The 71,788-nt window shown below is 47.0% G+C and overlaps 1 protein-coding gene across 1 annotated transcript; it reads right to left on the reverse strand.

Moving 5' to 3' along the window:
• Positions 1–14,307: 14,307 nt before the first annotated feature.
• Positions 14,308–26,009, reverse strand: NKX2-2 (NK2 homeobox 2). Its single transcript, XM_054468128.2, has 3 exons — positions 25,885–26,009; positions 16,726–17,429; positions 14,308–15,802 (listed from the first exon to the last, which is right to left on the reverse strand). Exons 2-3 carry the CDS (start codon positions 16,982–16,984, stop codon positions 15,240–15,242), a joined length of 822 nt encoding a protein of 273 aa, XP_054324103.1. The 5' UTR covers positions 16,985–17,429; positions 25,885–26,009; the 3' UTR covers positions 14,308–15,239.
• Positions 26,010–71,788: the final 45,779 nt, after the last annotated feature.

Raw genomic sequence — 71,788 nt, forward strand, 5'->3', positions numbered from 1 at the left:
GTGCTGTACTCAGTGCTTTGCAGCCCAGTGCTTTGCCTGGACTTGGGAGAATGGGCAGGGGAAGAAATGAATCAGCACTCTGAATGCAGACATCCTTGAAATATTTTGTCAGCTTGTGAGCCTGAAGATAAGGCTGTGCTGCTAATGTATCAGGAAAGACCAAAAGGGCAGCTGGTGGAGAGGGAGAAGGGGCACTGTTTTGCTTTAAGTAAGCTGGGGACCGCTTCCTCGTGTTGGGGGGAAAACGATGATACGCAGTAAAAGAAGAAAAAAGGACCAGTCTCCTTAAATTTCACCGAAATAGTGCAAACTAAAATTTTTCAAGAGTATAATCAATTATTGGGCGGTCCTTAGTGAGTTTGGAATTATTAAAAATAAATAACGCTTTTTTTTTTTTTTTTGAGAGAGAGTCTTGCTCTGTTGCCCAGGCTGGAATGCAGTGGCATGATCTTGGCACATTGCAACCTCCATCTCCCAGGTTCAAGCAATTCTCCTGCCTCAGCCTCCCGAGTAGCTGGGATTACAGGCATGAGCCACCACATCTGGCTAGTTTTTGTATTTTTAGTAGAGACAGGGTTTCACTATGTTGGCCAGGCTGGTCTCGAACTCTTGACCTCAGGTGATCCACCTGCCTCGGCCTCCCAAAGTGCTGGGATTACAGGCGTGAGACACTGTGTCTGGCCAAGTGATCCAATTTTTAAAAGATGGGTAGGTTTTAGGTAGTAATGTCCTTTATTTTCTGAAGTCTGGTATAAAAGGCAGGAATTTTTGTTCATATTAAAAAGTCATCTGGAATAGTTTCAGAATTTTATGTCTCAAATTACTGCCTTTTATTTTTGTGATTGTGTTTGAAAAGATACATTTTTTAGCTATTCTTGTTATTATTGCTGGAGTTATGCATGTAGAAATATACATTCAAACAATGTAGGAGGCACAAAATGAGCCGTTTAAATCGCCTCGTCCTACTCCGCAGAGACTGCTTTTAATTCTGGTGGTTATTCACACTGCATTTAAATTGTTTACTTAACTCAGAAAGGACACATAGTTTTAATGCTTATTAAGAGTTTCATTGGGTACAAAATGGTATAGCATATTGTGTCACTTTTATGAAGAGGCAATGGCCCATAATACATTCTAGACACAGACTTTATTGAAGTTTTCAGCAGAGAGCTCTAAAATGTCGACATTAAATGTTAAAGTATATTTTTAGTACACGACACAACCATGAACAGCTTCATTCCATTACTAAACAGTCATTAAAATATTCATCCAAATTCTATTTGAATAACTTTCATGCCTTGTAAAATCTGAAGAAACTTTTAAATTGATGGGGTATTAGAATGTTTAAAGAAATAAATTTGCTTTTAAGACCAGCCTCATCAGAATTTGTGAAGGCTATATTGTGGCATAAATGTGTGTATTATAAATGTTGGGGAAACAAAAAGAAAAAAATCATATAAGAATGGATAACTTCCTATTGAATGTAATATTACCAGATTTTTGTTTTGGGATTTTTATTAAAGCAGTCTTTAGTATTGTCTTCTCATATTTTCAGTCACATAGTTGAACTCAAATCAGAACATGATCCTCCAACTTTATATTCATTAACAGTAAGGATTCAGACAAGTGTGGATTGCCTTGTTTATGTTGTGGCCTCTGCATGTGAACCCTCTGGGTTACTGCTGCAACACAGATTTTCATCCGCTTCCTCATTTGATTAATTAACCCAGCTTCGGTCATTGTTTCAGCAGCTCCTGCACAGGCAGCCTCTCCGGCCTGGCCCACCAAGTCTCCACTAGAGCCTCTTTCATTTCACCCAGGGAGTCTGGGGAAGGCGCTGGACAGCAGTGTTCATAAATTCCTTTGTGTAATTGCATAGGATCAGGGTGATAAACTTTAAAAGGGTGTTTGCATCAAAAGTGGTATTTCAATTTGCCCTGTTAAATTATTTTCTCCTTTTGCTGATAGGTAGCATGCCTAATTTTATGAAATGCCGTTATGTTCACGGAAAGGAGATGGGAGTGGGGAAGGGTTAACCTAAGGGAAAATGCTGCAGCCCATCTCAGCCCCTCACCCAGCCTACATGTCCATTAAGACCAAAATTCGACCTCAGGGCGGAGCTGCCCTTCAATACTGTTCCTTCTGTTGTCTCACCGTGTTGTAGCCCATGGTGACCGCAGGTGCTCTGACACAGACAGCAGTCCTCTGCCTTCCATGGCACCCCTCCCAGGGGAGGGGGAAGTCCTGGCTGGTCCTTTCCTTGACTCACCCAGGGTTGGCACAAAGGGCAGCTGGTGGGGGAGGGGCAGAGGTGCCGGAACAAAGGGACTCTGTCACTCTTTGCAGGGTAAGAGTCCTTAATCGGCAGTCCCTCATCCCCAAGGGGTAGAATTACCTCTTAATCTAATTTATTTATAACCTAAACTCATTCTTCTGAGAAGGGTTCTATAGGAGTCTTCAGCCTGGCAAAGGGGCCTGTGGGACACAAAGTGTTAAGAACTTCTGGACGGTGGCACCATTCTTCCCTCCAGCTGAGCAGTAATGGCCATTTCTGAGTGCTCAGCCACTCTCTTTGCCTCCCCTCATCCCAATTCCAGCCAGATACATAGTAAGGAATCAATCAAGACTCATATTTTTAAAATCTCTTTATTATTTATGGAATTTTACACTGCCTGAGGCATTTTTGATTGAGGGCGTAAAGACTGTGTGAAGAGATGAATCTACATTGCCACTCCCAGCCCATTCTGTAACCCCTGCCACTGCAGATGTTCATTTCAGAGTGGGCTGAGGTTCCACAGAGCAGCTGAAGAGCTGTGAATGGTGGTTAATTGCAGTGATGTTAATTAGTATGTTATAGGAGGTAAGAAGAGGGGATTCACATTTCTCTTTTTACTGCTTCAAACAAATGATCTAGATCTTTGCTACATAAGCCACTGGCCACATGTGGCTATTTAAATGGAAATTAATAACAATTAAAGAAAAATTAAAGATCAGTTCCTCAATCACACTAGCTACATTTCCAGTGCTTGATAGCCACATGTGGCTAGTGGCTGCCATATTGGAGAGCATGGATACACTACATTTCCATCACCGCAAATATCCATGGACAGTGTGCTGCTAGTTCTCTACCTTGCTCACCTGCTGACTTCAGAGCCTAGCCTGGGCCTGTCCTTCTGGCTTCCTCCTTCCCCCACCCCCCACCCCACCCCTTTGTCTCCCATCCTCATGCCTCTCCCCACCTCCCTCACCCCACCAATATCCTTGTCATGGAAAGGTGTGTGTAACAGGGTTCCTGCTGTGAGTTCAGCTCCACCGTTTTGAAGTGGTTCAGCATATTAACTACCTACCTCCCTGCGATGCCCTGTGAATTAGGAAGGGCAGGCATATCCTTTTCTATTTTTTTGGTAACCAGTGGCGAAACAGGCTCAGAGAGCAGTGATAAGTAATTAACTTGTCCAAGGTTGCACATGGACAAAAGCCATCTTCTGATTTCTGGTACAGGCTTTTTTCTCATGGTTTGTGCTTTGTAAATGTTTAGGGCAGTCATGGTCTTAATTTTAAAGATACTATGTTCAACATTTCCTGTGTCTCTCAGCAGGGTTTCACTGTGGAAGTGCACGGGAGTGCAGCAGGGAGACCTCGCTGACCGTCTCGCTCCTCAGCCACAGGCCACCTGGCTTTGTCAGTTTCCTTATCTGGAAAATTCATGGAGGGAGTCATTACAAAATGATGCTAAGATTTCCTCTGGTTCCAATATTCAACATATTTTTTGATTACTTTTTACTCATATGGCTTGATTTATTTCCCAAATGATTCAAGGACCCTTTTCAAAAGGTTCTCCTCTTGCTCTGGAGCAGCCGTCACTTTGGCAGCTACCTACTGACAGTGCAATAGCAGGCCATCTCTAGGGTGACACCTGGAATTGCCTGCCAAGCCCTTGCCGCCCAAAGTGTGGTCCTGCCCCAGCAGCGCCAGCGTCTCCCTGGAGCTCATGAGAAATGCAGAATGCCAGGGCTGCTGAACGCGAATCTGCATTTTATCCAAATCCCAGGTGATTCGTTTGTATCCCAAAGCTTGAGGAACTGTGATCCAGGCCCTGGGGAAGCAAGAATGAGCACAACTCACCTGAGTAGAACTCAGCCGGAGGGGAATCAAGCAGACATGGTGGACGTGCCCAGCTCCAGACCCTCCTAGCCACACTGGGACATGGCTGTCCCCTCAGGGTTTGTCCAGGTGAGTCTGAGCTCCTTCCCTGGGTACAGTCATTCTTTCGGTGTGGAGAACACCTTCGGCTCTGGAGGCTATTTACTCAGGGACTCATTGTCTGCACTCACAGCCTCTTTCCTCCATCTCATTAGTACTCAATTGAAGCACTCTGATTTGCAGCAGGCTTTTTACGCACACCCAGTGGTCCTGTAAGACCTTTAAAATTAGGATTAGAATACTGGTTCTAGAGGATACACCTGGAGTTAGGTGGACCTTGGGCCATGTGCTTATAAGTCCCCGAAAGGCTCAAGGGAATGCTGACTTTACATTCTGGGAGTCCACAGGAGGCCTAGAGAAACATGAGGGAAGGAAGAACAGGATTTCCTCAGATTGGGATTTGGGAAATGGCTGTTTCAAATAGAGGAGAGGACAAGGTGGGATTTAGTGTACAAAGACCCAAGGCACCGTCCTCAAAGGCACAGACAGCACCATCATGTCATCCAAGCCCTACGGAGATGGGTGACCGGGATGTTCTGGGGCTGGCACTGGACACCTGCCTGCTCCTGGGAGGGGAAACGGTGATCCATCTGCAGGAGCCCCTGGCCATGGTGGCAGCCAATGGCTGGATGTGAAATTCAAGCTAGACCTGGACGTTCCTAATCTGCCTTACCTCACGGATGGGAAGAACAGGATCGTCCACAATCCTGGACATCCTAGATCGTCCCGTGGCGCTCACAAGCACGCTTCTTCAGAGTGGTGAGACTGAAGAAGGAAAGGTGCCAGGAGACATCAGGGAGGACCAAATGGTGGAATACCACGTGCAGCTGAAACAGCTCCACCACGACACTGACCATGAAACATGGAAGCCTCCATACTCGGAACTGCAACCTGGGCAGCTGAAACATTTCTCCTTGTTTCTGAGGAAGTCATGGTTTCCAGGGGGAAAGCTCACCTTTTTGGATATTCTTACCTGTGATGTCTTAGATCAGAACTGTATGTTTGAGCTCAAGTGCCTGGATGAGTTCCCAAATCTGAGGACTTCATGCACCCCATTGCAGCTTTGGAGGAAAGAGCTGCCCCTGTGCAATTTGCCTGTTCTTCAGGATGCCAGTCAGCAGTGAGATGGCCCCGGTGGGGACCAAGAGCGTATGCTGAGCAGGACACAGACGCACACTGCGTGTTTCGTTCCATCCTGTCTCTAGGGGCCTGCACTCTATCTTCTCTGCTCTTTTCAATAGCACTTAGGCTAAAAAACAAAACAGAAAAGTCTGAAGCAGAGAGAAATTCAAGATAGAACTCTAAGACCGGGTGGCTTAAACAACAGAAATGTATTTCAGTTCTGGAGGCTGGAAGTCTAGGATCAAGGTGTCAGGAGGGCTGGTTTCTTCTGAGGCCTCTCTCCTTGGCTTGCAAGTGGCATTTCCTCCCCATGTCCTCACATGCCCTCCCCTCTGAGTGTCTGTACCCTGATTTCTTCTTCTTCTAAGGACACCAGTCATACTGAAGTACGGCCTACCCTAATGAATTCATTTTAACCCAGTTAGCTCTTTAAAGGTTCTATCTCTAAATATGGTCACATTTTAAGATACTGGGGGTTAGGACTTCAACATGAATTTTGGAGCACATGGCTCAGCCACTCATCTCCACAGCCTCTTCTGAGGAATGAGAGTGGCTCTTTCTGCATGCATTTGTCACACCCTGTGTCATGTGTCCCTGTGCCTTGAGTGTCCAAGTCAAAAGTAACCATATGGGCTGGACTTCGAGAAGCCACTTGCCCCTCAGGTGTTTTGGACACTGAACCTGACCAATGGGGGCTCTGCAAACCGGGGGTGCCTCCCTGACCCAGTCAGATTCTCCCTCTAGGAAGGGGGACTGCCACATTCTGGGAGCTCCTTTGTCATAGGAAAAGACCAAGTCACTGGCTTTGAGGATGGACCTGCGTGAGGGCAGCTGTGTGTCCCAGGCTTGGTCATGAGAAGCCAGAGAGATGGCCCAGCTGCTGTTTAGTCTCCATGTCCCTCACTACATAGTTCCCTGTGCTAACTGCCTCCTTGCAGCCCAAAAACTCTACTTAGTACAGAAAGACGCATCAACAGTGGACATTCCCAAGGAACACATGGGGAAAGAGGCCATTAAGATAGGCCATTAAGTCATGAGTGGCCTCTGGAGACCAATGCTAGGTCTAGGATAAAGGCAGAGTAAGAGCTCAAGTGTCTGTGTCTTTGGGGTCCCCCAGATGCAGACCCTGAGACAAAGATTCATGTGCAAGTAGTTAATTGGGACCAACAAGGAAATGGAAAAATGAGAAAGTGAAGGGAAAAAAATCTGGTAATGAGCAGATTGCCACTGAAGACAACTAGGGCTCAGTCCCACTGGGGGCCTGTGGGAAATGGCGAACATGTCTCAGTGTTGTTCCACCTGGGGCCAGGAAGCTAGGCCGTATACCCTGCAACTTCCACCTGAAACTGCGTGAAGACCATGAACTCCCCAGCCCTAGCCACCTGTCTAATGGGCCCAGCACCCTCCTGCTCACCTCCAGGCAGAGACTTGCAGATGCTGGCAGCAGGAAGCCAGCACAAGGGAAGAGGGAGTGCACAGGGGCTGTGGGCAGTGGCTGCATTCTGCGGCAAGCTCTGCCTCCTCCCCTGAGTCACAGAGCAGGAGTTCCAACCACAGCTCTCTCTGCTCAAAGCAGCTGGCTGTTCACTGGGTGAAAAGGACTGCTGATTTCTGAGCGATGCCTTGTGGTCAGACTATCAAGTATCAGATCCTCTGTCACAGACACAAAAAGCTGATTCCTTTTGTCTTACCTTCTACATCTAACTCTCCTTCATTTCATACCCATTCCACACAATTCATCTTACCCTACAGAGGCTGATGAGGTAATTCTTTTGTTTTGTAGCTAGTAAAGAAACATGGAGAGATCTGGAAGTAGATACTTAAGTAAAATTCCTTTTAATAATTCTTGTGGTTGGACACAGTGGCTCACATTTGTAATCCCAGTGCTTTGGGAGGCCAAGGTGGGAGGATAGCTTGAGGCCAGGAGTTTGAGACCAATCTTGGAAACATAGTGAGACCACATCTCTACACAAAAATAAAAATAGCTGGGCATGGTGGTGCATGCCTGTGGTCCCAGCTCTTGGGAAGGCTGAGACAGGAGGCTCTTTTGAGCTCAGGAGTTCAAGGCTGCAATGAGCTATGATAGCATCACTGAACTACAGCCTGGGTGTCAGAGCGAGATCCTGTCTCAGAAAAAAAAAGAAACAAAACAAAAGAAAAACTTGCAAATCTCTCAGATTAGGGAGCCCAACACTATGCCCAGAAGAACAAGTTAACTTTACCTTTTCCCCACATTAGACAAAAAAGTAATCATTTAATTAAAGCAGTAAGATCAATTGGCTACTGAAAAATCTATTTTTTTGGTACACTTTATCATCCTGGGGGGAGAGGGGAGTTGCTCATGTCGTCGAAACCATGGAAGGCCCAGGAGTGAGAACAGCCTCCGGAGTGTGCCCCTCAGGTGGACCCTCAGCCTACTCCCCCTCAGTTCTGGAGGGACACTCGTTGGCCGGGATGGCCACTTGGCACCCAGTGGAGGTGCTGGTGTACATACAGGCTTCCCCGAGGATGCCAAGGGGTTGGCCCAGCCCCCACCAACCAGGATGGGACCTGGTCACTTGCTGCCAGAGGAGAACTGGCAGAACCCTGCCCTGTGGAGAAGTCACCCAACTGCCTTCTGCAGAGTGGGAGGGCATCTTTGTCCTCCCCCACCCCTGCCCACTCTTCTGGAATAGGAGAGGACGCCCTGGTAGATCCCACCTCCACTCCCAGAATGCTTTGCTTTGTCAGAACACTGGCTTGATTATAAGATCGGGTGCTTAACTTCTCTGAAACAGGCTCCTCTGCAGAAGGACAGATTGGCTATTATGATCTGATTAGACGACGACGAGAAGGAGCCTGGCCTAGAAGGTGCTCAGTACTTGGCAGCAGTGATGGTCATCGTCTTCAGGTGCGAGAGAGTCTGGGGCCAGCGACCTGGGGCTTTCTTTGTATCATTTTATGAAGAAAGGTAAAAATACCACAGGCAAGAACAAGCAACAAAGGGCGGACGGGATTTTTCATCTGCAGCTTTGAATTGATACCTTTAAGTACTGAGCTATTCTTTTGTTAGGACAGAACACGTTATTCCATCAGAAGGGAACATTTTGGGGTGGTGGAAGTGTTCCACGTCCTGCGTGGGGTGACAGTTACACGCATGTCACATCAGCAGCCTGAGGAGGGAGGGGAGAAGGGCCGGGCTGGATACCTTCAGCCTCTTCATCGCACTCCAGGCACCAAGTGCAAGGGCAGGGAGTTTTCATTATTTAGGGAATGCAACCCTGGAGTAGAGGACACCTCGCGGAGACATCTCGAATCCCGCAGGTGTCTGAGCTGCGCTCCGCGCTCCAGCCGGGAAGCCTTTTCTTATCCAACCGCGCCGCCCCGCGGAAAGCCTGGGTACTGCAGACGCCCTCACCGGCCCACCGACAGCTGGTTTTGAAGCGGGGGCTTAGGAAAGTAAAGGGGGCAGTGTTCGGAGCCACGATGCCTTTGATGTGAGGCGGTTCCACCCAACAATCAACGAATCAAGCTGGAACTGCAGGCCCTCCTTTTGTTGGGGGGAGGACCTTAAGGAATGTCACCCCCTTGTCCCCTACCCGCTGCCCCACGCCCAGCCTCTCAGAAAGGCACCAGGCGTGAGTAGAGTGCGAGGCGTCCACACCCTCGTGTCCTTTCCATTCCCGGACACCTTTGCACCCTAGCCGAGGCCTCAGCACGGAGTGAGGGTTGCCTGGGGTACTCAGCTGGGTGGGGGGCGTTCTTGCCTCCCGGGCCCTGACCCCACGGTCTGGGTCGGCGCGGCGTCTCCCCCTGGCGTCTGGACTGTGCGCCTGCCCCGCTTCCAGGCGACGAACGGCAGGAGCCGGGGGTCCGGCGGGACCCGGATCCAGGGCGGGCGGAAGGCGAGGGTCTCTCCTTCCCAGAACCCCCAACCCCGCAAACCTGCACCCAAACCGGGTCCCTCCTCCGCATCGCTCCCGCGCTCCCCGGGCCGCCTCCCCACGCGGGCACCCACTCTCCGGGCCCTCGCAGCACCGCCCTCCCCGCGTCCACCCGCGCGGCCGACGCCGCCAGGGGCCCTGAGATCGCGGAGACAGCGCGCCCTGGCTCCTGGTGGGGTCCTCCCAGTGGCCAGAGCGCTCCTGGACCAGTCGGCTGTGGTCTGTGCCCAAACACGATGGAAACCGGGGCTGGGACGGGCGGTGGTACGCACGTGGAGAAAAGGCATGGCGGGAAAACCACAGCCGGACAGGTCCACTCGCACCTCCCAGGCACCCGCCGCCGTCTGACTAGCGGCTCTCCCCAAGGTTCCAAGTCGCCGCCGTCTGTTGGCACCACTCACCGGGCTCCGACCCGGGCCGCGAGTCCGCTGATGCGCAGCTGCCTCCCGGCGGCTCCCGGACTCTGCCCGGACCCGCGCGCAGAGACGCTCGGGAACGCTTGGCTCGGGCGCCTCCTGGCGGCGGCAGCACGCGGCACACGCTCGGTTCTCCTGCCCGAGGGGGCGCGTGGAGCGTAGGCGGGATCCGCTCGCGGGCCTGGGCTGCTGGCCCACATTTCCCCGCTTGCTCGGATGGCGGCGCTGAGGCCTATTCGCCTCTTTATTAATAACGATGCCTCGGGAGGGAAAAAATAGAGCCTTTAAAAATCAGAGTGCGAGTGTGTGTGTGTGTGTGTATGTGTGTTTGTGTGTGTGTGTGTCTCGGGGCGTTGGTGAAAGCAATAAAACTCAGATCGCTTCCTTGGCGAGATAGCGGCGGCTATAATGCGCCGGGGGGATCAGGGGTTTATTTGCAGATCCTGGATAAAAGATGATATATCGACACGGTTTAGAGTGTCACTGCGCCTGGCCTCTCAGGAAGCCACAAGTACATATTTCCTGAAATACTGCCCAGCACAGTATCTAATCCGCCCGCCACTTAACACCGGGAGGGGAACTTCAGCACCGCACAAGCGCGCTCCCGGCTTCCTGGTTCCGGGTGGGGAGAGCCCAAACGGGAAGGATCTGGTGCGCCTAGACGCCCCCTCCCCTGGCCTTTGTCTTCAGTCCAAGTAATCACTTAGCGATGGGCCTTAATAAATACGTCTGAGAACTGTCCTTATGCTCGGTAAATATTGGATTAGCTTTTCAATGACCAGGCTCTTGAAAAGGCTCGAGAAATCCACACCAGGTCTCAACTAAGCCCAACAGTCAATAGGTAAGGAAATAAGTTATTTCCCTATCTGAGGTGGGGAATGTTGAGAAGGGGGGCTTCCACTCGTACCAAATTATCTGATTCTACTAAATATGACCGTTGTACTAAAGAGGAAAGGGGGCGCATCCAAGTTTCCCATTAGTCGGAATTTCCACCAGCTCAGTTCTGCTCATTAAGGGCTGAGTGACTTTGTGGGGAACATATCTGGGTTCCATTTTTTATTTCCACAGAGCTCAGCATAAACTATTTTTGTTTAGTACATATGGTTTATTTGGGGACTGCTTATGGGAGTTTTGACCTGGCAATTGCAGGGGAGAAGGCATGACCCAAATTATTTCCGACTGCCTCGCGCCAATTTGGACCGCTTAGAGGAGGCAAAAAATGGGCAAATTCTTTGGAAGCCCTGCTGTGTCTCCCTGGTACTGAATTTTGTAAGCACGCGATACAGGAGACATTGAAAATTAAAGAGGAAGTATCTCCCTTCTCCAACATGGGGAGAGACGCGGTTGGAAGAAGTTTCTGAAGTGGTTTCCCATCGCACCAAGAGGCCAGTGGGATGGATCCCCGCGCGTAATTCAAACGAACGCGCGTGTCTTTAGCTCTTCGGGGTTGGTAACCAAGTGGCGCGGCAGGGCGCAAGTCGCCTTGGAACGGGCTGCAGCCCAAGTCTAGCTGGGCCCGGGACTGAGCGGCACCCTTGGCCTCTCAGAACCTTTCTCGCGGTGAGTGGAAGGGCGGCTCCGCGCGCGGGCGCTTCGGGGCCGGTCGGTTGCGAAATCAGGGGGGTGGATTTTCATCTACCCAGGAGCCGCTAAGCCCGTAGGGGACCGAGCATCACCCGGGCCCTGGGTACCCTGAGTTGCCTCCTGAGCCCCAGGACGGTCCGATGGTGCAGAGCTCCCAGGCAGAAGTTAGTTTCCTGATACACACACAGGAAGGAGTGAGCAAAGTGCGCACAAATGAGCCAAACCCCGAAGGCGCAGATTCGCGGACTCCCGTCCCAGCGTTAGTCAAGGAGACAGAAGAGAGGAAGGAGAGAAGTGAGGAAGAGAGAGAGATTATGAGAAAAAGAGACTATGAAAGTAGAGAAAGAGATTATGAGAGCGAGATGATGAGAGGAGAGAAAAAGAGATTTTGAGAGAGAGACAGAATGAGAGAGATCCAGCTTTCAGTGTCACGGGGCCTAGGCGGGGCAAGCGCCCTCCGAAGCCATCAAAGACAGGGGTGGCTTTTTCTCCCCTCCTCCAGCCTCCTCCCCAATAGATATAGCACGAATTTTTAATGCGTCTTCCTTTCACAGACAACAATACAGGGTTTGAAAGCCGGACACAATTTAGGTTTTGTGCGGGTCCCTCCTCGCGCTCCCTCGGCCCAGCTGGCCATATGGAATCCAGCATGGAGCCCGTGGATGACAAAGGGACCCAGTGACAGGCCCAACAAAACCCCAAGGAGACTTCTGCCTGACTCCGGGATTCACTGCCCGCGATAAGCGCGCTGAATGGTGCGGGGTGGGGCGGGGGGTGGGGGGCGGGCCCCTTCTCCTTCTTCCCCTCTCTCTGTCCCCGCGATCCTTTCTCTGTCCCTTTTTAATATGCACGCCTCTAACATCTCCGGCTCCCAGCTTTCCCATTGTGCGGTTTTGTACCGCCCGCTGTAGATTGGGCGAAGATAGACTGCTGAAGCGGACCCCGCGCCGGGTGCGCTCCCAGGGCGCTGGGGTTAGGGCCACACAGGGCTCCACAGGCGCTTTTATTGACTCCATGGGGACCCGAGGACAGAGAGAGGCGGGCGCCGGGCCCACCTCCCGGGCTCCCGGCCGGCCGCAGGAGCGCACACCCAGATTGCAGGCCCGCGGTCCTGGCCACCGCTCCAAATGTGTCCTCAATGAGCAAGTGGTGGAAGCCTGCCAGGGTGAGGACCTTCCACGCTTCCCCCTTCCTCTCTGGAAACCTGAGGGTCTGTTGTGATCATTCTCACTCTGGAAGCCCTGGGGCCTGGAAGAGTCAAAATGGCCTCAGGCCTTCTGACAGCTCCGCTCCAAGAGACTTGAAACCCTCACCTTTCCTCCCAGGAGGATTTTGGGATTAGGGGAAGTTGCAAGTGGATGTTGAGTGGTTAGTACCAGGGCACGTTGGGCGTTCAATTATTGCACAACAAACTATTTGGGAGAAATTCGTTGGCCTTTAAAAACAGTAAGACATAAGCCCCCAAACATTGCCAAGCTAGTGTGGAGAACAAAGGGAGACCTTTTAGCATTTAGAAAAACTGCCCTTTCCCCGAGGATGAGCCTGGAGATGGGAAAGGACCTTTACTGGGGTATTAGAAAGACTTCCGAGCCCTCAATTATCCAGGCGCGGTGTGGAACGCGGGAATAAAGTGTCATCGCGTCCCTGGGCTGCTGCGCTGAGCGCTATCGACGCACAGATTTGGTCCCACGGATAATCATGTTTGCTTTAGATATTGAATTAAACCTGATCATCAACTAGAGGGAGCGAGAAAGTCAGCTGGGACCGTTTCTTTTGCCCGGCCTCCTCACTGCCACCCCACGCCTGGCCCAGCCTTGATGGTGCAGCTTCGGAGAGAACAGAGATACAATTTCCAAATGCGCCGACTTTCAGTCCCCCAGCGTCTCGCAGCACGCGCTGGGCTGTGAGCTACAGAGTCCCAAGTGTTTTTAGAAACCCGCGAGAGAGAGGAGAAAGGCTCATCCTCCAGTTCGCCAGGCTTCCTAAGACGCTCCCCCGCGTGGCCAAGTGTGCGCCAGCATCCGCCAAGGAGATCTTCCTCCAGCAACAAGGGTGGGACGGAATCAGTTCCCCGCCGGAAAGATGGATGCGCCCTTCCCGGGCGTGCCCGGGCCTGTGTGCCCACTTCCCTTCCGGGGCGCTCACCCCACCCCCAAACCTCTACTTCCTAGCAATTCACCCAGTCCCACACTCAAGGGCTGACCTGGGGAGACCGCACATCGCCGAACGCTGGAGGGAAGGAGGCCCGGGATCCAGTCCCCGGAGAGAGGCCTGGAAGCCCGGAAAGGATGGGAGCGGAAGGGAAGGGGGAGCCAGGGTTTGCTGGGATTGCCAAAGACTCTCGCTCCCTGGCTTCCTGGGGCCAAAGATCCTAGAGAGGGCTGCAGTATCCCCTCCCTCCCCCGAGCCCAGAACCCCGCGTACTCCCCCCAAGCCCCCTAAGCCAAAGCCTAGCGCGCCCTGACCGCTCCCACCCCCAGCCTTAGCGGTCTCCTAGGTCAGCACCAGCCTTCAGATTTTGAAAAGGGGTGGGAAGTGGGGAGAAGGCAGCCAGTCTTAACCTCAGACCCCCACCCACCCACTTTCTTAGCGTGAGGTAAGTCAAATGCAACAAAGTGAAAGTCATCGAGTGTAGTGGCTTCAACAGCTTCTCAGGCTGAAGGAGCCACTCGTAGATTTGGGCCAGCGAGGGGGGTTTGCTCTCCTCGCCTTTGCGGCTCCCGAAGTCACTTTTCCTCCCGCAGCCGGACGCTGCCGCCCGGGGTTCAGACAGCGCGCGAGACCAGGGGAGAGGCCGGGGAGGGTGGGCGACCCTGGGCTTCCGGCCGACCGCTCGCAGGCCAGGCCGGAGGCCGAGCGTTCCGGTCCCCGCCCCAATCCTAGGCGCGGGGTGCAGCCTGTGGTCGGAGGGGCCTGCACCGGGAGCCCCGCCCGCCCCACGGCCCCGGTGCCCTCGGCCTCCCCGCCCGTGGGAGCCCCGCGGGCGGCCAGACCCGGCTCCCAGGCCCGGGCCTCCGGCCCGGCGCAGTAGGACAAACGGGAGGGCAGGGATTTTTTTCTTTTTTTCTTTTTTAAACACAGGATTTTTATTAAAATTCATATTTAAAAAATCGAAAGCTTTCTGCGCCCGGCGCTCTTGGGGAACCGCGCCGAATAGCTGAGCTCCAAGTTCTGGGCTCAAGGCCCGGAGGACAGGGCAGAGGGCTCCCTGCCTACAGGGTTTTCTTTTCCATATTTGAGAAATGTTTGCACAATAAAATAAAAAGAGAAAGGAAGAAAGCAGGGGAAAACGCAAAAAATAAAATAAAATAAAATAAAATAAAATAAAAAATAAAAAAACCAAACCCAAACAAACCACAAAGAAAGGAGTTGGACCCAGACGGGAAACAGGCCGGTCCTGAAGGTCATTTTGGCAACAGTCACCACCGATATTTACAACGAAAAGCGAAATCTGCCACCAGTTGTCAGAACGTTTACATGGCCATAAATATTTAGCATTTTCTTATTTTTTTTAAAAAAAGGAAGAAATTCTCTATATTTTTAAAGTGTTCTCCACTTGCTTTAGAAGAAGACGGCTGACAATATCGCTACTCACACAAACATATTTTACAAAATTCACGAAAGCTGGGGTGGGGGGTCGGTCTTTTTCTCGTTTTCAAGTGACGACATTAACGCTGGGACGGTTTGGTCCCCCCGGGGAGAGGCAAAGAAGCGAAGCTGCGCAAACATTCTGTAAACACGGCGTAGAGTTCAGCCCTCTCCAAAGGTTCAGAAGGAGAGGCATGGGCAGAGCTGGGTGGGTGGAATCTGCCACTCCAAGGAGACGCAGGCAACCTCCCGGCGCCTACCTAGTGGAGCCGAGAGTCAACTCGACTCCATAATAATAATTATAATAATAATAATAACCACCATAAGGACCGAGGCCTCCTCGCCGCCACCGCCGCCGGGGTGGGGCCTGGGCCTGGGGCCGCGAGTCTCGTTGGGGCGACGCTCACCAAGTCCACTGCTGGGCCTGGACCAGGGGGTGTGCTGTCGGGTACTGGGGGGTGCTGGCCGAGCTGTACTGAGCGTTGTACTGCATGTGCTGCAGCGACTGCGCGCTGTAGGCCGAAAAGGGAATGCCCGCCTGGAAGGTGGCGGCTGCCAGGTCCTGGGCTTTGAGCGCGTGACACGGTTTGCCGTCCCTGACCAAGACGGGCACGGCCACCCGGCGCGGCGAGGGCAGGGGCGTCACCTCCATACCTTTCTCGGCCCGGGCGCGCTTCATCTTGTAGCGGTGGTTCTGGAACCAGATCTTGACCTGCGTGGGCGTGAGGCGGATGAGGCTGGCCAGGTGCTCGCGCTCGGGCGCCGACAGGTACCGCTGCTGCCGAAAGCGCCGCTCCAGCTCGTAGGTCTGCGCCTTGGAGAAAAGCACCCGCCGCTTCCGCTTCTTGCCGGCGTCCCCCCCGCCGCCCGGGGTCTCCTTGTCATTGTCCGGTGACTCGTCGGCCGAGGGCTCCGGGGACTTGGAGCTTGAGTCCTGAGGGGGCGCGCCGGCAGCCAGACCGTGCACTGGGGGGAGGGGGAGAGAGAAGCGCGTCAGGCGTCTGGAGGCCGCGCGCAGCCTGCACCAGACTCCGAGCACCCTGGATCCTCCGTGCGACCCTGGACCTCCGCGCCTGGCAGCCCAGCCCCGCTGCCTTTGCCATGACCCCTGCCTTGCTCTACGCCTGACGAAGACGTCGGGGCCTCCCAGGGTAAAGAGGGAAATCGGTAGGAGTGGGGGCTAGGGGCTCGAGTTTCAAGGGGCTCACATAGTGTGGGTGAGAATTTAGGGGGGAGTGGCACTGAAGATCATCGCGGGTTAAGGGCTCCGGCGCCCTTAAGCGGTTTCCTCTCCGGCGAGACGTGGGCAGATTTTTAACAGAAAAACCCCACAATCCCAGCATTGATCGGCTCGGCCATTTAAGGCAGGTTTTTGGGGGCTTTCGTTTCTGCTTTCGGGCCTTCTAGACACCCCCTGCACCGCACAAAGCGTCCTCTATGATCGCGCAGGGGGCAGGGTGAGCTATTTATACCCGGGCCACCCAAAGCCTCCCCACCCTCCACCCGTACCCGGACGAGGCTCGCTGGCTACCTCCAGGGGGCCAGGCCAGTCCCTCCCAGCGGCCAGAGTCCGGGGGCTGCGGCTGGAGCCATCAGTCCCGGTTGACATCATATACCAGCCCCTGAGAGGTATAGCCCTTCTCCCTCTTTCTCCTTAATTTCTCGCATTGAAAAAAATTTTGGAGACCAAGCTCTTTCCCGGAACTAAGGGGGCTTGAAGAGGAGGGCAGAGGACATCCTATACAAGTGTTAAAAATCTTTCTACGGATCCGAGTGAGGGGGTCCGGGCTTACATGGCCCCTTCCCCTTTCACTCCCAGCGTCCATCCCAGGCTGCGGCCGCAGGAATGGAGGGGACCACGGCCTCGGTAGCCAAGTTTTGCTACTTACGGGAGTACTGAAGGCCCTCGGTGCTGGCCAGCCAGCGCGTGTACGGGTTGTCGCTGCTGTCGTAGAAGGGGTTCTTCAGGGGTAGGCTCTGCACCGCGTCCAGGGCGCCCTGCCTCAGCGGCCCGGCCCTCTTGGCTGGCTCGGGCCCCTCGTTCTCTTCCTCCGGCCCTTCGGCCACAGAGCCCTCCTCATCGTTGGTGTCCGGCAGGTCTAAGATGTCCTTGACGGAAAACCCCGTCTTTGTGTTGGTCAGCGACATGGTTCGAGACCCCAAAATTTATGTCGCAAAGTTGTAGCTTCTCTTGGTCAATTCGTGGCGCTACCCTGCCCCGGCGGGCGGGGGAGGGGGGAGTTGGGGGGAGGGACTGGGGGAGGGGAGGGGGGAATTGGCTTTAATTATTGGGATAATTATTATTTTTAAAAAGAGAAAGAAACTGGGGATGGGGAGGAAAAAAATGAAGCCCAACCCAGTGCCTCTCTCTGTCTTCTTTGAAAGCACGCGGAAATGGACGCAGGGAACCGGGCGGCCTGCGCGCCGAGCGCCGCGGGCCCCGGCCTTAGTTTCTAACTCCAGGAGGGGTGCCAAGGCGGCGTCAGCTCGGGCTCCGGCGGCCGCTCGGCGCGCGGTGGCGGCTGGTGGCGAGGAAAAAATGGGCCATTGCCCGAGCGATCAGTCCATATAAGGCTGGGCTCCACTCACGAACCTGGGGAGGGGGGGAGAGGGGGAGAAAGAGAGGGAGGGAGGGAAAGAAAGAGGGAGGGAGGGGGAGCGAGAGAGGGAGCGGGAGAAGGGTGGAAAAAAGGGGGAAGAGACATTAAAAACGCAAAGGTTGGCCACGTGTGGGCGGGTCTTGGGAGTCAAGTGGATGAAGACAGTATTTGCAGATGTGAAATTGTGGGTTTTGGGGAGCTCCGCGCTCCCAGCCAACGGCCCTCTAGAGCAAGATGAGAGGTGTAACGTGTCAATTAATTGCAAAGACGGGGCGAGCCTTTTTTTTTTTAAACCCAGTATTTACATACAAAGGGCCACCGCATCGCTCGCGAGTCCACACACTTGAAAGGGCCGTTTTAACAAATTGCATCTTAAAAAAGGTGGGGGTGGGGAGGAGGAGGAGAGAAAACAAAACAGAAACCAGGAGGAGGGAAAAAATCCTCTTTAACATTCACCGGTTCCTACCTCCCCGCCCCCGCGCGCCCACCCCCGGCAAGCCGGAAAATTGGCGATTTGTGGCGCCTTTGGAAAAGGGGGAGGGGGCGAAGGCCGAGCTGCGGAAATCTCTCCTTTCCATCGCTGGTGGTTCCCTAAACAAGATCCGGTTCAAATGGCAAGAGCCCAACTTCTGTAAGCCTCCTAGGTCAATATTTTGGTTGAGGCTTAAGGATGAGTGCTAGAAATGACAAGGCAAGTAATTGATTCCAGTTAACCGCGAGAGAGCCCGAAACCCAGGAGAGAGCTCCGCTCCGGGCCGGCCAGAGCCACCACCAAGCGACCCGCCCCCTTCCAGCCGCCCTTTATTTGCTAAAGACTCATTTATTTCCTTCACTCCGCCTCCCCCCACCTCCCACCCCCAACCCCCCGCCTCCACCTCTCTGCGGCCAAGGAGGACGCGCAGCTCACTTTCTGCTTTGCGGGCGGTCCCGGGGAGGGCGGGGTAAGAGTGAGGAGCTCCAACTTCGGCTGGGGTCGGACCCTGGCCCTGCTGCCTCTGGGCTCTGCGGGCCTCTTTCCCCGGGTGGAGGAAAGGGCAGACGGCCCTGCTCTTTCCTGCCCTCTATTATCCCTCCCTCTCCGGCCCCCTCCCTCTCCAGCCTCCGGCTAGAGGTGGAGCAGCGGGAAGGCGGCGAGGCGGGATTGCGGGGGTGGGGGTGGGGGTTGTGTCTCCAGCCTGGGTGAGGACCCAGAAAGCTGCCGGGGAGGGGGGTCGCTGAGTGGCCCGACGATGCTGCGTTTTCTCCCCAGTTTTCTTCTCCCACGCGAGTTCTTTAGCATGGTCTCCTTTTGGACGCCCTGGGCGCGTTCGGAGTAAGCGCTCCACGTTTCCAGGTTAAGTCAGGTTAGTGTGAAGTTTCCAACCACTCGGCTCTGGGAACTGAACTTTCCCGGGACTTGCACTTCCTCCTTGGCGCTGGGGTTGGAAAAGACCACGCAGCACTTACCACCTCTTCTTCTAGTTAAAATTTTTTTGGGGGGGTGCACTGGGGTAGATTGGCTACCTGATGCTCGTTCGCCCCAGAGGAGTGTCAGGAAGGAGCTTTGTCTGGGGGCGGGGAGGGGCACAGAAGGCCACCCCTGCGGGGTCCAGGTCTAGTCTTCCCACAACCTGGGCTCCTCCGCGCGGGCCAAGCTGAGCGCGCGGTCGCCGGGTCCTCCTCGCGCGCAGCTGCCGCGGCTGCCGCCGCGCCCCAGCTGCCCCCGGGTTGCCAGCGCCGGGTGAGGGCACCTCTCCCCGAGCCTCTCGGCGGCTTTCTGCAGCCCTGGCTGCCTCGCCCCCAGTATGTGACGTGGGTGACAATGGCCCAGGTTAGAGCGAGCCCCTCGTCGGCGCGTCCTGGGTGGTCGGACCCGGGCAAACACAAATACAAACCGATTGCTAAGCTGCGGACAATGAGCGAAATGTAGACAAATGTCCCGCTCCCGTTGGAAGCCTTTGTCCCGGCTCGGTTTTTGCATTTATTTCAGTGGCGAAATAATACATGATTGACGCTCTCTTTCAATGTGTCCTAACTGTTTGGAATAAATCTAAGGTTGTTCCTAGTTGTCATGGCATTCAACCCTTTTCAATGGACTATCTCTTCATTCATTTCTGAATCCGTCCACAATATTAAGGAAACCCCTTCATGTCGACGCTCCCCGATTCCTCTTTCTCCTCCTACTTTTTCTTTTCTCCTTTCTCCCCCTCCTTCCCCCCTTTTTTCCCCTGGAAGAATTAGAAACTTGTTTGAATCGTCTTCCTCGAACCCATTACTTTTCGTGCTTTTTTTTTTTTTTTTTGCTCGCTTTCCGTCTCTGTCTTTCTCAGCGCCCCCCCTCCCCCGCCCTTTCACGTGGGAGCTCGTCTCTCTGCCCCGTCGGAGGAGGGAAGTTGGTTCTCCAGGAGTCGGGGAAGCGCCGAGTTTGGATCCAGGGGCGGGAGTGGGCCTGCCACTGATATTGTTACTCAGCTGCTAAATAAATAACTGGTGAGAAAAAAAGTTCCTCAACCCAAGCGTTGCAGCAAAGACCCTCCTTTTGTTCCTCCTCTTATTCCTCAGTCCTAAGGGGGCGGAGGCTCTCTTGGGGTCCAGGGCAGCCACCAGGATGGGGACCCAGAATACGACCTGGTTGGGCCAGGCGAATTCTTGGGTCAGGTGGCAAAGGGGTCTTTGGCAGCAAGTGTCGTTTCTCGCATATCCCCAGAGCCATCTTAGGTGGGGGAGTGCCCGCAGAGGCCTCCCAAAGCGTGTTCATTTCTTCAGCTGGGAACCACCTCGCTGAAGTTCCATGTAGTTCCCAACTTTTCTCCCCCTTCCCCAGCATAGTGACCCTTTCTTCCCAGGATCTAAATCAGCACCGCTGCTATTGATCAAGTCCCCTCCCCTCACCCGTGGCAGCCTGCAAGGTCCACAGAGCACCTGAGAGAGGATTGCTTTCCTAGGGGAATCCTGGCTCCTGGAATTAATCATGGGGAGGGAGTGCTGCCATAGGCGCCTAGAGAAGGAGGCCCTCAGCCCAGTTCTCAAAGGTCGGGTTTGCCTTTGCACCTGCCCCTTAGCCTCAATGACCAGCCGAATCCTTCTGGGTCTCAGCTTGCGGTGTCCTCTTGCCAGAGCACCTGAGGCGCCCACTTCCCCTGCCCTCGCAGGACGCCTCCTGGACTCTGGCCCCTCCCACACTTTCACCCCAGCTAGTCTTCCAGTTTTTATTTCCCCTGGCCTGGGGGCAGCTGGGCAGGGAGGGAGAGAACTGGAGAAAGCTTCGGCCTTGCCTCCTCCGCTGTCGGTGCTGCCGGGTCCACAGCACTCAACCTCTCCCGGGACCTCGAGACTACATTTCCCCATCACTTCTCGTCCGTGTGGTTCCCGCGTCCGTTTCCAGAGCGTTAACATTTGCAATTGAAAAGGCGCTGGGAGACCGCTGGGAGGCCCGTAATTGAAGGGGAGAAACTGGGCTTGTTAGTGGAAGATCATAAAATGCAAGTCCCCCAGGAGCGGCCTGTGGACGCCGGGAGGTCTGCGCAGGCCCAGCTGGCGGCCAGGGCAAGTCCGGTGCCCACAGCACAGTCCAGTGTCTCCTCAATTTCTTGGGCCCGGCTTGCGCCCAAAGAGCCTAGGGGCCAGGCGCCAAACGCACCTTTTCTGTCCCAATTAAACAGGTGATTACATCCTGAGGACTCCCCAAGAGGCCTCCCAGCGAGTACCACAGCTAGGCCTTCTAGAGCCCGGGAGCTTCGGTTCCCTGCGATCCCGCACACCCCGCAGGCTGAGAGGCCCTGCCCCGCTCACTTCCCCCTCCGGAGGGTTCTTCAGTAGTGGCCCACCACTCCCACCCTGTCCGCGTCTGCCGGCACCAGTTTCAGCTCCTCGTCTCCCCCACTCGGCATTCTTCAGTAAATTCTTTCCAGGTACCATCTTGCACCCAGGCGAGTTCAATGTCCTCCATTCCGTCAAGTTCGGGTTTGAGCTTTGGGCTCAGCTGCCGTGGTCTGGAGACCTCGTAGGCACTCTGCAAGATGCTTCGTTCTGCTGCATGCTTGGGGAGGAAGTTGAGGCGGGTGCTGGAAGTTCTGAACCCAGCGTGCCCCGGGCCGGAGGAGATTTGCTTGGTGTCTCCTTAGAGTCCCGAACACCGCGCACCCCTGCTGGGGTAACCTGAACAGCTGGACCCCCCAACTCCATCTTTATTATCAACATTGGGGCCCCAGGTTCCGTACCCATCTCTAGCTCTATTCATTCTTCCTAGGTTGAGAACGGACGCATTGGGAGTCCTAGGCCTGGGGGAAAGGCAGGAGAGGGGAGGAAGAGAACCTGTGCCCCTGGAAGCTAGAGGAGAGCCTCGCTCTCTCTGCTGCTCTGGGTTCCGCAACGAATTGAGTTCGGGTTCAGGCGGCTGGAGCGGGCGCGGGGAGGCTGAACAATCGCCGGAGGCCCAGGAGGGGAGGCGAATGTACACAGGCTAAGTGGCCCCACTCCAGGACAAGTGGCCCTCTAAGTCGGCCCAGTGTTTACCTGTTTACTTTCCCAGGTAGCTCAAACACGAGCGCCTTTTCTGCGCTCCAGGGCACGGGAGCCGCCCAGAGGCACCCTGCTTTTCCGGCTTCTGCCCTCCCACGCCTCAGCTTTACGCCCCCTGTTGTGGGGGTGCGCTCTAAACAACAGCAAACCAGGCAAGAAAGGAAGATACAGGAGAGCAGGCGCGGCCTCGGCACACCCTAAGGAGGGGAGCCTTTCTTGTGCCTGTGGAAGAACTGGGCTCCGTGGACGGCATCCGACCCTCCCCCCATCTCTGTTCTGGGCACCTCTTTGGAGACGGCGCTCGGTTCGCATCCTTCCCCGTTCAAGCCGGCGGTGAAAGCTTGCAGTGCAGGTACCTGCCCCCTGTCCTCCAGGGGAGTTAAGGGCAGAAAAAGTCTTCGGGGGTTGGGGATGGGGTCTTGGGGCCTGCTCTAAAGAGGGGGCGACCTTGAGGAGCCCAAAGCTTCAGCAGCCCTAGGCGGCACACCTCACACTCCCCATCCACAAAAGCGCTTCCAATCATTAAACACACAAGGTCTTTTCCCTTTATTTGGAAACACTAATTTGTTTGACTTCATTTCATTTCTTCGTCTTTTTTTTTTTTGGAATGAAAAAGGGTTGAAAAGAAACTCCTTTCCTGGTACAGTATGTGGCTGAGCTCTCAGGCCCTCGCACATCCCATCTCAGATAACAACCTTCAAGTGGATTAGTTTATTGTCTGGTTAGCGCCAAGGTGCAAGCGTTTGTCTTCATTCACTCCGGAAACAAAGCGCGTTGCACCTTCCTGCTCCAGCAAGGATTAACGGCGCGGACACAAAGGTTTTGTTGGAGGGGGAAGGTTTATTTTATCTTGGGTTGGAGACTCAGAGCGTGGCATGCACTTGAAATCAATGGGGAAGGAAAATGTCACCCAATCTGGTCCCTGAGTGTGGCGATAAAGACGTTCACCTTAAGGATGGCATCTCCAAAACAGCCCCACTTTGGCTTCGCCTTCCAATGCGGGAACAGGGGCTGCAGGAAGCAGAGGTGTCAGCTCTCACGTCCTGGATGAAAGAAATAGGGGAATGTACCCCAGGAACACTACCCCGTGCTGGGACCTTTGCTAACCAGAAAATGAAAATCAGTCCCAGCTCCAATTGCCCTCACCTTCTGTCCCCGGAGAAGGAAACAGGGTCATAGGAAATCCCTTCTGTCTGTGGGGTGGCAGAGTGGAGTCTCTGGGTTGGGGAGGCCTAAAGCTGTGTGAGCCTGCAACTTTGGAGAGGCCAGACCGTGCCCGGCAGATATCTGGCAGGAGAGACTCACAGCCATTGGAGAGGTGGACGAGAAAGTGGGCATTAGTGTGAAAAGAAAGGAAATCTCAGCCTGCCTTGGGTTCAAGCCTAAGGTGAGTTTTTTTTTCCCTTTGGTCCATAATATATTAACTCTTTAAATTGCCCCAGGAAGGGAAGAATGAGTGGATGGACAATCCTCCCAAGTCAGCTAAGAAGGAGTTGGATAGATAAGTTCTGCAGGCCCAGAGACTGAGTTCAGATTCTGTGTCTGGGGGAAAATCCCCACCCCGTTCCTACAGAGTGGCGGGAACCCCATTGATGCCACGGAGAGAACCGATCCTGGGACCTAGAGCCTGGAGTCCCCCTGCGATTAACTGTGGGTGCAGGAGGAAGGCATCTAGGTGAGCTCCCTTCTCCCTATTCTTTTTCAAGGCAAAATATACAACAATTTCCCAATTATCTGCCTCCCTCCCTCCCTCCCCCAAGGGGCAAATATCTCCCGAGGATGTAAATAGTAATAGAAATTAGTATTTGTCTTTCTGTTAATCAGCCTCATTGTGTGGGCATAAGACCCTGCGGGCATATGTTAGGACTTTGATAAATGCACTTTAATAAGATCTTTAAAAATGCATCCAATAAAATAAAAGGCGAGGAAAGCCGTTTAACTTTCATGGATGTTAAATTGAACACGAACTGTGGCTCCGGGCATGCTACAAAATGGAACCGGCCTCTCTCCAATATTTTCTTTAAAAACCTAGCTTTAAGCCCCCCTCGGGCCAAACGAGCCTGTCCCAGCCAATCCATTGTCACCGGTTTATTGGGGAACCAAACGCCACGTCCCCCTGGGCGAACTCCTTGGCTTTATTCGTTCGCTCTGCTCTAATGATTAAATATGTTACAATGAGATTACGCATCGTCAGTGTTGCCTTCAGGAACGTTCTTTCAGCCAAGCCCGACCTTCCCCGGATGAGGGCGATTTCAATACGGGAGATCTGGGTTTCTCCAGGAAACACGCGCTGAAAGCACTCTCTTATCTGAATTTACTTCTTAACACGTGACAAAATCATTACCACAAGACTTTGGAAAACAAGCGGCTCTCCTGACGGGTTAGCATTCAGCACTTAAAGCTGGGTCGGGCAGGCTGATGTGAAAAGTAGTTGTCGGTGGCGCGGGGAAGGCACGCTCTTAGCTCGAGCTAAGGGCTGGGTCCGGAAAGGACAGGGAATGCACCCTTGGGCCCTCGGGCACAGAAAGCGGGTTCCTAGGGCTCTGTCTCTCTCTCTCCAATGGGAGCACCAGAGGTTCACAACCTTCCCCTAGACGCAAAGTCTCCTTTCCACCCCCAAGAGCCACTAAAATCGAGAAGGCGCCAGGGGAGCGCCAAAGGGCCTCCTGGTAGTGTGTGCGTGTGTGTTGTGGGAGGAGGTTGGGGTGGAGGGGGCGCCCCTCGGAGACAAGGACCCCACCGAGGTTCATTTCTGATCCTCTGGCGATCTCTACTGACACAAACGAGAACTGTCCGGCGCCGGGCGCGGCCCAGGCAACACTCGCCTCCCAAACTCCAGTCTTCAGTCGCCTCTCCAGAGACCTCAGTCCACTGAGCGGGCCCTCAGCCCCGGCTTCTCCTGTCTGCGACTCCCACCACTTGCCCTCCTGCTCATCACCACCGTCCCCTCACGTCCCAGTTCCGTCTGAGGAGAAGCCCCTGTCTCCACTGGGCGCCATCTCCAAATTACCTTCGGGACTTCTGCCTCTGTTTCAATCCCCGATCCCGAGCTCCCCGCGACGCACAGGGGGCGACTTACCCGGTGGAGGTGGGTGCAGCGGCCGCCCCTTCCTCACCGCGGCCCCGGCAGCCGGGGCACAACCGGCCCCGGGCATTCGGGATGGAGCTAACCAGGCGCTTCGCGCGCCCGCTCCGCCTCCTACTCCCGGAGCTGCGGCGACAGTCCCGCCGCATTTCAAGGCGCGTCTTTATCTAGTACTCCACCTACCCGGACCCCCCTCGCTCTGCGCCCTTCCCCCACCGCGCGCCCTACCAGGCGGGGCTCAGGGGACCGCAGGCGGGGACCGCCGAGGGTGCCGCGCCCCTCCCTCCTCCTCCGCCCCCCAGCCCCGCACCTTCCCAGCCCCTGGGACAGTCCCGCTTTCCCTGACCGCACCGGAAAGTGCGCAGCGGCGGGAGCACCTGGCCTCGGCGGCAGGTAAAACTTTTCCTGACTGCAGGCGCGACAGAGGGGCCCTGCCCGTCCTCGAGTGCTCCCCACTCCTGCCGTGATCCGCAAAGTCGGGGAGAACTTTGGAGGCCCCGCACTTGCCCACCTGCTGCGTCCGGACTACGCGGCTTGGGGACCTAGCCGAGTCACGACCCGGGAGAGCGAGGGGCTCATAACGGGGGTCCGCCGTGAACCCGAGCTCTGGCGCCGCTCGGCGGCGACGACGGTGCCCCGAGACCCCTCTCTGCTGGCAGGCCGCGGTGACCGTGCCCGGAGCGCGTTCCCGCGCCGGGCGACTGTGGCAGGAGGACCAGACAGTCAGCGCCTGGCAGCGAGGGCGACGCCGGGCTTCCTCCATCGCCACCGCCGGGCTCCGCTGCGGCTCCCGGGCTCCGCCGGGTGACCCGCGCCACCCCCATCCCGCGTCCACCGGAAACGCGCGCGAGCTGGAGGCTCACCTGGAGCGCGGCTACGACGCTGGAGCCTCGGCTGGGCGAGCGCGCAGGTCCCGGCCGCTCTTTATCCCGAGTCGCGGGCGGCTGCCGAGTCGCGGGCGCTCGGGCGGCGGCTCTACGCGGCCGGCGAGCGCTCCCCCTCCCGGCTCCGGGCTCCTGGCTCCAGGCTCCCGGCCCAGCGGCCCCACCCTCCTAGCTCCGGCCCCGCGGCCACCGCGCAGCCCCAGCGGAGGGGGCAGCTCCCCCGCGCCGCGCGCGCTCTGTTTGTTTTCCTTGCCGGACTGACGTGAGTCAAAATATTGGCCATATGTTCAGCGGTAATAAATTGGGTATGAGCGCAAACACACTTGGGCTTCGATGGCTCTTTCAGCTGCCACATGGTCGGCTTTGCGGGGAGGGGGCTTCCACCCCGCTTCGGCCCCCTGCCCCCAAACGCGCGGGTAGATTCCCTCCCTCCAGCGCCCCTCTGAGCTGGAGATCTGGGACCCCAGGTTTCTCCTGACCCTCGCCCCTCCTCCGTCCCCAGCAGTGCCTTGGACTCCGCAGCTCCTGGCGAGCCCGGACTGCTGGTTAACAAGGTCGCCATCTATAAATTGCTCGGTCGCTAAGACGCCATAAAACCAAAGGGCCAGATGTGGCACGTTATTTATGTGTGAAACCGCGTTTACACTAGATACGCGGATCCAAGGCCGATAGCACGACTTCGCGGGAGGTCACAGACCTCTCGCCCCGGCTCCAGGCTCCTCCCCCAGCACGATCTCCTCTCCAGGTTGAGGGGTGTCGGTCTTCCCGGGAAAGGGACTCACCCCTGCAGCCCAGGAGGAAAGTGATTTCAGTGCGCTTGTGCCAAAATGCCACCCGTCCAGGATTAAAGGAAGTGTCTGGGGTTTATTTCCGTAGCTTTCCTGTTTCCCCTGCTCTTGCCTTCCTTTTATTACGGGCCCCTGGGAGGCTGTTTTATTTTCCAAGCGGTTGATACGTTTCATGGGATCTAGGTCTGACACAGCAAGGGTAGTGTGCTAGAGATGCCCAACTCTGTGGGTGGGTGGGAGTTGAGGGAGGGGTCTCCTGAGCCCTGAGGGAAGGATTTTGGGAAGTGGAGCAGTTCACCTGGCTGAGGGAGCACCTGAAATTATTCTTGCCTCGGGCAGGTGGTCGACTCCAGTATCGCATGTCACCTGTCTTATTTAAATTGAAGGGCAGCCGCAACACTGGGGGAGGCAGCCCTGGCCTCGGAATATGCAATCCGGTGGCCCTGGGTGCTGCAGGAAAGGGAAGTAAATACTCTGTTCTAATAGAAAACAATCGTTTTGCTTTCCTTCTTCAGAAGGCGGCCTTAGGACTGCATGTCCCCAAACTGGTCACCTCGCACTTTACTCACATGAATTCATTAAGAGTCATTGTCTCTCCATTGCCATTATTTTACTATTTCTTGAAGTGAACCAAATTCTCTCTGTGGTTAATAAGCACTGAGCCAGGCCCCCTACCTTGCTTTTCATCTTCAAAACACCTGGGGTTCCCTGAATGACATCTTCCTTCTGGCCAAGGAAAATAAGAGATGAAAAATGTTGCCCTACTGCAGGGAAAAACATAAACATTTGACTTTACTATTACCTGTTACCCCAGGTCTGTGTTCACTAGATAACTGTCCTTGGGTGGTTGTTAAGGGTGGAAAAATGATGCTGTTGCAAGACGGTGGGAGAGAAGGGGAGAACCAACATGGGCTGGGGGTAGGGAGGAGAGACCCATTTGATAGGGGCAAAAAGAGCTATAAAATGAACCTCTTAACCTGAAGTGCTGAGCAGGAACAGTGACTCTGTGGTTTTGCTCTCTTGGGCTTTAGATGAGCTCCTAGAAAGCTTTAGCTAACTGCAGAAAAACCTGGGACTACCTTCAGGCCTGCAGGAGTGGTTGATCTTGGGAAATTATACTGTTTTTCACTCTTTTTTCTTGGATTTTTACATCTTTATTTATGGTTAAAAACCAAACTATAGGGTCTATTTTTGGGTTTACATTACCTCTAGGTGGAAGCGCTGAGATCACAGATCAATTGCTTCTTTGGGTGAACATATTGCTTCATGACCAAAATTAGACAAGGGGATTTGAAGGCAGGCCTTCACATTTGTAGTCTTCGTGGGAATGGGTGTCTTTGTCTCACAAGTGCCCTGTGAAGAGGCTCATGCTTTCTTCCTGCATGTACCACAGAGATATGTGCTAGGCAGAGGATTGAGACGCAGACAAGGAGCTTAGAAAGTCAGTGTCTGGTGCTCCCAGGGTGGAAAACTGAGAGAAACGAAGCAAAGAGTACATCAAGGCAGGCTTTACATCATTCCCTAGTTAGGAAAACCCATTTTAAACCAGCAAATGTAGCAGGGCATCCACTAGGTAACTGATAATAAAAATCCATGACAAAGAAGATGCAGTGGGGAGCAAGCATAAATGAAATACGACTGCTTAGATACAACTCCTGTTTCTTCTCTTTGGGCTTATTCAGCAATCCGGTGCTAAACTTCATACACTACACTCTCCAACCTCAACAGATTGCATGCTTTTCTTAGTTCCACCATCTTTTATGCTATTCTTACTTCAGAAACATTCCTGTCCTACTCACGAACTCAAAATTCACTGACTTTTCACACTGGAGAAACCTTCCTCCACGAAGTTCCCCCCAGAGGCACCATCAGCTACAGTTGTTCCCCTCTGGGAGTGATCAGTTCTCACTTGCAAGTTGACACACAGTCAGCTGAAATAAGTACTCCAGCGTGTTTTGACTTGAACTAGGATATAATGGAATTGTCTTGAAAAGAGTTATTCAAAGGTCCTCTCATGGAGAAGTTCTTTGCTTGTTATAGCTGTTGGCACTGCTATGCAGTTGATTCAATTAAGGAAGCTAAGTGCCTTGCTCACACCTTACCTGAGCCTCACATGTGGCCTCCAGAGAGGCACCATGGAGGTGAGAGCTGAGACAGAGTCTGAAGGAAGTAAGTACCCCAACCCCAGACCACAAAGGGCTGTCAGGAAGCAACGTGCATCTGCAAAGATCCCAGTGCACAATGGGGAGCTGAAGATGGGCAATGCCTCTCCGTGCGCCCTCAGCAAGTGAAAGGTTGAATGTGCTCTCCAGCAGACTTGATGCTTTTCCTTCAGTTCCTTCAGCAGCAGAGCCAGAAGGCAAGAGGCATGGTCTTATGAGGCTCCTGGGCTTTCAGAAGCCAAGAGTAATACCAGTTCCTTCTTATCTCCTGCAGAGAACCAGAGAACTGGAATAACAGACACTGCAGGACACAGATTGTTTTGTTAAACAGTTGGCCACAGCCAAAGAATTTGGCAACATGTATAAAATCTTCAAGAAGCAACAATCAAATTCATCTAGAGACAGAAATTAGACTAGCGGTGGCCTAGACTTGGGAGATAGGGGCTGGGGGGCTGGGGAGTAAGGGCTGAGGGTGGTGGGGTTTCTTTTTGGGGTGAGGGAAATGCTCTGAGATTGATTTTGGTGATGTTGCACAGATCTGTGAATACACTAAAAGCCGTATTCAGTAGACATTAAATGGGTAAATTAATGTACACATTAAATGGGTAAATTGTATGGTGTACAAATTACATCTCAATAAAATAAAGCTGTTTAAAAAGCCAATGCATCTCTTGTTTATCTGGGCTAGAAGGTGCTGGGATAGAAGCTAGGAGGGGAGGGAGGCACTGGGGGAAGATAGGTGATCCTGGAAGTTGTTTTCCGTCTTCCCAATTTTTATTCTGAGTATTTTCAAGCACACAGAAAAGTTGAAAGAATAGTGAACATTTGGGTATCTTCCACCTGGATTCAACATTTGTTACTATTTTGCCACATATACTTTATCACTCTATATAAGTGTACTTTCATTTTGTTGAACTATTTGGAATGAAGATTGCAGAAACTTCCCCATGGAATATTTCAGCAGGCATCTCCTAAGAATACAATTCTTCAATATAATCACAACACCATTACCATACCTTAAAAATTAACAATAGTTACATAATACTGTGTGATATTAATTCCTTATTTACATTTCTCACATTTTACCAAAAACAAAATGTATTTTTATAGCCAGTCTATTTTTTCCAGATCCAGGACTTATTCAAGGCTCATGTACTGTATTCGGTTTACAAAATATTTTAATGTCCTTATGCTCTTTTGATTTACAACAGTCTTCCTTATCTTACTCCCTCCCTTCTTTCCTTCCTTCCTCCCTGACATTGACTTTTGAGAACCCAAGGCATTTTTAGAACACCCTACATTCTGGATTTGCCAGATTGCTTTCTCCTGGTGTTATCTGCCTTGTTCCTCTACCCCTGCATAACCGGAAACTGGATGCCAGATCTGGAGTCACGATGAGGCATATGCTACACATTTGTGGGAATAATGCCACATGGTAGTGTGTCACATTGCATCTCATTAGGAGGCAAATCATGTTCTTCTATTAGACAGGCTAAGTTTGATCACTTGGTTAAGGTGGTGACCACCAAATCACCTCATGTGAATTAGTAAGTGATTAAGAAGTCACTGAGGGATAAGTGACCTTTGGCATTGTTTCAGTATTCTTTGTCACTGAGTAAATATCCCCATATTCTCCAACAACTTTTCACCTAGAGCCTTGTAGCATTCATTGTCTGAATTCTCCTGTTTTTTTCTACATGTACTTGGTTTTTCTCCTCCATTTCCATTTCTTTTAATTTTGTTTTCCCTTGTAGTGTTTTCCTTGTCTTTGGTCCATTCTACTGGTGGCAATGAGGGACACTATTTATCTCAGCTGCTGGCATTCAAGACTAAATAAATGATTGACTCAGGCATCCTGTTATTGCTTTCCAGTAAAAAGATGCAGCAGAAGACTAGAGGTTTGCAGTGGAAAATCATGTCACTTTCCAGTAACATTGGTTTAGAGAAGTATTAAATTTGACACATAAATCTGATCCTTTGGTTTTTGGTTGGAGGTTTTGTATTTGTGGTGTATTTATCTTACAGATGTGAAGCCCCTAGACTGGAACAGTACTGAATTGCACTGAGTCCTGTGGTTAGGAGGGCTCCAGGCTCAAGGCAGTCTAGAGGGTGGGGCAGTTGTCTCATCACAATGGGTTCACCATAGATTAGCTCCTTCTCTCTCGCACTGCATGGATCACAGTCAGTGCCCCCTCCTTTTCCTTTGTCCTTCATCCCTTTGGGGGTTATGAGTACCCCACTAAGAAAGGGAATGTCAAGGCAGGGCATATCGCTCTGGCAGGTACAACATGGAGAATAAATAATGAACCTAGGTTTTTCCTCGAAGGCATCATGCAAATGTAAATATTGGAAGTAAAACACTTAGAAAAAGATATGCAGAGAGAGTGGATTGGCATTTCATGGAATTATGCTGGATTCATGGTCGCCGACTCTCTGACATGTCTAATGTGTTAGGAGTGGGAGAGCGAAGGCAGGAAATTATACTTAGTTATACTTTTCCCATCCTGAACAACCTTCCATAGGTGATGCACAATCCATCAGCTGAATTACAAGGTTTGCTTTTGAGCCCTCTAGGGTTTTCTTTGAGAAGTTAATATTTATCTGACCCTGGTGAGTTTACGCGCTTTGGGTGATCTTTTGGGAAAAAAGGTATCATGGCTGATATCACAATAAAGTAAATGATAAGGCCTGGTCAATTTCAGCAGCAGGAGAAGAAAAAATTACATTTGGACCCAATCACAAAATTGTCATCTAGATTATGGTTGTCAAATTTTAACTGGTGTTGACGTTCTGTTGTGGATAGAAACAACTCGTCATAAATCTCAGCGATTCTTTGACAGTTTTCATTTTCAATGGGAAGCATCATGGAAGTGAACTTGATAAAGGACTTGGCAATGAGGAAAAGGTTTCCTTCTTTTTTTTTTCCTCTTGTCAATTTAGAGATCATCTGAGAATTTATAAATCTTCTTGGGTTTAACATTTAAAATTGTTTGCAGATCAACTGTTTATATTGTAAGAATTTCACTTCAGAGAAAATGGCATGGCCATTCTGCCTGCCACAGAGGGAATGAAATGACTCTAGACTTGTTCTAAAATAATTCAATTGACACATTAACAAGCAAACTGTTTTTACGTAAACGGTGTGTTTACTGGATGTATTTGTTTGCTGGGGGTGCAGTAACAAGTACCACAAACTGGGTGGCTTAAAAAGCAGAATCTTATAGTCTCCCATTTCTGGAGGCCAGAAGTCTGAAGTCAAGGTGTTGGCAACAGTGGTTCCCTCTGAGGGTAGTGAAGGAAGGGTCTGTTCCAGTCCTATCTCCTTACCTTGTAGATGACCATCTTCTCTCTGTGTCTCTACCCATCTGTCCATGTTTCTAAAGTTTCTCTTTTTACAAGGATGCCAGTCATATTGGAATTAGGCACCACCCTAATGACTTAAATTTAACTTGATTATGTTTGTAAAGACCCTATCTTCAAATTAAGTCATATTCTGAGGTACTGCAGATTAGGACTCCAACATACCTCTTTCTGGACAGGAGGGGGCACAATTTAACCCACGACACTTTGTATGGGTTTAGGGTGGGGATGATGAAAGGTCATGGAAGGCCCAAAGGCTCCCAGCCATCGTACACTCGTGATGCCAAAATTTAGTCCAATTCTAGTGCCTGCCTCTGAGTACAAACGCCTTGGGTTTGGGTGTGCAGTGCGGTGGTGGGCCTCTGGGATTTGATGGTATATGACTTTTAGGCAGATGAAAATAATTTGGGATAGCAATCCCATTAGGAAAGTGGGCATATATGTATTAAATAAAAAAGACAAGAAAGTTTCCTGGATCTCTTTTTCCTGCCGGTGAAACAATGATGAACTTGGCCTATTTGAGCTCTGCCTACTACGGCCCTTTCACATCTTTTTTTTTTTTCCACCAAACCTACTTCTTTTGGATATTACAATATCCAGCTGTATGTCTCTGATAGACATCTAATTCTCACTGAATTAATGGGAGATTTTAGGCTTAATAATAACTTCCAGTGAATATAAAGATGTAATTATAATGCCTCTCTCTTTATATGACTCATGACTTTTAGGAGCTCACAGCATACCAAGCATGGCCTCATTACTGTAATCCTTTTACCATCACTTGGACCCCAGTTATAAGCATCACTACCTCCACCTTAGGGGACGAAAACCCAAGGAACAGGACAGCAAGGTCTATTGTCTGATGCTGCAAAGACGGACAGACAGGGCCCCACTGTTCCTTTAGTATATCCTTTATTCTGGAGAGTTCTCCATTTAGCTAGATTGTCTTCCAAAGCTATCCTTGTTCTCCATTTTAGCCTCCCCAGTTGCTGTTTGCGTATGCTAGCTGGTGTCTGGGGCAGGAGCAGTTCTGGATGAATTGAGAAGAAAAACGACAAAACTTCTATTATAATGCACTGTTTATTATTGGATCAATATGATCGATGACCACCTGTCAGATCTGTAACATTATCTGGGAACCAGCAGATGGAGCTGTTACAGATAGCATTCAGAGGTTTGTTTATTCTCCTGAGCACGTGTTTCCATCCTGGGGGAAATACCACTTCATTGTTACAACAGTGGAGTTGTCTGTGGCCAGATGTTGAGCTCACCTTTTCTCTTGGTCCACGTCTGCAGAACTGGAAGGTCGTTAGTATGCAGGGCCAACGTTTTTACTTGGAAAAGGTAGGATGACAATCTTCTACCTCTCACAGGCCCTTATGGCAGAAACAGATGATTTCTGTGAACGAGGAGAAAATTAGATGTATTGTTTTTCCAGAAACCGCACACTTCGAATCACAGAAGTGTTTACATAGGGCAGGCTGGAGGGGACAAGAGAGACCTCGGTTGATGGTGACTCAGTTCATAAACACAGCATCAATATTGATAGACTCCAAAAGATGCATATGCAGGACATCTCTCAGGATTTGCAGGGACCAACTGTCCAGGTGAACATCCCGTACTGTTCGTTCCAGCAGGACACGGCAGATGCTTCTTTCTTGTTTTATGGAGGGTGGTGGTGGATTACTCTTCCCATCTTGTGCTTTTGAGGATGCTCCAAAAACTTAAAAAATTTATCCATGTTCCCTTTCACACGGTGGGTGTTTCTTTCCTCAGGCAGAAGGAAAACTTACCAATGGTTTTTGAATGTGATAGGAAAGACCTTCTGCAAGGAGAGAGTGGGACTCCTGCTCTCTGCCTCTGGTGAGGTCAGAAGGAAAGGAAACATGGGGGCCATACGGAGGTGGAGGTAACAAACTGTTCCAACAGCCAAGGTTGATAAGTGTTCAAAAGTGTGCCCAAGTCCTTTTCCTCTCCAGTGGTTAATACTGAATTGGAAAACGGTGTCTGAAGAATCTCAGATGATGTAAATGTGAGATGAAGAGGTGGGGTGGGAGACCCTGTGTGATGGTTTCTGAATTATGAGTCTTTAAAACCTACCTGCGGCCGGGCACGGTGGCTCACACCTGTAATCTCAGCACTTTGGGAGGCCAAGGTGGGTGGATCGCCTGAGGTCAGGAGTTCAAGACCAGGTTGGCCAACATGGTGAAACCCCATCCCTACAAAAATGCAAAAATTAGCCGGGCATGATGGTGGGTGCCTGTAATCCCAGCTACTTGGGAGGCTGAGGTGGGAGAATCACTTGAATACGGGAGGTGGAGGTTGCAGTAAGCCGGGATTTCACCATTGCGCTCCAGCCTTCCAGCCTGGGTGACTGAGTGAGACTCTGTCTCAGAAACAAACAAACAAACAAACAAACACCCACTTGCTATTTTCCCTGAGGGAAGATGGTATGAAGTTCATTAGTATCAACTACTTCCTAAAATGTTTTGAGTTAAAAAAAATTTTTTTTCTTTTTTTAACCAAAACTACAAATCATTGGTGAGATTTTGGGTCAAATGTTTATTTTATTCCCTTCTAGCTGACATCATTTTAAGAGTAAAAATTTAAACTACAATAAGTTCTTGAAGAGTGGGATTTTTATGTGTAAAACACTTAAAATTTAATTTAGAGCTAATATAATTGTTTTGTTTTAATCTGTTGTTGGAAGTATTTCTAGAATATATCTGTCCACAATTCTTCCAATGTGATTAAAGTATTCTAAAGATAATTGAGCATTTTAAGAGGATCTTGTGATTTCTGGAGTTATTGCACAATTTCTGAAGACAAGAAGAGTGTGGGTGATTAGACTGGGTCCTAATGCTAGAGAATGACCTGGGTTTTTCCTTTTTGGGTGGGAGAAGTAGATGCTTTATCCCCGGTATGAGCAAGTTTATTCTAATGATGGTCTTTCACCTTTCTCTAACGGGTAGCATGTCAAAAATTGGTTGGGGTTCTGATTAGTTCATTCCTCGTCAATTAAAGCTCTGGTATTTAGAATATAACTTCCCAGAGGGTCTTAGGAGGAAAGTTCATTTTGTTCTGTTTAGGTTTTTAAAGATTTGTTTATTTATTATAACTTTTTTTTCCACAACAAATAGAAATGAAGTGCTTTGCAGGAGAATTCTAATTTGCATAGAACCTTATGTGGATAGCACTGGGTCTACGTGTACACACATGCAATGTACATATATTCATGTACACACATAAACATATACATATAATATTATCATACAGTATGCATTGCTCTGTCTGCCTTTTTTTCACTTATCAATGTATTTTGAAGATCTCTGCAGGTCTCTAATCCTTCTTAATGGCTGCATAATATTCCACAGTATCAATGCATCACAATTTCTTTAACTTACCTCCTAATGGACATTAAGTTGTTTCCAAGTTTAACTCCAATTAATACTGCACCAAAACAATCCGCGAATGTACTAAACTTTGAACCCATAAGAGAGTATTTATTTAGTTTCCTAGAAGAATTTCTGGATTAAAAGGCTGAATTTAACACTTTTCTACATACTGCCAACCTAAGGCATTAGTCTGTGTGTCTACCTGCTGGTCAGTAATGTAGTTCCTGGAGAAAGTGGATCTTAAAAGAGATGAATAATTAAATCTGCAAGTGTTTTAAATATCTCTTCATAGCATTCCAAAGTATAACTCCCTTCTCTGCTTCCCATAACCATGGCAATCAGTCTCTTTACTTGCAGAAGAGGAAGGTAGTTGCTGTCTACTTTCTATACTTCTTGGCACTTGTCCTACAACAACCAGTCTTATCATATTTTTATGCTAGTAACTTTCACTGCCATTGCAAAGTCATTTCTTTGAGTTGTCCTGAAAAGAACAGGATCTCAAGGTGGGTGGTGGTGGGCAAGGATCCCACCAGGCTTAAACTGAGGTGACAACAGAATTTCCAGTGGTAGGGATCCTCTGGATCATGAGGAAGACATGCAAGCGGCACTGGGAATGGACAAGAGCAGGGCTGGAACACATAAAGTGGACCTGAGACGGTGGCACTGGGCTTTATGTGTGCTACAGGAAATAGAGAAGAACCTGAAGGAGAGGGTGTTTATTTGAAAGCAGTGAGTTTGGAAAATGATATTGAGGAAATAAGCAGGCTGAATAGAAGGCACCAGAAAAAGAATGCCAAGAGACAAAGTGAGCGACAACACTAGGGGACAAGACAATGGTAATTCCATAATTAGGTATGATCTGAGATCAATATGGTCTGTTTGCTTTGTGTTCACTTGTCCTTCATTCAAATGCTGCTCTCTGGTGCTATTTCTTGCCAGGCTTTTCAATACTTTATCTGACATGTGCAGTGCAGTGTGTGTGTGTATGTGTGCATTTTCCTTGAGGGCTATTTTAATGCATGATTTGTGAGTAAGTCTGGATTCTCAAAACATGGCAATGCCAAAACAGAGAGAAGAAGTTGCTCATTGCCACCTCTGAGGTGCAGTGGCAGTTCTCTTCAACAGGGACCTGTTTTCCAGAATCCAAAGAAGGGTATAAATATAGCATCTTGCAAGTTATGCAGCAAAACAGGTAAGAGATGGCCCCTCTTTTCCCTTGTGTTGAAATGTTGGTAATGCTATTTTTTAACATGAACAATATAGATATATTGTGGAGGAGAAAACAGAATTTACGTGAATTTTTATGATAAAACATGAGTGGCCAAGGAAATTTCAAACCTGCTGCTGGTTGCTTCAGGCTGTACTACTCAAATAAACCAAAACATTTATTTTCATGTACTTTGAACTCTGATTTCATCATCTTTTCCATCTGGACTGTTAGGTGGGGACAACCAGACTATATTTCTTTAATAGTCTACGTAATCATTGAAGGGCCTATCTTTGCCATTTTAAAATGAGGATCTATGCATGTTCTATGAAATTCATCCTATCCCACTTCAGTTCATCGGCTGGCCCAGATAGATTACTTTAAAGAAAACTGGGAGAAGACCAGCCAGCCTGAGAACCTTGGAGAACTGTTGGCTTTCAAATGGTTTCTGAAGTTAGGCCGATGTTTACTCTCTGTCATGGTTTGAATGCTCGCCCCTCTAAAACTCATGTTGAAATTTAATTGCCAATGTAATGGTATTAGGAAGTGGGGTTTTAAAACATGATTAGGCCATGAGGGCTCCACTCTGTTGGGTGGGCTTACTGCCTTTACAAAGAGGCTTTGGAGAGTAGGCTGTCTCTCTTCTCACCCTCTCACCTTCCTCCATATTATGACACATCAAGAAGGTTCTCGCTGGATACCAGCACCTAAATCTTAGATTTTCCAGCCTCCAGAACTGTGAGAAAATGATTTTCTCTTCTTTATAAATTACCCAGTCTGTGGTATTCTGTTCTAGCAGCACAAAAGGGACTAAGACACGCTCATTCCTGCTTGTTACTACGGCATGGCTCCTACGAAGAGTGCCAAAACCTGCAGGGAAGTTGTGCTTTGGATGAACCTCTTACTTCTTGGGCACGGAAGTCCTTTCACCAAGAGCAGAGACAGCCCTTGCCAAATCTAAACTCATCGGGCCTATGTTATTTCAGGTGAAAACACTGTGTTTGTTCCAGGTACAAACACATACAGGTGACTCGTCAGGTTCTAAGATGGAACATAATGACACAAGAGTACCAGGCACAAAACCATGCTCTCAAGCCACTCAGAAGGCACTTTAGATGATGAAAACCAAACAGAAGCTGAGAGACCAACCTCCCCACCCCCATCACACTCAGCAAGCTGAGCAGAGTCACAGAACACACACACCTGGGTGGAACAGATGGTGCCCCGGTGCTATTGTTATTTTACAGTCTGGCTGAATGGCAAACTGAACTGTCAAGGACAATATGTAGACTATTGCAGTTAAACAGGGGATTGTGTCTCCCAAGAAAGGATTCCACCATTTCGGTGGAGTTAAGTATCGCTTCTCCTCACAGGGGAAGTGAGGACAGCTGAGATTTTCCAGGAGAAGTGATTTAGATTATATAATGACCCTTAATGAATTATTTCCAGGCATTGTCTGCAGTGTCATATTGCTTGAGCTTTCTGTTAGCAGCTTCCTGGAAAAGAACTTCTGCTTGTCTGGGTCTTGAGTTTCTGTTGCTTACAGCAGCCAGAGTTGCCATCTGTGCACATACAGAACACATATTTTAAATTTTGACATTTCCAAAATATGACTGCTTTGCAAAATTATTTGGATAAAATATGTCTGATGGGAAAGCACACAGCCTGTGTGTGAGAACTTGGGAAGCAAACTGACGAGAGGTTCCTGGCAGTTTGTATTAATTCTTAACATGCAAAACAGCCACATGTTGGAAGCTAATACTGTAGCAAGGCTGAAATCTATTATTATTTCAGAGTATTAGCATTGTTTGGTGCAGAATAACTTAACCGTAATGACACATTGAGAAATCAATATGACACGAGAGCCAGTGTGCATTTTCTTAAAGATGAACTGGCTGATGGTTTTAGCAATGTTTTAACAGAAGGAATAAGCAAATTTCAAAAGTAAATGAATCAGAAGCTGATAAGCAAGTAATACATTTGTAGTACACAAATGATTTTGTTTGAGTTTGCGATTATCACCATATTGTTCTAGAAATATATAGTACGGCCTTTTACTTTGTGTACCAATTACTCCACATGTCCTATAGTTGTATGAATTTTATATATTTGTCATTCATAAGCAAGGAACTCAAATTTTCTTTTCTTAAAAAACACTCAATTTAGTATTGTTTGACAAGATGGTATGAAAAGTTGAAGGTGGAGAGAAAAAAAGCTGGATTGTAATTTTAGTGACCAAAAGAGAAAATAATATCCTCCTCTAAGATTCCTTACTCTTTTTTGTCAAAGTGGAAGTAACTTAACTTTTTGCTGCTAATTATATGAAAATTAAATTCTTGTTAAAAGTAATTTGAGTAGTGCAGAAGTATAAAGTGAAAGGTGAAGTTATCTCTGTAATCCCACCCCACCGAGATTACAACTGTTAACAGTTTGATACATGTATTTCTTGATTTCTAAATGCATAGGTATAAGCAAATATGTATAAATAAAATAATTGAGGTTATTTGGAATCCACTGCTCCATAAGCTGCTTTTTCATTTGACTGGATCTCTAGGACGCCTTTCCATGTCAGTAAATATAGATCTAACATTTAAAAAGATACTCCATAATTTATTTCACTAGTCTACCGAAAGGTATTTAGTTGGTTTCAAATTTTTCACTTTTATAATCAATGTTGTAGGCATTATTTTGTACATATCTTAGAGTATAGTTTTTCAATTATATTCTTAGGATGAATTTCCACAAGTGGTGTTGCAGCCTTTTTTTCTCCTAAATTTTTAAGCAAAATACCTAGGTTTTAGGGTATAAACCCCTCTCGTTACCTACAAAGTGATTTATTATCCACAGTGAGACTGAATTCCTGGCTGAATTTCTCCTGTTACCAGCAGTCGTGGGAGATGGAATTCTAAGGGGGCCCCTGAGTTTCCAGCCCTCTTGTGTACACACCGGAATGAAACCTTCCCTTCTGCAAATATGACAGGATATCACTTTTGTGACTGGGTTACTCACCAGTTAACTTTGAGTTAATCACAGGGGATATTATCTGGGTGGGTCTGACCTAGTCATGAGAGCCATTTTGAAGAGGGTAAAACATCCAGGGTGACCTGGTGCTTGCCAGGAAGGAAGCAAACAGCCTCTTTGGGAATTACCTAAGGGCCTAATGGCCAGGAACCAGAGCACCCCCTTGAAGGTGAGAGGAGTCCCTGGCCAGAGACCTGTGTCCTACAACCACAGGGAAATGGATTCCATCAACAACTCATGAGCTTGGGTGAGAACACTGAGCCTCATAAGAGATAACAGCCCCAACCGACATCATGAAGTACCTGAGCAGAGGACCCCCATTAACCTGTACCGACGCTAAGTTTGCCTTGGTTAAGTTCCTAACTTAGTGGTAATTTATCACACAGCAATAGAAAATAAATGTGACAGCAAACAGAGGCAGGGTACTTCCAGCATGTTCTGGATTTTCTCCAGCTATCATACCTGGGGAAGTGAACCCTTCCCTAGCACCTATCCTACAGAGAATGTGGTAGCCAGCTCTAGGGGTGAGCCCGAGGCTCTGTGGCCGTAGCCTTCTTTGTAGACACCATAGTTTTCCCTCAGGAGGATTTCTCCAGATAAGAATAATCCAACTTTGCCTTCTCAGTTCTTAGAACTTAGGTCAGCTAACTAAAAGGCCTTTCTTAGTGACTTTTGTTACTCTAGCAGTTTTAAATTATTTAATTGACTTTACCTTTTCTCAAGAGATAAATAACTAATTAATACTGGTATGGTCTATTGATTCTTATTTTATTACGAGGATTATAACCTACTACCATCTTATCATTTTGATGCTCAGGTGGTCCTGGGTTTTTCCAGAGGGTGCTCCATTAAGCCGACCCCAGTGTCCTTCTGGACCATCTCATTATTTTTTGAGCACTTATTTATGTGTTCTGGCACAACAATGTATTCTAGACTTATCTGGTACTTTCCATGGATCCTTTCCTTTCTCTAGACTTATCTGGTACTTCCCATGGATCTCCTCTCCTCTCCTCTCCTCTCCTCTCCCCTCCTCTCCTCTCCTCTCCTCTCCCCTCCCCTCCCCTCCCCTCCTCTTTCTCTTTCCCTTTCTTTCTTTCTTTCCTTCTTTCTTTCTTTCTTTCTCTTTCTTTCTTTCTCTTTCTTTCTTTCTTTCTCTTTCTTTCTTCTTTCTCTTTCTTTCTTTCCTTCTTTCTTTCTTTTTCTTCCTTTCTCTTTCTTTCTTTCTCTCTTTTTCTTTTCTTTCTCTCCTTCTCTCTCTCTCTCTTTTTGTTTGAGGAAGGGTCTTACTCTGTCACCCAGGCTGGAGTACACTGGTGCAATCACAGCTCACTGCAACCTGGACCTCCTGAGCTTAAGTGACCTCCCACCCCAGCCTCCTGAGTAGCTGGGACCACAGGTACACACCGCCATGCCTGGCCAAATTCACTGTTTCTAATTCCCTTTTTTAATGGTGGGAAACCTGGCTCTGATTATTTATTCATTTGCTCAATCCCACATAATATAGAAAAAGCTTCAGTGTTGCAAACACATACCGTTCAGATAAACAAACATTCTAATTGAAGTTCAATATCTATTTAGTTCTTTTTGGTTTTAAACTGAGGAGAAATAGAGTACTGCATTCAAAATTACTTGGAATAGGTTTTTTTAATTAGTTAAACATTTTTTTCTTTTCTCCAGTATGGATATGTTACTCATTTGAAGTAATATTAGATTCATTTGTTTCTGTTTGGTTTATCCTATTTTAATTTTCTTTTCTTTTCTTTTTTTTTTTTTTTTGAAACAGAGTCTTGCTCTGTCTCCCAGGCTGGAGTGCAGTGGCACAGTCTCAGCTCACTGCAAGCTCCGCCTCCCGGGTTCAAGCCATTCTCCTGCCTCAGCCTCCTGAGTAGCTGGGACTACCGGTGCCCACCACCATGCCTGGCTAATTTTTTGTATTTTTAGTAGAGATGGGGTTTCACCATGTTAGCCAGGATGGTCTCGATCTCCTGACCTCGTGATCTGCCCACCTCAGCTTCGCAAAGTGTTGAGATTACAGGCGTGAGCCACCGCGCCTGGCTTAATTTTCTTTTCTATCCTTTTTTAATTATCCATTTTATTCTTTTTTTTTTTTTTCTTAAGAGATGGGGTCTTGCTATGTTGCTCAGGCTGTTCTCAAGCTCCTGGTCTCGAGTGATCTTCCCACCTCAACCTCCCAAAGTCTAGAATTACAGGCATGAGCCACGGCACTCAGCCTTTTTTTTTTCTTACTGAGCAGGAAATATCTCGATAAGAGTTTATCTTCAGAAGTCCTTTTTGCCCCAGAAACTGAGTTTTAGATGCAGGGATCCTCTTCATCTTAAATGGCGTCCTCTAGGGAAAAGGTGGTGGTTCTCAGCTGCTTCAGCACAAGCTCTCCAAGCCCGTCTACTTAGCATGAAAATCTAGGAGGGGTGAGCTGAAGAAGTGTCCTCATCTCCAGGAAAGTCCTTATGATGGAAAGACGCGTCCTTGAATGGATAACATCTCCTTACCAAACACAGTGCCCCATTGCATATACATGGATGTAGCATCAAAGTATAGACAGCAAGCAAAAAACACAAAGAGAAACGTACACAACACAAGTCTGCCAAATCTCTCTCAATCATACAGGTTAAGGGAAACAAAAAAATAAGTATCCTGGATTGGAATATGGATTGAAAAAATATTGCTTTGGAGGAGAATATTGGGAAAACTGGTGAAATGTGAATAAAGATAATATTAAATATATTTGATATTATATAATGGCGTTGTATCAGTATTCAATTTCCTGAATTAAATATTTGCTCTGTGGTTTACAGAGATGGTTCTTGTTCTTAGGAGATACATGGTAGATAATCTAGGGGTGAAGTGTCATTATATTTGCAACTTACTCTCAAATGGTTCACACACACACAGAGACATATACACACATCCACACACATCTAATATACACATACACACATTCACATACATATATATACACACAATCCACATATCCATACATAGACATCCACACACACATCCTCATACACATATTCACATTCACACACACACATACACGCACCTCCACATATACACCTCCACATATCCACAGATCCACATATCCACACATTCACATACATCTACCTATATGCATACACAGATTCATATACATACATATACACACATGTGCACACAGCCGCACATCCACATCCACACATATACACATCCACATATTCACATACATACATACACACATCCATCCACACACATCCACATACACACATTCACATACATATATGTATGCAGGCATCCACATGTGTACATATACACACCCATACATTCACATCCATATATATCCACATATACTTATCTGCATATACACATGTACACAATACACATATCCATACATACACATTCACATACATACATGCACACATACACGTACACACATACACATACACACCTGTGCACACATACAAATGACAAAGTGTGAGTAGCTGGTGAAGCATATATGGCAGTTCATTGACATTATTCTTATAATTTTCCTGTAGTTTTGAATTTCTTCAAAATAAAAAGTAAAAATATTGATAACTAATAAGACAGATCAGTTTTACATATGACAGACTGGCCACATCATGCATCTATGTTGAAATCTCTACACTTTTATTCAGACACCCATGTCAGAGTCACAAAAAAGAGACCACATTTTAAGCTACAACAAAACTTCCATAAATTTCAGAAAGAAAGTAAACAGTTTCATTATTAAACAAGAAATAATGAAAATAAAGAGTATTCTATTCAAGAAGTTAAGAAAACAGATCAACAAAACATCTAAATAAAGCAGAAGGGTGGTATTAAAGGAGATAAGAAATCAGAAATAAGTGAGTTTGTAAACAGAAAAACAATCATGCTGAAGAAAAAACCCAAGCACTGGTTCTTTGAAATAATCAGTGATGTAGATAAACTATCACTGGTTTAATCTAAAAACACATTGTTATGGAGAGTTGTGCAAAACCTACTCATGTAGTTCAACCTATTAATAAAGCAATGAAGAAAAATTATACTAGAATCTCAAGAGTTGCCCGAAGTCATTTAATAAATTGTAATGCTCTATATGGGGGGGTGCCCTTCAGGCCTAAGCTTCATTAGCTGTGTGCAAAATCCACCGAACTTCGCCTCTGGATCCCAGGGTCCTGCGGGCACAATTCAAGTGGCCGCCTAGCATAGAGTTGCGCTTGCCTCAGCCAAGGGATGTGCAGGTGGGAGTGGCTGCGGGAATCTCCACAGGACTCAAGGCAGTGTCCAAGAGAAAATGTCCAGTGCATACCTGCCAGACGGAGGGGAGCAACTCCTAGCTGAGTGAGGATTGCTGAGTGCCTGGCCTCTTCCCCACATGCCAGCCATATTCACCCATGTGGGTTCCGGGGAAGAAGCTTGGCCCAAAACAACGACCAGGAAATGGAGGAGGAGGTGGGCATAGACAGGTGGAGAGCAGAGGCTACCCACACCTGTGCCTGAAGGGGACATGAAGACGAAGATGAGAAAGGTGGGGAGAAGTCTTACTCTTGACTGAGGGAAGCCTTTTGATAACTAACTGGACACCCTGATTTATGACACTGAGACTGTGGCTTAAAGTGTTCATAAGACTTCTGCTTCCCAGGAATGAGCTGAAAAATCAGAGGCTCTGGCGGAGTTTCCATCTGTGGCAAGGAAGGATTCCCCCCCACTGAATAAAGTGAACAGGGCCAGTGGGAGATAAAAGTTAGGTGTGTTTTGCTGTCATCCTTCTCTCAGTTTATCTCTCTTCTTACATTTTACTATAAATTGCAAGAAGAGACCAAATGATACCTTCAGCTCTTTTCTTGGAAATCTCTTTAGACAAACGGGTTCATCATCAGAAGCATATTATGCTTTCTACGTAACTGCAGATGACAACTTTGCTAAGCTTTCTGCCACTACATAACAAGGATCCCTTTCCTCCAGCTTCTAAGAACATGCTCCTTACTTCCTTTTGAGCTCTCACTGGCGGCACCCTCAAAGTCCAGATTTCTACTAACCAATCTTTAGACTTTTTCTATGATGCCACTCAAAATCCTTCCCGCTGCTGTTCACTGCCTAGTTCCAGAGCCACTCTCACATTTTAATTTGTTATGGAAGCACTCCACTTTCAGGTACGAAAATCTATACTAGTTATCCATTGCTGCATAACCAATTATAGTAAACTTAGCAGCCTAAAAGAGCACACATTTATTTCCTCACAGCTTTTTGTCTTTTGTATTGTATTGTATTTGATGGAGACAGGGTTTCACTTTGTTGCCCAGGCTGGTCTGAATCTCCTGGGCTCAAACAATCCTCCTGCCTCAGCCTCCCAAGTAGCTGGTAGTACAGGTATGTGTCACCATACCCAGCTAATTTTTTTTTGTAAAGATAGGGAGGGTATCTCATTGTTGCTCAGACTGGTCTCGAACTTCTGGTCTCAAGCAATCCTCACTCCTCAGCCTCCCAAAGTGCTGGAATTACAGGCGTGAGCCACCATGCCCAGCCTGTTCACAGTTTTTGAAGGTTGGGGATTCAGGCATGGCCTAGCTGGATTATCTGTTCTAGGGTTTCTCACACAGCTGAATCAAAGTGCAGAATGGGGCTGGGGTCTCATCTGAAGTTTCCACCAGGGGAGCGTCCACATCCTGGCACACAGTAGGATTCAGTTCCTTCTGGATTGTTGAATTGATGGCTCCAGCTCCTAGCTGGCTATTGGCTGGAGGCCACTCACAGTTCTCAGCATGTGGGCCTCCTCTACATGGCAATTTGCTTCATCAGAACTGACAAGGAAAAGAGTCTACTAGCAAAACGGAGGCACAACCTTATGTAATCTAATCATGGAAGAAGCATCTCATCATCTTTGCTATATCCTGTAACTTTACAAGATAAAGTTTTGTAACTGGCCTCTGATGAAGAGTTGAAGATGAATTTTGAAAATACAGTCTTACTTCACTTGGAATAAAAATTTAAAGTGAATATTATAAATTTATTGAAATTGTTTAAAGAAGTTCCTAAAAAGGTGCCTTTGGGGACAGGTTTCTCTACTGTGAGTGTCATCCAAGCCAAACTAGAAATGGTTTAGCTGTATATTACGCCCTGTGAGCAGAACTGTTGTCAATCCAATCTGGGTTATATATGTTAACAAGTGAGAAGAAGGCTGGTTTGTTGTGTTAAAAACTTTACATATTTTTCTTTAGTTCTCTTTTTGGTTATGCCTTGCTATAGAACAAACTACCGTCGACACTTAATGGCTTAAATACAAGAACCATTTTATTATCTTTTTTTTTTTTTTTTTGATACAGGGTCTCAGTCTGTTACCCATGCTAGAGTGCAGTGGTGCAATCATGGCTTATGGCTCACTGCAGCCTCAACCTCCTGGGCTCAAGCAATCCTCTGACCTCAGCCTCCTGAGTAACTGGAACTACAAGCACATGCCACCATGCCTGGTTAATTTTTGTATTTTTTGTAGAGACAGGGTCTTGCTATGCCGCCCAGGCTAGTCTTGAATGCCTGGGCTCAAGTGATCCTCCCACCTTGGCCCCCCAAAGTGCTGAGATTACAGGCGTGAGCCACCATGCCTGGCCCATTTTATTATATCTAGTGATTTTTTATGTTAGGATTTCAGACATGGCTCAACGGGCAATTCTGCTTTGCCTGGCATTGGCTGGGATCCCTGGGTATTATTCAGCCAGTGGCTACTCTGGTCTGGAGGGTCTAAGACATTTTTGCTCACCTGCCTGGAGCCTTGGAGGGGATGGCTGGAAGATTGGGCTGTACCCCAGATAGAATCAGGGTTTCTCTTTGTGGTCCCTCCAACAAGGTCACTAGATTTTCTACTTGATGTTGTAGGGTTCCAAGAGAAAGGAAGTAGAAATTCCCAGCCTCTTGAGGTTCAGGTCCAGAAAGTGGTAAAGCATGAGTTCTCCCACATTTCATTGATCAATGTGGTCACAGAGCCTCTCCAGATTCAATGGGAGGGGACACATCCCACCTCCCATGGGAGGACTGTTAAAGGAGGTATTGCCCAGATTAACTGTCCCACAATTGTAACTGCTGAGCAGCAAAAAGCTAAGAGTGTAATTGCAATTGTGTATGATAATTGCCTATACACATCTTCTCAAAGGAGCATGTCCAGTTTTTACAATTTTTTTTCTCATTATGTTTGTTTTGATTATATTTACTGAAATGTATGTTCCCTCTGATTAACCTAAAAATAAAGTTTGGGCTTATATTTTTAAAATTTTATTTTTCTGATAATTTATTTTCATTGTATTTTACGAAAGTATGAATCTGAGGATGATAAAAAATTTAGAAAACCGTGGTTCTTACCCTCAGATAGTTTATTATATATATTATAATAAACTACCCTCAGATAGTTTATTATATTATATTATTATTATAGAAGATAAGAGTGTTAAATTAGGGAGCAATGTACACATGCTTCCCCCCAACAAACCCACTGTAAAGTTGAAAAGTCTTAAGTCCAATGATCATATATCAGGGACCATCTATACTGGATGGACTATCTGATGGATTGGAACAGGAGGGCAGTAGGGGGGCAGCCAGGACTCAGCCCCTGCTCCTGTTCCCAAGCCCAGCTGTCTAGGACCTGGGCGTCCATTCAGAATAAGGATAACTGTTTATTCTCACAGACATGGGATGTGCTCAGCAAACCTGCATGGCTGTTCCCCAGCAGAGTGAGTGCTTTTTCCAAATCCTCCCAGAGAGATGGCTATCCATGGTCAAGCCATGAGCTGTCCAGCCAGAGGGGCAGCCATCTCCAGTTGGCATGGAGGCCCATAGATACTTGTGGCCATGTGAATCAGAGTCCTCATGGTCCTCATAAGTGGGACATCAGAGAAAAAGATATTCAGAGTGTGTTAGGCTGTTCTTGCATTGATATATTTTATAATGAGCAATTATAGACTGGGTAGTGTATACATAAAAGGTTTAATTGGCCCACAGTTCTGCAGGCTTTACAGGAAGCATGGTGATGGCATCCGCTTGGCTTCTAGGGAGGCCTCAGGAAGCTTACAATCATGGCAGAAGGCAAAGGGGGATCAGGCACTTCACATGGTGAGAGCAGGAGCAAGAGAGAGAGTAGGGAGGTGCCACACACTGCTGAACAACAAGATCTTGGGAGAACTCACTCACTGTCGTGAGAATAGCAACAAGGGGATGGTGCTAAACCATGGTCTAATCACCTCCTACCAGGCCCTGCCTCCAGTACTGGGATTATAATTCAACATGAGATTTTGGCAGGGACAAATATCCAAACCATATCACAGAGTTAAATGTAAAGGCTTGCATTTGGAAAGCCACACCCAACAGCACAAGGTTGGAGGAGAGATGACATGGAAAAGAGGGGCTTTAGTTGACAGTAAGGTCAATATAGGTCAAGATGTCTCCCCCCACCAAATTAACTTAAAAAAAGAGAGAATGTGTTCTTAGATTCTGGTCATGGAAATTCATATCTGGAACAAAGGAAGTGAGAGTTCCACCGTATTCCAACCTGCTGAGAAAATGTATTCATCCACTCATCAATTATGAATGAGCTATCTCCTGGGGTGGATGCTAGGAATACAGAAACGAAGGATACAAGGCCAGCCCCGGGGATGCTGCTCTGTCTCTATTAATCAGAATTTGGTATTCCTTTGTGGGATACCTGCAGAGGGGTTCAGTTCTGATGCTATCCTTTCATGGGGATGTGGAAAATTAGAGTGAATCCCTGAGGACAGAACTGGGATGTGAAGGACTCAGATGATCACATATAGATGATGCGTAAAGGAACGGACGATGTTTGATTTAGTGAATAAAAGAGAGGGGACTCTTGTTGCTTTTTTTATGTCCAACACTTATGACCAATCTGAAAGCCACTAGCCATATGGGACTATTTAAAGCTAATTAAAATACAATAAAATAAAAATTCAGTTTCTTAATTGTAGTAGTCACATTCCCAATGATCAATTGCCGCAGGTGCCTGATACTGGATGCACAGATGTGGAATATTTCCATCGTCACGGAAGTTCTATTGGAAAGTGCTGGAAAGGCTTCCATGTGGGAGATGATTTGTTATCTCCATGGTTTATTTAGATGTGAGGGTTGAAATAATGATGATAGATCGCTGAAAATTAGAGCAGAATAGATTTTAACTTTGTATTAGGAAAAACTTCTGAGCAGACATAGCTGTCCAGAGACGCCTGCAGGCAGTAAATTCCCTGTTACTCTAAGAATTCAGCTCAGGGTCGCCTGACTGAGATGCTCTGTATGATTGCTGGGGCTGGCCTTTCTCCCCTGGAGGATTCTCCGTGGTGTGGAAGATGTTCTTTATCACATGTCTCTTCTGTTCCAGGGGCTCAGCTCCATGTCTTCCCTGCACAATCCCATTTATCATTTCATTGCAATTCTGCAAGTCAGGTAATATTATCCCCACTTTTACAGATAAGGAAACTGAGACTCAGCCAGATAAGTTGTTCAGGTTCTGATAAGTGTAGTGATTCAATGGATCCAGGCTGTCAGATTCCAAAGCTTGTAACTGGGACAATTTGATTTTGACTTTTTAAAATTATGCTCAGTAAATACTAGTTGATTGAACAAATTTCCTCAAGCACATGTTAGTTTCTAAAAAAACAAACACTTTTTTTGGGTGGCTTATATCTCAATGAAAGTAAAAATAAATTATGTAGAGAAGAAATGAATTAATAATAAAATATTAACATCAGTTAATAGTTCTTGGTAGAATTAAAAGTATTTTTTTCCTATTTGTCCTTTTGTTTTAATTGTTGTTTACTCAACAAAACAAACAACTTAAGAATGTAATATGGGCCCTGAGATAACTTAGTGCCTACACAGAGTATCAGTCAACTGTTGCTGCATAAGAATCCACCCCCAAAACATAGTAACTCAAAACAGCAGTGGATTATTACTTCTTGTGATGGTGTGGATTGGCTGGGTGTTTCCTTTGTTGGCTTCTCTAGGGCTTTCCTCTGCGGTTGTATTCAGCTTGAAGTGGGTGGGACTGGAAGGTCTACATGGCCTCACTCAGTGCTGGCACTTGGAACTGTCAGCTGGGGTAGGCTTTTCACGTGGCCCTTGCCCTCCAGGATGTTTCACCTACTTCCTTACAGAGTAGCTTTCAACATCATCCAAGAGTGTTCCAAGGGACAAGGGTGAAAGCTGTAAGTTCCCTTGCAGCCTAAGCTCTGGACCATGCCACGTTCTGTGGCTCAAAGCCAGCTGACTTTTGGGATGGGGAAATAGACTTAACTTTTTGGTGGAAGGAGCTGCAGGACATTTCAGCTATGTTTTTAAAAACCTTCCATTTATTGTAAAGCATGCATTTTACCTCACAGAACAGGGCAGAGAATAGTCTAGGGATTGTCTCAAATACCATCTTGAAATGTTGGATTAATTTTTTTCTGCTCTGTGAATAATTTTTTTAGAATGTTCATAGCTGCTATTCATGGTATTCTTAACTCTGTATACATCCTATTTTTGGCCTGTGGTGGCTAAAATATAATCCTGAACACTCAAATGCCTAGGCTTTTCCATTTTGAATGATTATGCTCAAGTAGAAATAATAGATGGAAACCAATAGTTTTCATCCAAGTGAAGGCACTCTAAATGATATTTTCAGGAGGGGTTGATGATTGGAAGATAAAAGAAATAAAAACATGATCAAGGAAGCAAACCCAAATGTTTACCAACATATGAATGGATAAGGAAGTGTGGTATATAGACACATATAATGAAATATGATTCAGCCTAAAGAAGAAAGGAAATTCTGTCGCATGCTGCAACATAGATGAACCTTGAGGACATTATGCTAAGTGAAATACATCAGTTACTAAAAGACAAATACTGTACGACTCTGCTTATACGAGCTACCTAGAGTGACAAATTCATAAAAACAGAAGGTAGAATGATGGTTGCCAGGGGCTGGGGAGGGAGAATGGGGAGCTGTTGTTCAGTGGGCACAAAGTTTCAGTTTTGCAAGATGAAAGATCTCTGGAGATCCGCACAATAATGTAGATCTACTTAACCCTACAAACTGTATACTTCAAAATGGTTAAAACGATAAATTTTTATGTTTTTTAACCATAGTTAAAAATTTAAAAATCAAAACAAAGAAAACTTGATCAAGGGCAAAAAAAAAAAAAAAAAAAACGTAGTGCACTCATTCAGAGGTCTTATCCCAGAGTACGGTTCCCAGCCATGGTCTACTTCTGTGCCTTTAGTTTGGGAAGACTTGCTTCCCAGTGAGAACAAAATCAGGAGACCCTTTGAAAGAGGAAAGTAAGGCCAGGCGTGGTGGCTCACGCCTGTAATCTAAGCACTTTGGGAGGATGAGGTGGGTGGATCATGAGGTCAAGACATCGAGACCATCCTGGCCAACATGGTGAAACCCTGTCTCTACTAAAAATACAAAAATTAGCTGGGTGTGGTGGCACGTGCCTGTAGTCCCAGCTACTATGGAGGCTGAGGCAGAAGAATCGCTCGAACCCAGGAGGTGGAGGGTGCAGTGAGCCGAAATCACACCACTGCACTCCAGCCTGGCAACAGAGAGCGACTCCGTCTCATTGAAAAAAAAAAAAAGGGGGAAAGTAAATAATATCTGGAGAAGACAGGGTTCCTGTCTTAGAAAAGCCCAAATGCAGCCTGTTGGTTGGAGCGGTTGGGTTAATAAGCCACTTCACGGTGACCAGAGGACTTGCTTTGTGCCATTTGTTTCAACTGCATTGCCGTGTAGGCACCCACTCAGCTCAGGGCCTTAAATGCCACCTGCCATAAAATCAAAACCTTACAGTTGCCAACCATTTCATCTGGTTTTGCCCTGAGAATCTGCAAACCCCCTTCCATTGGTCAGCAGTTTCACAGCCGAAGAGATAGGTAATGTTCTTGTTGAGATCAGTTCAACATCAAGACAGTGGAAATTTCTTGCAACGACCTTCTTCTTCTGTGTCTGTTGGTCGCATAACTTATGCGTGTTGGTATCTCTGTTAGTGGTGAAGTCGGCTGCAAACCACAAAACACCTGACTGCTGGGGAAGATATTAACAGGGACTTTTTTCCTTCTGCATAACAAGAAGTCTTGAGTAGGTAGTTGAGGTTGGGTAGAGGACACTTCTGTTTCAATTCCACCATCCCTAGAGCTTTGGAATATGAATGGATTCATATTGCCTTGTGGTGGCTAAATGGCTACTGTCCCCCATCCCTGCAGGCCTCACATTTGCTTTCCAGGTAGGGAGAAGGGTAGGGGCACACTAAATGGCAAACAAATGTACCAGCTGAGTCTGTGTGTTCATCTGGAATGCAAAGCTTTTCTGGAAGGCTCTCCTAGCAGACATCTCACTGGCCCAAACCAGAACCCTGCCCTATGACCACTGCTAGCTGCAAAGTGGCTGGGGGTGAAGAGGGTATTTTTGGAGTGGGCTTGCTCAGGCAGGTAACAAGGCTACTGCAGTTAGTCATCAAAACCTTCTTTTTTTTTTTAGGCAGAGTCTCACTTTGTCACCCAGGCTGGAGTGCAGTGGTGCGATCTCTGCTCACTGCAACCTCTGCCTCCCCGGTTCAAGCAATTCTCCTGCCTCAGCCTCCTGAGTAGCTGAGATTACAGGCACCCACCACCACGCCCAGCTAGTTTTTGTATTTTTAGTAGAGACGGGGTTTCACCATGTCTGCCAGGCTGGTCTTGAACTCCTGACCTCAAGTGATCAGTGCTGGGATTACAAGTGTGAGCCACCACGTCCCACCCATCAAAACCTTCTTAAAGGGGGGCACATACCTATAATGCCCCCTGCTCCACACACCACTGTCTCTCCAGCAGTCACAAGCCGGAAGTGGAGCTCCACCCTTGTGGCAGTGAATGCTTGTGTGTAGCCCTCTGAACAGCCAGCCCATGCCTACCATCCACGTCCCAGGTCCTACTCCTAATAACTTCCTTTACAATGATAAATCCCTTAAAGATGGGAAAATTCGCATGTCTCGATCTATTTGCAGGTATACCATACCTTGAATTTTGTTTGTGCTTAATATATATTTGCTGATTTTCTGAAGTGATTGAATTCTTTTCCTCTAAAGACAATTCCAGACTGTTCCAGGGGTGAACCTTGGGAATGGAGAATGGGAGCACTTCTTAGCTGGATCTTAGGAACATTGGAGTTTTCTACCAGATAACACAGAATGACATTATCTTTCTGTAAGTTCTCTGTTACGGCTGGTGCTTTAAGCTCATGCCTCTCCCTCCAGCCTCCGTCTCTTGCTGGGTCTCTGTTGGCAGGTGTGTACCCAGGTATATCCAGTAGCTGAGTTGGTGACAGAAAGAACTGAAAAAAACACAGTCTCCAACCTCCACATGATGAAAATCACAGGGTTGTTTAAATAGAGGGGGCTATTAATATAGATTTGTCCTTTTCTCCGTCCTTCTGCTTAATCATTGTCAGGAGGGTGATAGAAGTCTGCACACCGACAAGGCTCTGGAATAACTAATTGAGTGCTATAAACTTCCAGCCAGGATTGCAAGGAGGGACAGTTGGCCCTCCAGGGTGCTCATTTTGTTTTCGGATCCTGGCACAGGTGGGTCCCAGGCTCCTCTGCCAGGGTGACTGTGTTCAGGGCCTCTGGGAACCATGGGCTGATTTGTATGTTCTCATTGTAACAGTTTCTGAAGCCTCAATTTCTGAGGTCTTCCATGGCACACTATAATTTCAGGATTGACAATGATGCTGACAAGAGTGAAAAGAAAACATATTTAGGGAAACGGGAATTTCTCTCAACCTTTATTTTGACATTCAGCAGTAGATGATGGATGTTTTAAATTACTCTTGATAAGAAGCTATCAGTAGGAGTTATTTTGTTTCACAGATACCTGGCAGGTCAAAAACACACTCAAATTGAACAAATATTCTCAAATTAAGTACGGGGAATAGTAAGGCCGAGTAGCTCGTGCTGCAGAGAGGAAGCACATCTAAAGCTACAGTGAGTGCTCAAGGGAGCCACTCCTACATCATTTCCACAAGAAGCAAAGAAGAGACGATGGCTGGGAGTCAGAATGGAAATTAGGTGCTTGCTAGTTTAATCTAGAGAGCTGGAGCTGACTTAAGGAAGAGGTGGAGAAAACCTACCACCCAGGCTGTCGGGAAGCTGGGGAGCTTGGACTGAATGAACACATTGTTTCAAGGACTCTTCATTTTCAAATGTCTTTCACAAGTCACTTAATCTCTCCGAGGCCTTAGTTTTCTCGTCTATAAAATGGGGTGGTAACATCCTCATTGTTGCTGTGAGGGCCAAGGAAGTGATGCATATGAAACTGCTTTGAAAACTGTGATGTACTCAGCTACGTGGGAGACTGAGGCTGGAGGACCGCTTGAGTCCAGGAGTTTGAGGCCAACCTGGGCAACATTGAGAGACCCTGTCTCAAAAAACAACACAAGAAAAACAAAACTGTGATGCATTATGCAGCTACTTTTCTTTGGATAAATAATATTTGCTAAGTAAAGATAGTAGATGTTCCTCCTTTGCAAACCATTTTCAACTTCTAACACAGCTATTAGAAGTTGTAAGTTACATATATAAAATTTATATTATTTGTAAATAATATTCATTGTGCAGACATTTATTGAGCACCTCTGTGTGCCATGCACTATGCTTGTGGCAGAGATAAAAATCCAGTGATAATTTTCTCACTGTAAATTCTTACAAGTTCTTTCATTCATTCTTTTTTTTTTTTTTTTTCTGTGACAGGGTCTTACTCTGTCACCCAGGCTGGAGTGCAGTGGCACAATCATAGCGCACCGAAGCCTCAACCGCCTGGGCTCAAGTGATTCTCTTCTCTCAGCACCCGCAAGTAGCTGGACTACAGTAGGGGCATGTAACCATGCCAAGCTAATTTTTACATTTTTTGTAGTCGTGGTTGTGCCATGTTGCCCAGGCTTGTCTCGAACTCCTGGGCTCAAGCAATTTACCTGCCTTGGCCTCCTAAAGTGCTGGGATTATAGGCATGATCCACCACGCCCAGCCCCTAAAAGTTATTTCTTTAAAATTATTGGGTTTACATGGAATACTATGCAGCCATAAAAAATGAGTTCATGTCCTTTGCAAGGACATGGATGAAGCTGGAAACCATCATCCTCAGCAAACTAACACAGGAACAGAAAACCAAACACCGCATGTTCTCATTCATAAGTGAGAGTTGAACAATGAGAACACATGGACACAGGGAGGGGAACAGCACACACCGGGGCCTGTCAGGAGGAGGGGGCAAGTGGAGGGAGAGCATTAGGACAAATATGTAATGCATGCAGGGCTTAAAACCTAGATGACGGGTTGATGGGTGCAGCAAACCACCATGGCACATGTATACCTATGTAACAAACCTGCACGTTCAGCACATGTATCCCAGAGCTTAAAGTAAAATAAAATAAAATAATTCAAAAGATACAGTTGTTGGGTTAAAGTAAGTGCAAATTTTAAAGATTTTTTATGTGTATTAACGAAATTGTTTTCCAGAAACAGCTTACTCTTTCATAGTTTATGAGAAGTGTTGGTTTTTCTGCCCTTTTGACAACACAGGGCATCATTTGAAATTTTTGTGCTGTCTTGGTTTATTATTTTAATTTTCATTTATTTTGTTGTTAATGCAACTGGATTTTTAAAAAATGTGCTTAATGTATTTTACTATTATAATCATATTAAATTAGTGTTTTGTATAAAGCGCCCACAGCAAAACCAAGCAAAAAAGAATATTGTCCTGTCTCTTTCTTCTACTTGCTGGATCATGGTTCTCATGAGTGGACGAGAAGGAAGCTGTGGGCTTTAGCGGGTCTAGAGAGAAGGTTGAAGTGACATCTAGGAAGGAGGGTCTCCCTTGGAGTCTTGGAGGGGCCATCAAGGGCTGAGAGAGACCGTGGTGGGGCAGACAGCACCATCCAGCCTCTTCCACAGAGGTGGCATTTTCCAGGCTCTGGCTCCTATAAAGGTGTGGGTGACTTCTGAAGCTGGATCTATAGGCCACCCCACAGCAACAAATGGTCGTGGTTGGAAATTCAGATGCCTTGGGAAGTACCAGTGATAACACTGTCTAGTGGCTGTCTGCTACTCCTGGTTGCTTAAAAAGTTTTTTGTGTGTGTGGTAGAATACATATAATATAAAATTTCCCATCTTAACCATTATTAAGAGTACAGTCCAGTGGCACTAAGCACATCCATATTATGCAACCATCGTCACCGTCCATCTCCAGAACCTTTCATCTTCCAGAATGGAAACTCCTTATCCGCTGAACAATCACTTCCCATTCCCTGGTCCATTCAGCCCCTGGCAGACTCCATGCTATGAATGGAGGCTCTGTCTCTATGAATGTGGCCACTCTAGGTACCTCATATAAGTGTGATCCTACAGGATTTGTCCTTTTGTCATGGGCTTATTTCACTCATGTGTTCAAGATTCATGCGTGTTGTAGCATGCATCAGAATTTCCTTCCTTTTTAAGGCTGAATCATATTCTGTTTACTCTTGCAGCCCCCTTTGGGGCCTTATGAGGCTTCTATGTTCATGGAGGTGCCAGCATTGTGCTGGGGACCCAACCTAAGATGAACCCACCTGGGAAAACCTCATGGAACTGAGCTGCAGGGCCTTCCTCACTGTCCTCCCCCTCCATCCCTCTCAGGTCCCCAGAGGAGACCAGGAGGCCTCTCCTGATTCATCTGAGGAGGGTTTCGTGGGCTGGGAAGTGTCCTTCCACTTACTCAGAGCTTTTCAGAAGCCAAATCTCTATCTTTCTCCGTATAATAGGTTCTCTCCCTGTTTTTGCAGGGAGTTGGTGGTGGGATTTGTGACAGTATGGAAATAGTAAAGACAGGCACAAAGGGTAACCATACAGGAAAATATCTATTACCAGGTGAAAATTCCCCTTTTAAAAAAATGTAGGCTGGGCACCGTGGCTCACACCTGTAATTCCAGCACTTTGAGAGACTGAGGTGGAAGGATTGCTTGAGCTCAGGAGTTGAAGACTAGCCCGGGCAACATAGTGAGACCTCATGTCTATAAAAAGTACAAGAAATTAGCTGGGCATGGTGGCATGCACCTGTCCCACCTACTCAGGAGCCTGAGGTGGGAGGATGGCTTGAGTCCAGGAGCTGTGATTGTACCACTGCATTCTAGTGTGGGCAATCCTGTCTCAAAAAAAAAGTGTAGAGTTTGAATATTTTTTTTTTTTTGAAATGGAGTCTCACTCTGTCACTCGGGCTGGAGTGCAGTGGTGCGATCTTGGCTCACTACAACCTCCATCTCCTGGGGTCAAGCAATTCTCCCGCCTCAGCCTCCTGAGTAGCTGAGATTACCGGCACCCACCACCACACCCAGCTAATTTTTGTATTTTTAGTACAGGTGGGGTTTCACCATGTTGGTCAGGCTGGTCTGGCTGGTCTAGAACTCCTGACCTCAGGTGATCCACCTGAGGGATTATAGGCTTGAGCCACCACGCCCGTCCGCACAGTTTTTTTTCAAGAAAGAAATTTATGCACACCTCTTTGGAAAAGTAGGCAACTGAGATGGAATGGTCATTCTAGTCCTGTACAGGATTTAAAAATATAAGAGCACTTTTGCCTTCTCCTACTCTCATGAAGCTGAAATGGTTTATTTATATAGCTCCCACCTTAGGCGTGAACTTCAAATTAAACATAGTGTTATCAATTAATGTAAGAGAAACCCATCCAGAGAGGAGAGTGAGGCAGCTATAAAACCAGGTGGAATTGAATGCTTATAAAAGAAGTTCAACAATGTGATCTTCATGTCCTGGACTCCTGGGAGATTTTCCTTGAACTGGTTCACGTAGTCAAAAGCCTTACATTCTTTTCTGAAGGACAGTTGAGATCATTTTAATCATAATGGAGACTATATGCCGTGAAAGTCTTTAAAAGAATGAGTGAGAGAGTTTGCACGGTGAAGGATACAGAGCAGGCTGGCTTTGAGCTCACATTAGCATGCATCACCTCTTGTCTGGAAGCACCGCGTACCCTCACCAAGACTCATGATAACTACGAAAAGTGAAGCGAGGCTGGGAGAGAGGCCACGGATGTTAAGCATGTTAACATTTCCATTACGTCTAAAAGCAGAAAATGGAACAAATAAAGCAGGTTGGGTTTTCTTCCCCCAGTATAATGTATGCCAGAATGTCACAAGAACTCATTGTCTGCAGTGAATACAAAAATATGGGCAATTCAGGCTGAACAATGGAAACGTTGGTGATTTCATAAAAGCATCCCATTCGCATTAAGTTCATCTGGCTTTGTTTTACCCTTATTTTTTCCCCCAATAAAGCTGTGTCTTGAATAATATGATCTTTAAAGTTTAAGTTGCATATTGAAGTGCTTCTTCTTTTCCTCTCCACTTTCTCTGGTTCTGAAATGCAAGAAATGCAGAATAAAAGACAATTGAACCATCGTATTTGTTTTTTCTGCCCCTTCTCTCCAGTTAAATGCTGTTGTGATTTTGATGTAAACATCCTAGTAATTTTCACAGGAAGTGGGTGCAGGGATCCTAGCAGTGTGTCTGTTCAATGGTACTGTTAGGCGTCTTTTTGTTCAAAGGACGACTTGTTCCAATGCCCTGGCACTGGTCCAGTGCAGGCAGCCCGGGGACTTGGTGGGCCACCAGGGCAGGTGGTCCAGGAGCTGGACTGTGCACTTAGAGGGGAGGCTGGGTGGTCTTTTCTTTCTACTCGGGATCTCCCGCTCTTAGAAGACCGGCCTTTTGGGATTGAGTCTTTGAGGACTCAGAAGTGATTTTGACCTTGAGCTGACATTTTCAGAGTGAACGAGCTTGCTGAAAGGATGGCAATGTGGAATGTTTGGCTCTCCCCATGATTACAGAGTTGAGTTTAAGAGACAGAGGGAGTAAAAGAAGACGACATTTGAGTTTTTGTGAGTCTTCATCCTATTCCTTTCTGCCTCTCGTTGGAACTGACTGCCAATTCAGAACAAAACAAATTGTGAAAACTCCCCTCCTGTGTCACTCACCCCTGGCCCTCGGGGCCCGGAGTTGGGACAAATTAGGATGGCTTTTGACATTAGGCACAGGTCATAAAGCCACAAAATTTGTCTATCCACAAAGAAGCAGAACCTTTGGGTAGACCCATACACCCATACATATATCTACACAAAACACTGTGTTTTCAACCCAACAAGAAAATAATATTTCTCAGTTCAGTGGAGGTTTGTTTGACTTCCTCAGCCTTGTTTTCTTATCCCTGTTTCCTTCCTTCCTCCCTCCCTCCCTCCCTCCCTCCCTCCCTTCCTTCCTTCCTTCCTTCCTTCCTTCCTTCCTTCCTTCCTTCTCTTTGCTGATCCTTCTGAGTCTTGAGTCAGGATACAGGGCAACACTCAAGACTGCCCTCATGCCCTTTCCTTTCCCCTGTGATGACGACTCCCAGACATGTTTCTCAGGCCTGCAGCTTGAGTGCAGGTGATGAGCTGAAGGCTGGAAAAGTTGAGAGCCCAAATCAGTTCAGAAAATTTATTAATTTAAATTTTTTAATTTAAAAAAGGATTTCATATTTTACCCAAACAGAAAATGATCGATACCCATGTACCCGCCAGCTTAATCTGACTGATGTTAATATTTCCCCTGTCTTGTCTTCGGATCTCTCTCTCTCTCTGTCTCACACACACACATATACACACAGACACACACACACTCACACACAAAGTTTTTATTATTTTACTGCTTGTGCTCTTAAACTTTAGCTTGTGTTAGAATCCCCTGGAGAATGTGTGAAAAGGAAGGTTCTGAGTTCCAAGTCCAGGAAATTGGATTCAACAGGATGGTGGTGGTAGGGAGGTGACCCACATCTACTCTTTCTCCTGGTGGATTGTAAACCTTCAACGAGTGTTAGCTTTTAGTAGTAATTGTAACAGTGGCTGCAGCAATATATATTTCTTTTTTGTAAATCCTTTGTATCTTGTAGTAATTTTAGACTTACAGAGGGGTTGCAAAAACAGTACAGAGAGTTCTGTTTATACCTCACCCAGCTCACCCCACTGTTATTGTTTTATGCAATCATAGTGCAATGGTCAAAACCAGGAACTTACCGTGGATGCAATGCTAGTGACTGAACTCCAGGTTTTATCTGGATTCCCTCATCTCTTCTGCTATGTCCTTTTCCTGTTCTCAGGTGGAAGCCAGGACCCCACATTGCATTCACAGTCATGTCTCTGTAGTGTCCTCCCGTCTGTGATGGTTCCTCCGTCTTTCTTAGTCTTTCACAGCCTTGGTAATCTTGAAGAGTACTGGTCAGTTATTTTGTAGAAGGTCCCTCAATCTGGGTCTGTTGCACATTTGCTTCATAACAAGCACCCGAGTGCCCCTGACACAGGCTGTCCTCAGACCACGTTTGGGAAGCACGGCTTTATACCTGGTTTTGGATCAAGCTTTTTCCAGGTTGATCCCCATATGGTTCATAAATATCGAAATTCCAAAATATAATCTATCCCCAGATTTGGGAGCTCTTCACTTTTGGAGATAACCAAAAGCATGTGTTCTAAGCCTTGACATGTTTTGAACAATTCCAGTGAACTGTACCATGTACCCTGGCTTTCTAAAGTGACTACTTTGCAGAGAGAAACACTCCTTGGAGACGTGATGGAATGATAGCTTTTTAAGGGATGGCAGAGGGACTGAAGAGCTTACTTAATTCTATCTCTCTTCATTTTACACAGAAGAAAACTGAGGCCCGTCATAGGGACATGATTTGCTCAAGGTCTCAGAACTGGTTGTTGGAAGAACCACAAATAGAAACCAGGTTTACTCATTTTCAACCTCGCGTTCTCCGCCCCTCATCCACCCCCTGATTGTTGTTTATAAGCAGTCGCTTTATCACACCCAGCAGCAGTGATGAGCTCATACCCCTCCCTGGGCTGGCCCAAGGACACAAGCGGGCACAGGGCTGAGGGTGGGGCTCCTCATGGAGGTGGGCTGGGGGCATGCTTTGCAGCCTGTGTCATCCCCCAGCGGCGCCGCTGGTCTTGGCCACACCTGCCATACTCAGCTCCGACCTTGCAGAGCTTGCTGCACGGCCCCACATTTTTAAACAGAGCTTTCTCCCAAGTTGCAGGAGCTTTTGTTACCCAGCACAGCGGTGGGGGCTGCTCATGGCATGCAGAGTGACTCCAACAATGAGGAATGTGACCAGGTAAGTGTGGTAGCCTCCTGACCTGCGAACGAAGAACACGGAGGATGTGGAGGCTGGTTCTACAAAGTGCCTCAGGGTGACTGCTGTTCAGATGAACCAAACCATCAATGTGCCCTTTATCTACTCTTCTCCGTCACTCTTGCTTCCTGCCACCCCCTCACAGGTGAGCTGCCTGTCTTGAGCACAGGAACCGCATCTGAGGAAACCCAAGCTAAGCCTGGAGGTGAGCGCCCGTTGCCTAACTGCCTAGCTCTGTCCTTCTCAGCCAATTGTGGCTGTGCAGGAAGGTGGGCCCAGGGGTGCTAGGTATTTTTTTTAGGGTGGGGTGTGGTGGTCAAGTTTACTGAGGTATGATTTATCGGTAGGACGATTCACTCTTTTTAGTGTGCAGTTCTGTGAGTTTTCAGCAAATAAATACGATAGTTGTGTAGCCACCACCAAAGTCAAGATATAGAGCAGTTCTGGCACTCCCCACAAAATTCCTTCATGCTCATTTTAAGCAACACCCTCCCCACCCCAGCCCTTGGCAGCCATTGACCTGCAGTTTAGCCTTTTCTGGTAAGTCATGGAAATGGAATCAGACAGTGGACAGTCTTTGGAGTCTAGCTTCTTTTCCATTGCATGAGGCATTTGAGATTCACTCATGTTGGTCGTACCAGTCATGTGTTCTTTTTATTACTGAGTGGTTTTCCAGGACATGGATGGACCAGTGCTTCTCTTCATTCACCCGTTGAAGAAGATTTGCATTATTTTGGGGTAATTATGAATAAACCTGCTATAGACATTTAGGTGTATATTTTTGTGTGAAGATAATTTTTCATTTCTTTAGGGTAGGGGAGGACATATGGTAAGTGAATGTTTAACTTTATGAGAAGCTTCCAGGCTGCTTATGGATGCAGGTTCCAGTTGTTCTGTGCCTTTGTCAGCACTTGGTATTGTCAGCTTTACTGATTTCCAAGTGGTATCTCATCGTGATTTTAATTTGCATTTCCCTGATGACTAATGATGTTGAGCATCTTTGTTTGGGCATATTAGCCTCTTGTATTTCTTTCTTTGGTAAAGTGCCTATTTGAAGTTTTTGGACATTAAAAAAAATGGGTGCTTGTTTTGATTTTTTATTTTTTTCAAGAGATTCTGGAAATTGAGATTTTTACATGAAATCTTCTGATTTTTAAAAATAAAAACCAGACGAGTCTCGATGGCTCACATCTGTAATCCCAGCGCTTTGGGAGGCCAAGGTGGGCAGATCACTTGAGGCCAGGGGTTTGAGCCAAGACTGGCCAACATGGTGAAACCCCATTTCTACTGAAAATACAAAAATTTGCAGGGTGTGGTGGCACATGCCTGTAATCCCAGCTATTCAGGAGGCTGAGGCAGAAGAATCGCTTGAACCTGGGAGGCGGAGGTTGCAGTGAGCTGAGATCGCACCACTGCACTCTAGCCTGGGCGACAGAGTGAGACTCTGTCTCAAAAAAAAAGAAAAATTAAAATGAGAACCAATCTAAGAGATTTAGAGAGAGCAGGTGGCTTCTCCAAGATAATGAAGCACTGGGTTTTCAATCCCAATTCTTCTGAATCTAAACCCAATGTGCCTGCTGCTACCCCAGGGATGTTCACATAAACAAATCCAGAGCAAAATACTGAGCAGAAAACCCCCACTTATGGCCACATTCTGTGAGTTCTCCTTCATGGTCATACTGGTATCCCAGAGATGCCTGAATCTGAAACTTGCTCGCTGAGGGGCTGAGACAATTTTACTCTCATTAGGATTTACCCAGTAATGACTCAGGTAAAGATCTCACTCAGAAATAGACTAGGGTCAAATTCGTAGAGACAGAAGGTAGAACGGTGGTTGCCAGGGGCTGAGGGAGGGAGAAACGGGGAGTTGTTTTACTCATACAGTTTCAGCTTTGCAAAATGAAAGGAGTTGTGGAGATGGATGTTGGTGATGACTGCACAACAATGTGTGTTAATGCCCTGGGCTGCACGGTTAAGAATGATTCAGATGATCGCTTTTATGTTATATGTATTTTATCCCAATTTAAAACAAATAAAAAATAACAACAAAAAGAAATAGACTACAAAGAAACAAAATGCTGTTTTTCATCATTCTCACACCAATTAATCCCCAGAGCTGTCTTCTGATTTAAGACCACTACTGTGTCTTCATTTCAGGGACAGATGAACCCTGTCTTGAGACAGCACCTCTGGATTTTATGCCATCCTCATGAGTGACCAAGGTTTCTTTAGAGCTTTTATGCTCACGAGCTACATTTTGCATTTGGAATCGAGGGTACACACAGTGCTACGCTATAAAGACATTAAATGCGAGTCTGCTATCTTTTGAATGTCAGAGAATCCCACATAAACATGGTTAAAGAAATAGATGCACCCTTTAGGAAAGGGGTCTCAACAAAGCACTCTGCTCTCCTGTTCAGTGGGGAGGTGGGTCCGACGGTGGCGACAATGATTTTCATGGATGTGTTTCAAGGCTGTTGTGAGCAGATGCGTCAGATTCACGAGGGACGGCAGCCCTTGGTGGGGCTGGGTTCAAGCATTCTGAGGGCCCCGCCTGAAATCCACGCTCTCATTATCAAGGAAACCACGTGCATCCCTGGTCCTTCTTAAGAATCTGTGTTCAAGGTCATTATGGATGCTCTGTGATTGTGAAGGCTCTTTCAGGCCCACCCTTCCCATGTGATGGGATGGTTTCACTGGGTCTCGTGTGCTCAAGGTGAGCTGGGTTTGTATAACCAGCAGTGACTGTTATTCACTGGGAAATGTTCAAAGCCTTAGGGCCAAAACCTGTTTCTTTATCTATAACAAAGGGAAAGTCCCCAAGTGATCTGGGTAGATCATCTTAAAAGAGAGGACTCTTCTATTTTATAGTTTTCCAAATAGTGAGGGATAAATGGTCAAAAAGGTAAACTCTCTGTCCCTCAGCAAAACAACACACAAACAAGTGATAAAGCCCCCCTTGCCAGCATAGGGGGACTCTTGCAATGTTTGCGGGTGGGTTTAATCTCCCTGAGCTGGGATAGACCTTCCTTCCGTTGCACTCCTAGAGGCTTCAATGTTATAGGATGGCACTTCTTCATATTTAATCACTTCTGTACAGCTTCCTACATTTTTGCTATATTCACAAATCATTTACATTTACTTTGTAATTTTCATTAAATAGATTTTAAACCAATTTAAAAAATTTACTTAGCCGTAGCCAGTGGCTTTTAAAGTTGAACATGTATCAGAATCACCTGGAGGTCTTGTTCAATGATGTATGGCTGGATCTCCCCCTCAGGGTGCAGTAGGTCTGGGGAGGGGCTGAGAATTTGCATTTTATCAATTTCTCAGGAGATTCTGATGTTGCTAATTAGAGGGCTACAGTTTGACAAATACTCATCTAAGCAATAGTATCCCAGGAATCATGGATTTGATATGGCTTTTTAAAAAGGGGTGTGTTGGCTGGGGGTGGTGGCTTACGTTTGTAATTTCAGCCTCTGGGAGGCCGAGGTGAATGGATCACTTGAGGTCAGGAGTTCAAGACCAGTCTGGCCAACATGACAAAACCCCGTCTCTACTAAAAATACAAAAATTAGATAGGCATGGTTGTGGGAGCCTGTAATCCCAGCTACTCAGGTGGCTGAGGCAGGAGAATCGCTTGAACCTGGGAGGCGGAGCTTGCAGTGAGCTGAGATTGCGCCACTGCACTCCAGCCTGGGAGACAGAGTGAGACCGTGTCTCAAAAAAAAAAAAAAAAAAAAAAAAGAGTGTGTTTTTTAGATTGCAATTAGAAACACAGAGACATTGAGAAGTGGGCAATAATAAAGCCACTTTTCGTGAAGTAGTGAGATCCCCTCCCTACAGTGGGTGTCCTTGTGAAGGAGACCAGGGTGGCGCTCCCTGTTGGCTGTCACCCACCCCCTGGTGTGGGTGTGCCTACTGATAGAGCCAGGGGCTGATATCCTATCTGGCTCTCTCGAAGGCACAACTTGGGGCAATTCCTTACCCCTCTTTGTCCCCCAGTCTTCCCATATAAGCAGGGAGGTGATGACACTGATTGACATCTAAGGGTTCTGTTGCTCCATCCTGGGGCCTTTTTGAAGATGGTTGCCTGATGGAGGCAGCCTCCAGAAGAGAGGCTGGAATCCCCCTCTGCGGGGTGGCGGCTGCACTGTGATGTTTCAGGTATCAGCACTTTCTGAACTGCACTTGACAAAAACCCACCTCAAACTGGCTTGAGCAAGAAAGGAAATTATTAGCTCATGCCACTGAAAAATGTACGTCGGGATTCAGGTTTGGCTGGAGAATAAAAGGGTGCCATCTACTTGGTCTCATAGTCTCTTTTTCTTTCACCTGCCTGCTCCATCCTCAGGCAGGTTTCCTCCCAGGCAAAGGTAAAATGGTCACCAGCAGCTCCAGGCCTATGTCTTGCCAACTTAGCACCTTTTCTCAAGGGTTTCAGCAAAAGTCTCAGCACTGACTCTCATGGACTCTCATGGACTATATTACGCACCCATCACTGAACCCATTACTCACTGGAGCAGATACAGATTTTGTGGATTGGCCAGACTTGGGTCTGGTTTCTGCTCCTGAAGTGGTGAGGTATCACCTACACCTAAGAGTTGAGGAGGCATGGCTCTCCAAAGCATGTTATCAGGAGCTATTACTAGAGAACAAAAGTATGCTGGGAAGGAAGAAACCCACAGTTGTCCTCCCAGATTCATCTGCATCAGTGGTGATCAAAATGTGTTCCCTGGATCGAATGGGAAGCATCAACATCACATGGGAGCTTTTAGAAATGTGATTTATGGCTGGGTGTGGTGGCTCACGCCTGTAATCCCAACACTTTGGGAGGCCAAGGTGGGAAGATAGATTGAGGCCAGAAGTTTGAGACCAGCCTGGGCAACGTAACAAGACCCCATCTCTACAAAAAATTTTAAAATTAGCTGGTGTGGTGGCCTGCATCTGTGGTCCCAGCTACTTGGGAGGCTGAGGCAGGAGGATTGCTTGAGCCTAGGTGTTCAGGGCTGGAGTGAGCCATGATTGTGCCATTACACTCTAGCCTGGGAGACAGAGTGAGACATTATCTCTAAGAAAAAAAAAAAAAAGGAACAAGAAAAAGAAATGCAATTCTCAGGCCCAGCTGTGCAGCCATTGATGTAAACCAGAGGCTCTTGACCCTGATTTCAACTTGAATCACCTGGGGTATTTTACACCATCTAGACTCTACTCCCAACCAATTTTACCAAGGCAGGGAGGGGATGGGTATCCAGTCACTGGTGTTTTAAAAAAATGTTTCTCCAAATAATTCTCATGGCAGCCAAGGTTGACAGAACCACTAGCTTAAACAGACTCTTGTTCTCTGCTACTTCTCACTTATGAAATGGCAGTAGATAAGACTGTGGACAGTTTTTCTGCTGAGAATGGTGGTGCATTAAAGGAGCTATTACTAGACTTGGGAGATGGCAACTTGAGCTGAAGATGTGATGGTTTTTAGTTTTTTAAATACACATTAAAATCAATATAGAACTGATTAAAATTTCTTCTGAGTACCAGCTAAAGTTACCTTGTACGCTATTGAGTATCCCTGGTGTAGGGGCAGGAACACTGGATTTGAATCCAGAAGACTTGAAGTTGAAAGCCAAGTTTGGTGATAGCTTGGAGAAGCCATGAAATCTCTCTTTATTTGCATGATGGGAAAGATCTCAGACAACTTTAAACCCCAAACAGAGAAACAGGTGATGGCTTCAGTGGAGATGATGAGTGGGGTGAAGGCAGCCATTAAAGACAAGCACAAAAACCAAAAATACAAACAGGCAGTGAGATGGTTAGAATAGGATTACAGAATGTCTGTTGCTTTTTTTTCTTTTCTTTTTTTCTGGAGATGGGGTTTCACTCTGTTGCCCAGGCTGGAGTAGAGTGGCATGATCTCAGCTCACTGCAACCTCAGCCTCCTGGGTTCAAGCAATCCTCCTGCCTCTGCCTCCTGAATAGCTGGGACTACAGGTGCATGCCAACATGCCCAGCTAATTTTTGTATTTTTAGTAAAGATGGGGTTTCACTATGTTGGTCAGGCTGGTCTCGAACTCTGATATCAAGTGATCCACCTGACTCAGCCTCACAAAGTGCTGGGATTACAGGCATGAGCCACCATGCCTGTCCTACCAGAATATCTGTTGCTTTTGATGGGCTCAGTTTTGTGGAGAATTGCGAAAGTCTATGTGGAGGAAGGATCTCAGGTGGAAAAGAGGAAGAAATGACATTGGCTAGCTGGCTAGGACTGAGGGTGCAGGATGGAGAAAGTATGCAGGAGTTGACTGAATCCAGAAAAAAGAGTTTTGGATTTGGTTTAATTCGGGCAGGAAGTCAGCCCCTGAAGCAGATGTGTGACTAAACGAAGTGTGAAATGCAGGAGAGGCTCACGGCAGAGACGACATTGGGAACCCAAGAAAGGGGCTAGAGAGCCCAGATGGCAGGCAGTGGAGGCCTTTCCTGGGTATTCCCACTGGGAAAAAAAAGGAAGGAAATAAGAGACTCAAGCGACTTTGAGGAGAGAGCGACTGTTTTAGTGTGGAGATGTTGAAGACCAGCATTTCAAGCTTGGGGAGCTGGATGGGTGGGCGGTGGTGGGGTCAATAGAGGGGAACCTGTGGAATGAGATGATCTGAGGGTAAACACCTGTGCGAATGGCAGGGGATAATGTGTAAGAAGGACAGGGTGCCTGTCCCTCAGGGACTCTGGTCTAACGGAGTCTTTCCAGGGCTGAGCGCCAGAAAATAGAACCAGGCTCTGCCCCAAGTTTCCGGCCGACTGCACTTCACCATGTGCCCTGTTGGACTCTGACCTCCTGTTCTCACACCGAGGCATTTTAGCTATGGTCAGTGTTTATTTAAGTTACTTCCCCTTGAGTTCACTGGCACAAAACACTGCCCGGTAGGCAAGTACTGCCTGTGCCCCATGGGGTCTGGGACAGTGCCCGTGGGTGTGTGTCCAGGGGCATCAGGAGTGCAATGTCCAGGCTCTCTGTTCTGTGCAGAGGCCCCTGTAGAGCCAGAGTGCTACGAGGGGGAAGGGGAATGTCTGGTTTACATTTTAATTTTGAAGATATTATTCAAATGTGGTACCATTTTTTCAGATCCGTACGCAATTTTGCCCATTTCATATTAAATTAGTCATCTCATAGTTTGCATTCTGTTTCATTGTTTGGAATTTTAAACACAAATAAAAACTCCAAGTGGTCCGTCCCATGGAGACAGAACTGAAATAACTCAAAGTTTGCATCTTCACCTCTCTAGGCATCCTGCTATCATTGTTTATTTGGAATCCACCATTCATGGTGAATCTGCAGCATCCCAGGGCTTGTCTTGTGATTGCACCTGAAGGAAAGGCTGCTCAGACAACACAGCCATAGAAACCCACTTTTGAAACAGCCTGAGTCCACATGATTCAGGTGCCTGTTGTAGAACTGAGAATTCTCTGAATTAACTTCTGAGTAGGATGCAATGTTTATTAAAGGATCTGTAATAAAAATATGCTATTTTGAAACTTACATTTATTTATATAAAATTATAACATCATTAATCATCAAGAATTATTTAGACCTTTGATCAACAAAATATTTTTTTTTTAGAGAGGAGGATTTTATTCCTGATCTCTTTAAGAATTGCTGGACCATGATAATAAAAAGCAGAAAAGTTTTATCAGGATTAGTATTATTGTTAACTTTTCTACAGACAATGCCCCAATGACCTGCCCTTGGTAGATCACTGATTCACTAGGTGGTTATGAGGATTAAATGAATTAAAACAATTAAAGCACTTAGAAGAGGGCTTGATATTAGCTATTACTGTTTTTTCTACAACACACAAATCCCACTGCTCAAAGAATCCACGAGTATTTGATGAGGGCTGCTCATGAGTCTCAAAAATCCTTACATTAAGAAGGTGGAAATAGGCCAGGCACAGTGGCTCATGCCTGTAATCCCAGCACTTTGGGAGGCTGAGGTGGGTGGATCACTTGAAGTCAGGAGTTCAAGACCAGCCTGACCAACATGGTGAAACCCCTTCTCTACTAAAAATACAAAATTAGCCAGGTGTGGTGGTGCACGGCTGTAATCCCAGTTACTCAGGCATGAGCCACCGTGCCTGGGAAGTTTATTTATTTTTATTGTTTGTATGGTATTGTATTGTATGACTATGCCTCCATTTATTTATCCATTCTACAGTTCATGAACATTGGAGTTGTTCCAGATTTGGGCTAATAGGAACACAATGTTAGTTGCCTTTCCTTGGTTACTAACAGGGTTGGGCATCCTTCATATGTCTGTTGGCTATTTGGATTCCCTTTTTTGAAATGCGTATCAGGGTTTTGGGGGGCCCATTTTTCTATGTTTTGTTTATTCCTTACTGATTTATAGACATTCTTTATGTAGTTTGAGCTCTCTGTCAGTTTTACGTGCCCCTAATATTTTCTTCCACTCTGTGGCTTGCCTTCTCGCTCTCTTAATGTCTTTTGATTAACAAAATTCTTATATTTAATGTACTCAAATTTATCAGTTTTGTTTGACCTTCTAAAAGCTTTTTTTTCTTGGTCTTTTCAACTTGGTTTTCACATATACTCCACCTGGAATTGAATTTTGTATATGGTTTGAGGTAGGGGCCTCATTTCATGTTTTCCTTGTGGATACTCAATTGTCCCAGCCACGTGCATTTTTAAAATAGTTTTTTCTCTATCCTCCTTCAGTTTTATCTTTGCCATAAATCAAGTGTCCATATATATCTGGATCTCTTTAAGAACACTCTATCCTATTCCATTAATCTATTATCTGTCCTTGAACAAACACTAGGCTGCTTTAATTAATGTAGTGTTATTTTAAGTCTTGATACTGCGCAGAGCAAATCCACTCTCTTCTTTGTTCTTCAGGAATAGCTTAACTACTTTTGGTCTTTTCATTTCCATATACATTTTAGAATCTGCTTGTTGGGATTTCGGTTGGGACTACAGTAAATCTATACATCAAGTTCATGTAGGATTGGTATTTTTATGACATTGAGCCCTTCAGTGCATGAATACGGTGTTGCTTCTCATTTATTTAGGTCTTCCTTAACAAAAATTTACAGTTTTCTGCATAGAGGTCTTGAAATGTTTTGTTAGATTTATTCCTAGGTACTTGCTATTCCTTTCAACACAAATGTAAATGATATATTTTCCTTTTAAATTAATGTTCTAGCTGTTTGTTACTAACACAGAGAAATGTAGTTGATTGTTGTGTAATGAGTAGCCTTGTAAAACTCATAGTTTCGAATATCTTATTCTGTCAGTTTTCTATATATTCAATAATTATCTTCAAAATAACAATAGTTTTGCTCTTTCCTTTTTAAATCTTTGTGCATTTTAGTATATTTTTCTTGTCTTACTCTATTGTCTGAAATCTCTACTCTAAATGTTGAAGGGAAGTGGTTATTATGGGCATCTTTGTCCTTATCATGATTTCCAGAGGAAAGTATTTAATATTTCACTATTAAGTTAGATGTTTGCTGAAGATTTATTGTAGGTAAACAATATCATATTAATAAGTCCCCTTCTTTTTCTAGTTTGTTGATAGTGTTTATTTTAAATAATAAATGAATGTTACACCTTATACTTGCTTTTTTGCATTTGTGAAACAATCACGTTTTTACTTTATATTCTCAGTGTGATGAATTACATTGATTGATTTTTTTAACATTAAGCCAGCTTTGTGTCTTTGAGATAAACTAAATTTAGTAATGAAGTATTCTCCTATTTCATATCCCTGACTGCCTTTTTCTGTTGTTTAGAATTTTTGCATCTACAGTCATACATGATATTCATCTGTCATCTCCCTTCTACTATGAATTAAGGTTTCAAGTCTATGTTAGTCTCAAAAATGAGTTGAAGAATATACTTTCTTCCATTTTCTGAAAGACAGTCTAAAAGATTGGCGTTATTTCTCACTTAAATATTTTGCGAAATTTATACATATGCAACTTCATTACCTAAAAAGGGCCATCTTCCAAATTACATTAAAATTTACACAATTACATAAAATTTCAATTGTAATAAGTTATAATCACGTAAAATTACAACCACATAATTAAAAAATTTAAAATTACAAATAGATAAAAATCACATAAATTACAATTTTATAAAAACTACATAATACATTACAAAATTACATGACAAAACCTTCCTCAAAACAGGCTTTGGAGTCAGACTGTCTCTGTATGAATTTTGGCGCTGAGGACAGGCTGTGCAATCCTGTGCCAATCTCTTTATTCCTCTGACCTCTCAACGTCCTTATCTACCATGTGGGTTTGCTAATGGTCCCTCTACCTCCTTCAGATGTCAGGAGGAGTAAATGAAACAATGATATGTGAATCAATTCACCCTGAGCTTGGTCTATAAAAGGTGTTTAATATTTGGTAACAACATTCATGATTATATGTTAATAATTTATTCACTCAAGTGTTTATTGAGCATCTATTGTGTGGCCAGGCAAGCTGGATACTGGGAAAGCAACGGGGGGCAAAATTGGATGCGGCCTTTCATGCACCCGGAGCAAGGATTCAGTGTTTGTTCCCGCAGAACCATGACCCACCCCCACTGAAATGAAATGGGGGCCAGTGTTTACTGGGCCAACTCTGCGTACCTCTTTTGAGCTCTGCATACTGCTTTTGTGCCAGATGGGCAAGAATAAATGAAAGCAGCCATTTCTGCTAGGGAGCAATC

Source organism: Pongo pygmaeus, chromosome 21 (assembly GCF_028885625.2).
Source record: "Pongo pygmaeus isolate AG05252 chromosome 21, NHGRI_mPonPyg2-v2.0_pri, whole genome shotgun sequence".
NCBI classification, from domain to species: domain Eukaryota; kingdom Metazoa; phylum Chordata; class Mammalia; order Primates; family Hominidae; genus Pongo; species Pongo pygmaeus.

Excerpts from the sequence above, each read along its gene's own strand:
- NKX2-2 (XM_054468128.2), bottom strand. The coding sequence starts at position 16,984 with ATGTCGCTGACCAACACAAAGACGGGGTTTTCCGTCAAGGACATCTTA. Across the intron at positions 15,803-16,725 it reads CGAGGGCCTTCAGTACTCCC|TGCACGGTCTGGCTGCCGGC; the intron begins GTAAGTAGCAAA and ends CCCTCCCCCCAG.